Here is a 72089-nt window from a genome sequence, read left to right as displayed (position 1 = left end):
TCATAATTTCATACTAGCATTACCGAATCGTCATTGACACTTAGAACATACACCGCCACTACAATTTGGGGTCCCATTTTAGCTGATTTTGCAGTTTGTATTCGACTGAAAATAGTTTTCATCAAACATGACCTCTTTTCTTTTGATTTTTATACAGGACTGACAATATTCTTCAAGAAAATGTAACTTACAGATGTTTATAGTTACACATACCTATTTTTAACTATCATTATGATATTTAAAATGAAGACTCTGACCGACTCAGAGTTTTCCAACATTTTTATACAGTCAAAGTTATCTAAGTGAAATTAAAAATAGTTAACGCATAGTTTTATTTTCCTACAGACTGATAGCAGTAAACAAAAGAGATACTAAAGATATTTTATACATGTACGTTTGCGCAAATAAGACAATTGGAACAATTCAATTATCTTTCTTTTGACGTGTTAGATAGTTATTCATTTTGAGTTAAATATAATGAGATTATTCAGCGGATATTTGTTCAGATAACGCATTCACTCTGCTCTTATCATTAACTTTGAGATAAGTTATACCACAAATTATTTTATGTTTGTCAGATATTAAAATAATAATGTTTTATTTGTCCTTGTTAATAGGATTTTTTGTTAATTATATGAAATATAACAAATAGATATAGTATATCAGTAAATCTTATTTTTAGAAATAGTTCTAACACGATCCGCAGCAATTGCAATATAAACATAATTATAGCGAAATCGCCTATACATGAATCTACGATAAAATATGGTTGGCTGTTACATTTCACCCACCCCCTACGATTGTGACATAAGAAATTTTACTTCCATTCCATTATATACGAATTATTTCAGGTCCAAACGGTTGAAAACAACATTTCAAAAACATAATTATGATAAAAAGTCACACTGACTTATGTGTAGGACCGTAAAACACGTTTTGATTCGTACGAGCGAGTCTAATTAGCTCAAGTATGACTCAGGGGTGACGTCATAAATGTATGACATAAAATATGACGTCATTATGATGTGACGTCATATAAAAGTTGCAACTCTTAACACAATGTCAACTCACCTAATTTGATTATTCTTTTGATAAATAATTTGCGAGCTGTGTTAGATAACTAGTTTATGAATACTTCTCAAAATTCTAATAAAAATGAACAAGTTTCTATACGTTATATTGGCTGTGCAACACTTTCTAACCATGGGGGTAAATTGTAACTGCATATGGCAAGCCAATTGTCCAATAATTACGTGAACCCTAGTTCACGGTCGAAAAACTAGGATTAAGTAATAGTTATAGTATGTGTGAGAGTGTGTTACCAGGATATATCAGAGCTAGGGGTACATCGAGGGTATTTTTCTCTGCACATATCGTCGAGGCCGTTAGGCCGAGACAGATATGTGAAGAGAAAAATAACGAGATGTACCCCTAGCTCTGATATATCCTGGTAACACACGAGCATTACATATTATAACTGTTTTATCGCATAGTTTATTATTAAATTTTATATATTATTTTCATTTAAATTTGTTTATTATTATTTTTACTATTTTGATTCCAGTTCTGCGCCTTGCTGACTGAAACACTAAAACTTCTGTCTTAGAAAATGTGTTCCCCAGATAAAAGTACCCAACAAATTTCTGCATTGGTTTTAAATCTTTGCATTTCATTGGCCAGACATATTGTAAAACTTGTTGTTTTGTTTGTAAAAAAAATCAAAGAAAAAGAAACATTTGAGAAATCTCAGAATTTCATATATTTCATGTATTTCTGAATTTGGCAATAACTATCAAGTTTTTGAAATATTCTAGTTTATTTATTCTTTTACTTTATAAATGTAGGTGTTTTGTGACAATTCTTTCTCTGTGAACTGTAAATTGGAGCTAAAATCATCTTTTCTTTGAAAGGAAAAAAATTATACTCCCTTGATAGGACCTCAATAGAGAAAAAGTGTTCTGATATATATCGGAACAGTTTTACTGTGCTGATATATATCGGAACACTTTTTTTCTTATGAAACTCCATAGAGATTTCCGTGTTGATATATATCGCAACAGTTTTGTAAGATATCAGCACAGTTTTGTAGTAATAATGTGTGTTACTATGTATAACATGCTGCAAAGATCAAAGGAAAATTGCCGCACTATGCGATAAGGATCGATAAACTAGGTTTTTCGAACGTAAAACTAGGTTTTTCGAATACTAACCTATATTTTCAAGCGAAAACATAGGATAACGCCGTGAACCATAGTTCACGCTCGTAAATGTAGGTTCACGATTTTAAACCGAAGTTCACGGTCGTAAACATAGGATCACGTTCGTAAACTATGGTTTACGAGCGTGAACCGGGGTTTACGAGCGTAAACATAGGATAACGATCGTAAACGTAGGATAACGACCGAAACTCATAGTTCAATCGAGAAACCTAGTTTATCAAACGTAAACCATGGTTTACGGTCGATATATTAGGATTATAGAATCAACAATGAATTTCGGGCGTGAACATGGGTTTACGGCCATGAACCTATGTTTACGGACGTGAACCTATGTTTACGACCGTGAACCATAGTTTACGGACCTGAACCTATATTTTCGAGCGTGAACCTATGTTTACGAACGTGAACTTGGGTTTACGAGCGTAACTTAGGTTCACGTTCGATAAACCAGGTTTTTTAAACGTAAAACCAGGTTTTTCAAATACTAACCTATTTTTTCGAGTGAAAACATAGGATAACGTCGTAAACCATAGTTCACGCTCGTAAACATAGGTTCACGTTCGTAAACCAAAGTTTACGATCGTAAACATAGGATAACGACCGAAATTCATAGTTCAATCGAGAAACCTAGTTTATCGAACGTAAACCTGGGTTCACGAGCTATGGTTTACCCCCGGTATCTGATGTTTTCATTCGAAAATCTAGGATAGTATTTGAAAAACCTAGTTTTACGTTCGAAAAACCTAGTTTACCGATCGTTAAACCGGGGTTCACGTAATTATTGGACAATTGGCTTGCCATAACTGCATATGATTCGAATGACGAATTAAGCTGAAAATGTTGCGTTGTAAGAATCGAAATAATAAATATGTCCCAATAATTTTATCAGTCGTTCGGATGCGCATAATTAAACCACTCGTGCTACACACTCGTGATTTAATTATTACGCATCCAAACTCCTGCCCATATTTTATTTAAGAAATAATAAATCTATTCCTATATTTCATCAGTTAATAAAATATGGGCAGGAGTTTGGATGCGTAATAATTAAATCACGAGTGCGTAGCACGAGTGATTTAATTATTCGCATCCAAACGACTGCCCATGTTTTATTAATTGATAAAATTATTGGAACATACTTATTATTTCGATTCTAACAACGCAAATAATTCGCATTTTACAGTACTACATTTTCAGCGTAATACGTCATTCGGGTCATATGCTGTTACAATTTACCTCCTACGGTTAGAAAGAGTTGCAAAGCCAATGGAACGTATAGATATTTGTTCAAATCATCAAATTAGGCGAGTTGACCCTGTGTTACAAGTTACGAGCTTAACTTTATATGACGTCACATCATTATGACGTCATACTTTATGTCATACATTTATGACGTCACCACTGAATCTTTATTAAGCTAATTGAATACGCTCGTAGAGATCAAAACGTGTTTTACGGTCCTACACATAAGTCAGTATGACTTTTTTCATATTTATGTTTTTGAAATGCTATTTTCAACCGTTTGGCCCTGAAATATTTCGTATGTAATGGAACTGTTCAAAGTAGAATCTCTTATGCCACATTCATAGAGGATGAAATGTAACAGCCAACCATATTTTATCGTAATACTAAATTCATGTGTATAGGCGATTTCGCTATATGTTTATATAGCAATTGCTGCAGATCGTGTTAGAATTAAATTTCTAATATACTTTTCCCTGTTAAAACACTCGCTAGAATGACGTCACGTTAACGTGAGAAGACGTCAATAATTTTGTTGCGACCAAGAAAGAGCGCTACTGTAATGTATCTACTGTTTTAGATTAAGGGCATATTAGAATCGAAATAATTTATAGCAAAACCGTGTTTTAACACTATTTGTACACTCGGGCGGTAATACGTCGTATAATTAATTTCACTGGGGTTGCGCCCTCATGAAATTATTTTTCCCGACGTATTACCGCCAATCGTGCATAAAAAGTGTTAAAACACTCTTTTGCTATACTAGTAAATTATTTCTTAAATTAATCTCCTTATCTTTAACGTTACATAAAATCCACTTATATGCATGCATAACCTTAATTGACCTCGACGGCAAGATGACATTTGCTCTTTCGCTTTGTACTTTAATCATATCTGTTTACGTTTAAAGACGTGTTATAGAGATAAGAAAAGAGTTGGAACTCGAACTTATTTGCATTCCATCTCATCGCTTACTAGTAATATGTTTGCAGGCAACAGCGCCATAGTAACAGTCTACTCTTGGAGGCGTTTACACATGTTAGCATGAGTATAATACAGAACAAATGAGACTAGACCAAACTTTTTAAAATTCTTTCACTGTTCACATCGACATGCATTGTAAAGATTACAATGTTAATTGTTTGTTGTAAGGAATCACGACAGTTTGGACTCTCATGAAGATTTTTAAATATCTGCATAATTATTATTATGCAACCCGAGTTCTACAGTGATCCTGTAAGGTCTTCCGTACTCTCACACTGCCGACGCCTGCTGCTACGATAGCTCGATGCAACAGCAAGACAACACGGTGCGACAGCACGCTTGGCAATACGATGCGATAACGCGATATTTATGTCGTGCATCGTGTTATCGTGCTGCCGCATCGTAGTGTTCCTGTTAACATGAAAATGGGACAAAATGTCTGAAAAGCTAAAGAGATTCATCTGCAAGTATAGCTAGATGTGTTGCGATTTTATTTGGAACAGTTACATTCTATATGTATCTCTTTACATTGACTGATTTAAGTGTGAGGAAAGCAATGGCATATATGTTGTGACTTAGATAATGGCATACATTTCGTGATGTGATAAAATGTTGTTAAAATGCAATGGCATACATGTTGTGACATAGGAAATTGAGAGGAAAGCAATAACATACATGTTGTGACGAAGCAATTGTAGACCACCTTTAGAAGGGAACAATATGTTTACCCGTCATCAATGCTTACAGCTAGGGTAACCCCTTAAACCACATGTTTTAGTGCATTTTATTTGGTATTTCTTTGGGAGTATTAAATTTGTTTTCACCCCACAAGACAAATTCACAAGTACATATATGTTTTTAAGATATCAGTTTCAGTTGCAACTGACGGGACATGTTTCCCAGTACGAACTTGGTCACACTAGAGGAGAATATGTACAAGGCAGGTGCTAAGTCGGTAGAGAGATCGCCATGTAAGCTAGGGGTCCCGGGTTCGAGCTCCTGACTGACTGCACATTTTTCTCACCCTGTGACATTTGGCACCCAACGTGGGGCCGTGTTAGGCTTGCTTGTTTCAGTCTTACGACATTTGTAATAGTGTGCACCTCTGGAATTTTAGGCATTTTTTTAAATTCATAGAGGTGTATCTTGGGATACGTTCACATCTGGTAAAATGTGTGAAAGGCAGTCAGTTAGGTCAGTCGATTGAGCACTCGCTCTGTAAGCGAGGGATCCCGGGTTATAGCCCCTGACAGTCTGCGCATTATTCACACCCTAAGAAATGTTGTAATAATTTGGTTTCCAGTTAATAAGGCATATACATGTATGGGATTCTGTGTTAACATCACATGTCACGAAACGCAAAAAAAAACAACAACACACACACACACACACGCACACGCACACGCACGCACGCACAAAACACGACGCCAACTCCTTAGGTGAAGCCGCAGGAACACGACAGCAAGAACAATAAAAGACTCCAAAACGACATTTTGATGCCCGCTAAATTAAAAATCAAAACTCGACAAATAAATCCGTTGAGTTGACAGCCTTAATTTGTCCGCATTTTATGGGAAATCTATTGAGTTCTCGTACCATATAAAATGACGTCATGTTATCGTTATATCGCCATGCCAACATGTCAGCATGCCAACAGCTCAACATCATGAATGTCGCAATATGTCTCGCTAATGTTTACTTATGTATTACAATATTTTCTTCAAAATAATATTAGGGCTGTGTCCTTGCATGTACTTTAATAATCTTCGTCTGGTGCACTTCTTAACTTCACTTAACTTCACTTCTTTGAATTTATTTAAATTTAGCTTAAAGCATGAGAAAGGTAGATAAACTATGAACTTGGAAACAGGATGGTATCGACACGCACTATATAAGGCAGCGAACTACGCAATAGACTAATCATTTGTGAATTTTGAAAACAAAGAAAATGAAATATTTTCTATGTCTTTTGTTGGTAATCGTCTCTGCGGCGTACGGATATACTATTGAAGGATTTAATACTACTAGAACTGTGACGAAAGAATTGAGGGTGAGGAATGGTGGAAAGTACGGCTTTTGGACAGACCCAGAGTTTTGCCCAATGGGAACGTTTGCATCTGGTTACAATATGAAGGTAAGATATCGCGTGCGAGTTTGTGCATACGTATTTACATATGTCTGTCTGTCTGTGTGCGAACGTATGTGCATGCATGCATGTGCATGCGTAAACTTACAACTGTTGATAGCAAATTGACATACAAGCCAATAAAATTCATTACAACAAGTCACCGGATGTACATGTGTTCAGCGCGTGATGCTACGGTCGATAACACATCTTAGATTTGCAGTGGGACAAGTGTTTGTTTTCTTCGTTTGCTAAAGTCAAAGTAAAAATAAACAACAAAAAAAATAAATAATTAATGAAAAAACGATAACATGAAGTTACGCACGTTATTAAATATGACTTAAGTTTTATGTTTTGTTTAGGACCAAACAGACCTGCTTTGTACGAAAAATATTGCAAAATCAGATATAAAAATGTTGTTTTGTTATGTCGAATATTAAGTAAATACGCATCACATTTACCACTGCGGAAAAAAGTCAGTTATTTTAAAAATGATATTTTTCAGAGGTCAAGCGAAATGAAGGACAGAATAGGATCGGCAAATCCAAGAATCGCGCTATCATGTTCAATTTTCCGATCTTATTCTGTCATTCTTTTGAAACAGTTTCTTTATTTCTTATATCTATATTACATTTTCTTTCCATTTGTAAACAATCATGTTATATTGAAGTCAACAAGCCTAAGAAACTACGCGGACTTTGTCAAAACAGCGGTCCGTTATCAGTAAGCTGTGTTCTCGTAATTTTAGCGCCTTTCATTTTGCTGTTTTGTCAGGATACGATTTATATAACCCAGGGAAGTGCCTACGCCTAAAGTATCTTGAATAATCGCTAAGGTGACTATGTCTTAGACTGAATGAGATACGAAATAAAATATCCTTTGTTAAAACGTAGAGCTGGTGAGACCAAATATCTCGTTTATAGAATTTTCCTCTGGCTACCTTGCCTAAATGATTCGTGTACCAATTATTTGTAAATGTTTTAAATTATGAGCTAGATAATTTCTGGGATCAGGCTAATCACTAAATGTTTCAAACTAACACTAATAAGCTCAAACTGCTATAGGCTCTAGACTTTATACCTGACTGGTCTTTTTGTTAAAGTTCCCGTAAGACAATGTCTTTGAATCAACTACATACTAGTCCTATCGCATAGATGGTCTGACTCCTGGATGCTAAGCGCCTATATGCTATCTCATGTAGCATTCAACTACCATATCGGTATATCCCCGATGCTTTGGCTGTACTTCGCCAATAACCTTCTATAAGCTGGAACTCTCCTACTATCTCAGTAGATTACCAAACTCTCGGTCTCTGTCTCAGCTTTTCGATGATATAGCATTCAACTACCCTTAAGGTAAAACTTCTATGCGCTGGCCCTATAGCTCGAAACTTTGTTGAAATTCTGCAACTCTTCTTAATCTATGAACTTCAGACGTCTTCTTTTTAACAATTTATCCGCCCTGACAAGCTAGTTGCAATAACTTCCTTATCAAGGTACTGGGATAAATTATTAGTTGAATCCTCGATGTGCCTTCTTCGCCGGATCGCTGGATACAGAATGCTCTCTCTGCCACCAATCTACCTATTTATACCTCAGCAGGCGTGCTATTATAGAACTTTTTTCTGATTGGTCCAAATTTATACATAGTATTTTACAACGAGTACTTGCTCTAACAAATGTCTGGGTCCCTTTAAGTGTTTTATAGGATATGGATCCAGCTATCGCCATAAATGAACCCAAATCAGCCATAAATGACCCAAATCCTTTTAGTAACAGCAATTCACAAATAATTATAGAACTTTTTTGCCTTTTCAAGCCGCCAATATTTCAAGCACTGTTAGTGTATACAAAAATTATTGTTTCTTGTCAACTTAGCAATGCAGAATGACAAGTGAGCACTACCAAATAACAATTAGCACTACTGAATGGCATCAAACCATGTCGGAATGTGCATCTCATTACAATGTACGGTGAGTACTTCAGAATAATAAGCACTCAGTCTGCCGAATGACGAGTAACCACTGCCAAATGACGTAAACTGACAACATCAGAATGGAAAGTTACTGAATGACAAGTAAGCATTGCCAAAAAAGATGTTACCACTGCCGAATGATGTAAACTGACAAGTCAGCACTACCGAATGATAAGTATATATAAACACTGTCGAAATTACCGATTGAAGACTTACAACAACTGAATGACTATAAACCATCAAAATCGTGTTTTGCATTCCATGGGGAATCATGTACACTTGGATTTGAAAGGGTTAAAAGTATTCTATGGGGTTCACGCATGTGTAAACCCTTAAGTTTAATGTACTTATTTAACATAAAGCCCCGAAATTTTATTCAATGTATGTGCGTTATTCGACAGGGTTTACAGTGCATGAACACTAGAAAAATATTCCTACATTTCAGGTTTGACATTTCAAAATTTCTTTTTCAGATAGAATCTAATCGGTTTATTGGGGACGACACGACGCTGAACGCTATCAAATTGTCTTGTTCTGACTCTTTGGGACATCTAGAGAACGGAGCATATGTCACTTCCGGTGAAGGGAATTTTGGGACATGGGGAAAAACTGAAACATGCAATCAAGAGTACCACGCGGCAAACTTTCTCACGGCTTTCTCACTTCAAGTCGAAGCTCCGGTGAGATCTGTCAAAGATTAGCATTAATTTAGTAACGTCTCCATTTTTTTTTTTGGCGTTTAAAGGCACTGGCCTGCAGATCGTACAACATTTCTTTTTTCAGTATTGTCTCGACAGCCCGGGTTCGATTCCCGACTCGTTGTTTTTAATCTGGATTTGATATATTTAAGATTGTTTACAAGCAAACACTCGTATATATTTAATATTCATGATTTGACCAAACAATATTTACCAAACATTTAGATGTGTTTCTTCTATTGAAAAAAGTGGGATTGGTAATTTTGTCAACGGCATTTATGCTTTATATAATACTGACCTATAAAATCTGAAATCCCAATCTTAAAAATTTATATCATCTCTCTTTACAGCAAGGATCGGGAGATGACACATCTGCAAACTACATAAAGTTCTACTGCCGGGATCTTGCTGGAGATCACAATGAGACCGAACTCGTCCGATCTCCCGGCCAAGCATGGTGGGGTACTTATGGTCAGTGGAGTGAAAGCTGTGACGACAACACGGCCATTTGTGGACTCAACACGAAAATAGAGTCTCCACAAGGCCATGGTGACGACACCGCCTTAAATGACGTCGTCTTCTACTGCTGCAGTTACACCTAAGTGAACACGGAACCCGGAGTTGGAAAATAATGCAATGCATGTATAAAGGAAAGAATAAACATGAGTTGTTACAGTTATGTGTCCTTTTATGTTGTAGTATGTCGTAGTATAAAGAGAATGTGAAACAATTTAAAAAAACAAAATTCTCTGCAGCGATGAATTTTTAAAACATATAGTGGCTACCATTGTAAATATAAACCGAACAAAATCAAAAACCTACTAGTTGATCCACGTAACCCCTAACAGGGTTTTTTTTTCGTGAACTGCTACTTTATTTTTCAAGATCCAGGCATAAACTATACATCATTCTGAATGTCTCCGTCGGTGGTTGTAGGTTCATTTGATTTTTTAAGATAATGCCAAGTTTATCGGCAAACAAGTATTTTTCCCGTTCGGCTAATTGGGTAAGTAACATTATATGGTATATTATATATATTTGATAAGATATTGGAGCCGTGCCATGAGAAAACCAACATAATGGGTTTGCGACCAGCATGGATCCAGACCAGCCTGCGCATCCGCGCAGCGCGCAGTCTGGTCAGGATCCATGCTGTTCGCTTTTAAAGCCTACTGCAATTAGAGAAACCGTTAGTGAACAGCATGGATCCTGGCCAGACTGCGCGGATGCGCAGGCTGGTCTGGATCCATGCTGGTCGCAAACCCACTATGTTGATTTTCTCATGGCGCGGCTCATTTGTATTGAAATGTTGCGTTTCGGTTAACCATTGACATGAAAGTTTTATAATAATCCATATACAAATAAGATCAAAATTTAATTTTAAAGATGATTGGACGTCATATATTTCTGTCATTAATAATGAAGAATACCCCCGTCAAATTAGTTTTTTGACGATTTGACGATTATTTCAAAACTAGTTCCTATTACCGCCATCGGAATTCTTTAGATTAAAGTGTCTAACATTCAAATAGAAATAAAGGAAAAACATTGCTATTGAAAAAGCAGACCAAACAATAGTTTAAAATTAACTGAGGCTCTTGCCTATTTTCATAATGAATTCAACGAGTGTTACAAACTCAATGTTGAAATACACTTTTATCACATGTCCACATTTTCTGCCGAAACATCGAACGTTCTTATTTCTTTGCATATTATATACAAAATCCATTCTAAGGAAACTAAGAGAACCATTTTATCGCTCGTCCATTCGTTGACTTTTATGTATACGTTACAAAGTTGAGGCACCTTATGACAATTTGTACTCTTTTACAAATCAAAGGGCCGCCATAATTATTTGTGAGGATTTTGCTGCATTTCCTTATCCCTTACCCTGCTAAACTCCTATAATGAACTTGTCCATCTTTCAATTTAGACAGTACCATTAACTTTTAAAAGGGGTGCTAACCAAAAAGATACTGACTGAATGGCGACAGTGCAGATCATGATCAGTCTGCACGGATGTGCAGACTAATCATGATCTACACATCCGTACAGTCTGATCATGATCTGCACTGGTCGCAAAGGCAGAATCAATCGTGTCCAGCATGAGAAGGGTTAAATTTGGCCTCCCATCTATACAAATGTGTTACATAAATATAAAGTAAAGTTTATATGCTTTGACAGAGATATCAACTCAGCCATCAATTTGTAAGACAATCAAGACATTAACTTTGATCATGATTTCGCTACTGGAAGGCAAGAAGTTTTGAGCAACTACAAACTTACATTTCAATATCATATGAGCCGTGCCATGAGAAAATCAACATAGTGGCTTTGCGACCAGCATGGATCCAGACCAGCCTGCGCATCCGCGCAGTCTGGTCAGGATCCATGCTGTTCGCTAACAGTTTCTCCAATTCCAATAGGCTTTAAAAGCGAACAGCATGGAGCCTGACCAGACTGCGCGGATGCGCAGGCTGGTCTGGATCCATGCTGGTCGCACACCCACTACGTTGGTTTTCTCATGGCACGGATCATATGTAAAGTGAAAGAAATAATTATCTATTTTTTTTTACAAAATGTCTTCGGTCATGTTGAGTTGTTTTATTCATTGTAGCTACTATGACTCAGTACAAACACTCGCGTAACACATCAACTCAATGTGACCGACGATTATTAAGATACGGCTGCGAAAAATACGGACGGACTAGCGGACAACACCAAAACTATATCCTTGCGCTTTTTTGCGGAGTGAGTTTATTCTGCATGATAAGGTAACTTGATAACCATTATGATCACTATAACTTAAATCAGTTAATTTAGCGTTAGTTGGTCACGACTCCAATACGGAGTAGATTTGGCACGATCCATTATTCTTAATATGTCACATTATTATTCAACTTTACAATATCACACACTGTATTAGATCAATTTCGCACATCTTATGAAACAAGTAGAGCTAATACAAAGCATAATTTAGCCAATAATTATGAGAAAAGCAGGGCCAATACGAAAAAAGCAGGGCCAATACGGAATTCAAGCATTCTGATTGGTTCAAAAGAGAGCGCCAATACGAAGGTCACTTCCGTTAGATTTTTAAATGACGCCTTTTTGTTTTACCTAAAAATTATACATTACAATAGTTTTCACATTTTTGACAAAAATGTTACTAGTAATTAACATGTTCATGTAATAACCAAGTAAGACTGAGCGGACGTATGATGACGATGTACGTTTTTGTAGATAATAACGATACTTTTGGCTTATTCATTATTGTGTAGTGTGTTCCTGTTAGAAGTTCTGACAATTTTCAAGGAAATAAATATTGAGAAAATATGCGAAACTCAGATTAATTGAAAGGAAGAGATCTCAAACAGACATTTAGATAGTCGGGATTACTTGTGCAATAATAATAGCGATTATTGCCAGGAAATGGATGAATAATAATGGTTGCGAACTCGATATTTACCAAGTTTATTAAGGATCAGATTAGACCGGAGGCGAAGAGCTGTTTTTACGATGACGTTCAAGAGGACCTATTTTATCTAAAGTGCTATGAAGTGTCCCCAATGGACAAAAGGTAAAATGCAAACAATTTCGGATGAGAATAAAATGAGGCATGGTGGTGTATAATATGTTAGTGGTTGATTGTATTATCTTGATCAACACATATGTGTACAATCTGTGTCTCGTTGCCTGCAACCTACAAAGAAATGACATTTTAACAGTTTCTGTCACAGCTCAAATAGTAAGGTACTCACTAGAGAAAATAAATAAAGTTCCAGTTATTGCTGATTTAGCCTTATTTATTTGGCTTATCGGGATGATTTATTTTATGATCGGATATTTTATTGTTGTCATCCCTCTAATAATAATAATATGAGCTACATGTTTCAAATGTCAAATGTATGCTAAAATATCAAGAAAGTAGGTCAGTAGGTCATATTTATGGTTACTGAAAGTCAGTTTTAAGATCGGTGTGCAAAACTGTAAATGTCATCCAAATTTAAAGACTATATCTTAAAAAACAAGAAAGTAGGTCACATTCATGATCACTGAAATTCAGTTTTAAGATCAGTCTGCAAAACTGTACATGTCATCCAAATTTCAAGGCTGTATCTTAAGAAACAAGAAAGTAGATCAGTAGGTCACATTCATGGTCACTGAAAGTCAGTTTTAAGATCAGTATGCTAAACTGTACATGTCATCCAAATTTCAAGGCTGTATCTTAAAAAAAACAAGAAAGTAGGGCAGTAGATCATATTCATGGTCGCTGAAAGTCAGTTTTAAGATCAGTATGCTAAACTGTACATGTCATCCAAATTTCAAGGCTGTATCTTAAAAAACAAAAAAAGTAGGTCAGTAGGTCACATTCCACATGACCTGGATTCGAACTTGACCTGAAGATCATCAAGGTTAACATTCTGACAAAGTTTCATTAAGATACATTCATAAATGTGGCCTCTAGAGTGTTAACAAGCTTTTCCTTTGATTTGACCTGATGACCTAGTTTTTGACCCCACTTGACCCAAATTAAAACTTGACCTAAAGATCAATCTGACTAAAGTGCATCTCCAATTACGCTACGCTTAGGATCTGAAGACGTGCTATTGATAGCCTCGTTCTGACTACTCTTCCGCTAACCAATCGGAGCCTTGCTTTCAATATTTTGAAAGTAAAAGTAGAAGTTTAAAAATCTATATTTAGCCCGAGTTTTTCATATTTACAATTTTTATGACGACCACATCGCGACTATGCCCTCGTGTTTTTCATATGTCACGGTACGGACTTGTAAAGTGTCAGATAGCCGGTTAGCTCAGTCGGCAGAGCACTCGCACTTTAAGCGAGGGGCCCTGGGTTCGAGACCCGGACTCACTGCATATTTTCCTCACCCTTTGACATTCAACGCTATTTTGATGGTTCAGCCAAATGTTTGTTGAAACGAGTCGTCTGATTGGTTCATATAAAAATAGATTTGCGAAAATAATAATAGCAATTTCGGAAATCCAAATATACAGAAAGATGAATGTAAATGGGTCATCCTCAGATCTTCGTTTTGAAGATCAATTACTTTAGTCAGATTGACCTAAAGATCATCAAGATTAACATTCTGACCAAGTTTCATTACGGTATGGTAAAAAATGTGGCCTCTAGAGCGTTAACTAGCTTTTTCTTTGATTTGACCTGATGACCTTGTTTTTGACCCCACCTCACCCAGATTTAAACTTGACCTAAAGATCATCAAGGTTGTCAGGATACAAGTTATAAGACCCATGGAAGTGCCTACGCCTTTAGTATCTTGAACAATGAAATGGGTCCAATCGCTAAGGTGACTATGTCTTAGACCAATCTGACTAAAGTACATATCCTATTGGTCTTAGACTAGCTGACAAACGATGTAGAATGTCCTTTGTTAAAAAGTAAAGCTGGTGAGACCAAATATCGCGTATATAAAATTTTCCTTTGGTTACCTTGCCTAAATGATTCGTGTACCAAAGATTTGTAAATGATTTCAATTATGAGCTAGATAATTTCTGGGATCTGGCAAACATCATTCAATGTTTCAACTATCAACCTTCAACTCAAAATCTGCAGCTTTAACTCTTGAAGGCTGGAGATACTATACTTGACTGGTCTTTGTGTCGAAGTTCCCTTCAGACAATATCTTTGAACAACAACGTACGAGTCCAATCGCATTGATGTTCAGCCTATGTTCTCTTAATTAAAGCTGCAACTCAATATCATTGCCCCGACTCCTGGATGCTCAGCGCCTATATGCTATCACTTTCAGCATTTAACTACAATATAGGTATAACCCTGATGCCTTGGCTGTACTTCGCCAATAACGCTGAACCTCCTCTATTAGCTGGAACTCTCCTTCTTTCTCAGTAGATTACCAAACTCTGGGTATCTGCCTCCCCATTCCGATGCTCAGCCTATATTTGCTATCGTCTATAGCATTCAACTACCCTTAAGGTGAAACTCCTATACGCTGGCCCTGTAGCTCGAAACCTTGTTGAAATTCTGCAACTCTTCTTTAGTCTATAAACTTCAAACGTTTCCTTTTTAATAATTTATCCACCCTGATAGTGTAGTTGCAATAACTTCCTCATCAAGGTACTGGGATAAATTATTAGTTGAATCCTCGATGTGTCTTTTTCGATCGCTGGATACATAATAATCTCTCTGTCCTCCATCTACCTTTTTATACTTTAGCAGACGTGAGCTTTAATTGGTGCTATTTATAGAACTTGTTTCTGATTGGTCCAACTCTATACATAGTATTTTACAACGAGTACTTGCTTTAACAAATATCTGGTTCCCTTTAACTATTGTATATGACATAATGTGTGATGCTGGGATCCAGCTATCGACATAATGAACCCAAATCAGCCACAAATGACCCAAATCCTATTATTAACAGCAATTCAACAATAATTATACCAATGATAACACGAAAAGGGAGTCAAGCGCTATCTGTGCTTATGCATTGCGTTATCAATGTATCAGATATACAAATTATTCTGACAAAGGTTAACCTTCTGACCAAGTTTCATTAAGATATAGTCATAAATGTGGCCTCTAGAGTGTTAAAAGCTTTACCTTTGATTTGACCTGGTGACCTTGTTTCTGACCCACTTAATCCAGATTTAAACTTGACCTAAAGATCATCAGGATTAACATTCTGACCAAGTTTCATTTAGATATGATCATAAATGTGGCCTTTAGAGCGTTAACAATCTTTTCCTTTTATTTGACCTGGTAACCTAGTTTCTGACCCCACCTGACTCCGATTCTAACTTGACCTAAAGATCATCAAGATTAACATTCTGACAAAGTTTCATAAAGGTATAGTCATAAATATAGCCTCTAGAATGTTAACAAGCTTTTCCTTTGATTTGACCTGGTGACCTCGTTGTTGACCCTAGATGACCCAATATCGAATTAGTCCAAGATTTTATTAAGGGTAACATTTTGACCAAGTTTCATTAAGATTAGGCCAACATTGTGACCTTTAAAGTGTTGACAGTCAAATTGTTGACGACGGACGACGACGGGCGATGGACACAGGGCGATCACGAAAGCTCATCTTTCGCACTTTTTGCTCAGGTGAGCTAAAAATACATGAAGAAACTTCAAATGGGTTGAATATAATTCATGTTTTAAATAAGAGACTTAAATCTTCGAAAATATGATGTGACAGGTGCGAGGAGATATCTACCCTGACACTGGTTTCAATAAACAGCAGACTGCCGATGACACTAAATTGCAGAAACAAAACACAAAATATACATTCATAAAATGTCAGCGAGGCACGTTTATGCTTTAATGTCAACATAAATTCATTATCAAAGATGTAATCATTACAAATACATTGTACATAAAAGAAAACGTTCCCAACGGATTTCATTGGAGATTTCCTAACAGAAATATGCAGAATAAGTTTGGACGTGACAGAGACAGCGACAGTCAAAATCCCGAAACGTCCTATTATTTGGACTGTTGCTGATTATGTCGAGGCATATATCTCTCAAAATTATTCACACATACCTGATACTGATTAGTGGTCTCTATCTTAGTTACACGTTTTATGGAAAGACAGGCGACAGAAAATTCTTTTAAAGACAGTTCCTACGATTTTTAGAGACAAAATTTTATTGCATATAGTTTCTTTTACCACATGATGATATAGTTTTAGTGAAGGAATAAATAAAGTTTAAATTTGACAGTGAAATCGACGTTTTTGTGAGTCTGTGCGGACAAATCATTCGGGTGATCTCGTAAGGTAGCACCGTTGGAATATTGCGCCGAAGTGAGAGTTGAGTAGTATTCGGACACGTACACATTTACATTTGTAAGTTGCAAAGTACGGATTATGTACAGAAAGATGGAAGTTAATAGAGCAAAAGGCCACGTGGACCACATTTTAGGTTTATTACAACCAGTTATAAAGGAAACCGTGCAACAATCTGTAACATCATTCAGAAACGGTAGCTACGGACTTTCCTGATTTTGAGATGAATAGTTGTAAAAAGGTAGAATTCAAATGAAGAAGATGAAGGAAGGGTGAGTGACAAATATGTGAACTCCACAATGTTAGGGCTCATGCTAGAAGGGTCTTATATGGTAAAACAAATGCTACTGGGAGCAACAATCAACAGCATGGAGAACAGGTTACTAGTATTAAGGACATACATGAGACAGGTGATAGTATCATTGGCATGGCCCTCATCCTCAACAAATTATATACTTTAGCCAGTGAAATTAAAAATGTAAGCACTTCTATGACAGATAGAATAGATAAATTAGAAGTCGAACTGTAGAGGAAATTATCAAGTAAGATATCAATTGATTGTAGACAAACGTATCAATAGTGAAAAGAAGAAAGTAAATCTATCTCTGGATGACCGTGTTGACACAATAAGAGCAGATATTTCATCAGACATAGACTCCCTGAATAGAAAGGTAAATAGTCTTACTGATATTGTCCAAACGTGAGATCCAAGTAAAGCCAAGGATAAGAAAAAATTGAATGTTATCTTCAGAACAATTTCGGAGTCAGTTAATGAACAGTAAAACGGGAAGTTTAATATGATCTTGAAGGTTAATAATGTGCAAGTGTCATCAGTACGTAGACTTCCCAAATAATAACTCTGAATCTCTTGTACCAGGAGTTGTTGTAGCTTCTTTCAAGACCGAGGACGAAATTAAAACTGTATTGAAAAGTAAATCGAACCCCAAGGACTACAAAGACGTTTTTGTTCATGACGACCAAACAAAGGAAGAACGATTGGCAGCTAGCAACATGAGAGCTGTCGTAAACGCAATCAATAGAGGCGGCCGTTTATCAGTTTGAGGAAACAGAATTGTGAATAATAATTCCAATGGGCATTATAATCCCGTGAGTAGTGTTCAGGCAGATAGTGATCGTATAAATCAAGGAGCAGCTGTGCAAAATTCAGACGGCAGAAACCCGGCACAGAACTCTAGAAACCAACAGGGTGAGCGAGGTCACGGACAAGGCTACAGAGGAGGGTCAAGAGGTCAAGAGCGAGGGAGACAAGCTCGCGGGTGGGGTTTCCAGAACAATTACAGAGGGAGAGGTCAGCATTAGGTCAAAACGGGTTTTTGGAACATTAATGATTAGAGTCAAAGTGAGAACTGAGATAATTTTTATATAAGAAAACATTGTATTAACTTTTTAGACTTTGATAACCTTGGTCTAGCAGAAACACATCTTATAAATGATAATGTCTTAAATATTGAAGGTTTCATTTGCATGTAAAGGACAGATCTGGATCTGGTGGAGTTGGGTTTTTAATAAACGATTAGTTTTTTAAGTAATTATAACACATCTGTTGTTAAAAACACCCATGATGGTATATTATGGTTATCTTTTGAAAACAAAATTTCTAAGTTTACGTTTTTCACATGTGTGGCATATTTACCACCATGTAACTCATCTAGACAGGTTGAGGCTGAAATTTTCTATGACAATTTATTATCATTCATTTATACTCTTCAAAATGAAGGGCCAATTACTTTGTGCGGAGACTTCAGTAGTAGAATAGGAGATAATGATGACTTCATTTCAGGAATTGACTACCCGAAAGAAATATTGTTGATTTTTGTATAATAGTCATGGTGAAAAATTATTACAATTTTTGATTGACACCAATACATGTGTATTAAATGGAAGGAATTATGACCTTCCTCAATATCTACAAAAGGTTGTTTCGTGGTAGACTATTTTATTGTGCAACATGAATATTCACATTGTTTTAATGATTTCAAGGTAATATGTTTTGTCATGTATGTTTAATTTACCAGTATATTCAGAGGATAATGATAGCTCTTATATTTTCACTTGAAAAATATACTGTTAATTTTATGGAGTCAGACTCCATTATTTTCAAGGTTCGTGATGCTGTTTTTAAACTAGAACAGGGAATGAGATGTCAAACTGATATTCACAATGTTTATAGTGATCTATGTAAATTCCTTAAAGAAGAATTGTATGCAAATATCAGCCATAGAACGGTTTATATGTCTAATAAACGTAATGTTTACGTCGTATTTCAAAACCATGGTAGAATGATGGCTTATCTTGCCTTAGGAACTCCCTCTGAATATCAGAAAGAAAATGGCTAAAATATGGATCTGTTTCTCAGTCTGAAAAAAAAAGGCTCTCAAAAATTATTTGTTACACCTCGCAAACAATGATAGAACAGTCCAGCAAGCAAAACGCCCCTACTGGGTCTCTTTTCAAAAAGATTTAGCTGCGGACTGTGATACAAATCAACAAGAAATTTGGAAAACTATTGGTAGGATATGTGTTGTTCATTCCAAAAATAAAAGTATATCGATTGAAGTAGTAACGGAAGATGGTAGTATTGCCACTGATGTATCTCATGTTCTTAACAAATGGAAAACTGATTTTAGTTCCCTTTTAAAAAAGTAATATGATTGTAATCAAAACCAAGATCATGGTGACGTTTCCTATGATAATTAAATACTAGATGAGGAAATGAATGTTTTGAATTCTAACATTACTCTTGAGGAAATAAAAACAGCTATTTTAAAGCTGAAAAGGGCAAGGCAAGTGGTTTTGATGATATTCCCATTGATATATCGACGCCTCAGAATTAGAAGGGCGTAAGTGGAAAATCATAGTTTTCGGCAAAACGAAAAAACAAAAAACTGTCTTAGTATGACAGATACGCCCTTCTAATTCTGTAGACGTAAGTGGACCCTTCTGGTACAACATTTAAGTGCAGATACGCCCTTCTATTACTATGGTTCTGAAAAAGTTTTACTTACGCCCTTCTGTTATTGGTGAATTTGGTCAACACAGCAGTTAGTAACAAACTTTATTTTTCATAGGATTATGCCCCTTGGTATGTAGTTTTAAAATATGTATAATTCATAAAAGGGCGTAACTAACACTTACGCCCTTCTTATTCTGGGGCGTCGATATTTAGAAATAAGTGTAGTATTTCATTTCATATTTTGTTCAATGTATGTTTCACAGTTGGAAAACAAATGGGGAAAAAGAAGTTATTGATCCTACTCCAAATCTAACAATGCTGATCCTCGTGATCCATTATCTTCCCGTGGAATAGCTTTATCCTCGTCAATGTACAGTGTACTGCTCTATATTGAATAACAGATTGTCTGTCTGGTGGGAAAACAGTAAAATCTAAGCAGATGAACAAAATTGTTTTAGGAAATCTAAAATACTATAGATCATGTATCGACTCTTTCTAATATAATTGATACAAGGAAGCAACTTAAACAATCCACCTTTTGTTCCTTTATTGATTTCAGAAAAGCTTACGATTTCATAGACCGCAGACTTTTTGATATTGGCATAAGGGGTGGCATGTTTAATGCTTTGAAATCATTGTATCAATCTGTATCATCATGTGTTATAATTAATGGCCGATATACTGATTGGTTTGTAAACACGTGCGGTCTACTTCAAGGATGCTCTTTATCGTTGTTGTTTAATTTATATTTTAAATGACTTGGTTACGCAAATAAAAGCTACAGGTAGAGGTGCTCATATAGATAACGAACTAGTCTGTATGCAGATGATATTGTGCTTTTAGCTGAAAATGAAAGTGATCTTCAATATTTACTTGATTTGTTATCAATTTGGTGTTCTGTGAACTCTGTGACTGTAAACCCAAAGAAAAGCAATATTGTATCTGTTACAAGAACACCCCATGTCTTTACATGTGTTGAACATAATTTACAGACTGTCAATCAATACACTTTTCTTGGCATTCTTTTGGATGAGCATTTAGACTTTCATAAAACCGCAAAGCCTGTTGCACAAAGTGCTGGGCGAGCACTTTGACTCTTAATAGCAAAATCTAAATACCTCGGTGGCATGCCATATAATGTTTTCACCAAGTTATGCGATAGCACAAATTTGGGGTATTAAGTCTCACTCTTGTATCTTGTATCAATGCTGTACTAAACCGTACAATGCGTTTTATCTAGTTTTAGGAAAATATACTCCAACTGCAGCTTGGTTGGCCACCTCCACATGTAAAGCAATGGGTATCTGTTGCAAGCAATGGCACAGATTTATGAAAATGGATGTTTCCAGATTGAATTATAATGTGTATGATTATTGTAAAAGAAATTCAAGTAGTAGATGTAAAAAACTGGCAATATAATTATGTACAACATACGAGCTTGATTAACTTGTCTCAAACTTTAGAACAATGTACTCATTTTTCATCCAGAGCTTTCTGTGATATTGTTGAGTTGAGAAAAACGCATAACCAGTCAGACTGGTTCTAATGGTCGTGCCAGAAATAAATTGCGCACATATCAACTTTTCAAACATAGTTTTGAAACCGAAAAATACGTATATATCCCGATGCCTCTAAAACATAGATCAGCACTGACTAAGTTTAGGTGTGGATTTGCACCCATACGATAGAAACAGGGAGATACGAGAACATAGCTGTTCATGATAGAATATGTCCAATTTGTAAACCAAGTGTAGAAACTGAAATACATATATTAACTTAATGCCCAGCCTATGAACCACTTCGAAATGTGTTATATGATCAAGCTAAGGATTAATGAAGATTTTGAAAATTTAAATGATGAACAAAAATATATGTTTGTACTCTCCAATGGTAACATTGCTAAGCTAACTGCCAAAATCTGTTATTATATGAGCCGTGCCATGAGAAAACCAACATAGTGGGTATGCGACCAGCATGGATCCAGACCAGCCTGCGCATCCGCGCAGTCTGGTCAGGATCTATGCTGTTCGCTAATAGTTTCTCCAATTCCAATAGGCTTTAAAAGCGAACAGCATGGAGCCTGACCAGACTGCGCGGATGCGCAGGCTGGTCTGGATCCATGCTGGTCGCATACCCACTATGTTGGTTTTCCCATTGCACGGCTCATATACTTCAAGTACGTTTTGAGACACTATATTGATAGTGTTTGGTAAATTTACTAACCATGTGTTTTAAGCGCGTGGTAAAGAATTTTAGGTGTGTATAATATGCTATTCTTGTTTTAATAATAGACTATCTCTTATGATAATGTGAGAGATGTCTGTTAATCTGTCCTCTACCAATCTGATTGGTGGTGATACATGGTATTTTAGACCATTTCATACTAGAGCGCATATAGTGCACCTTTCACCCTATTTTTCAAATTTTATCATTTCGTTTTAATGAAATTTTAAGACTACTATAAACTGCGTTATGATTAACAGACATAGCTTACTTTTTAAGGTAGGACAACTCTAATGGACAATATTCCAAACTTAATTCAAAATGTGTTTTTTTATTATCTATATCATACCACTGAATTGTTTTTAAAATATTAGGACACCTTTCTAGGTGAATAAAATTTTTTTTTAAATTCCATCCCACCCCATGTTTTCACTTTTACCCAAAATTATCTGACCCCTAGGGTAAATAAAATGGCCATAAATTACTTATATTAAGCAATATAATACTAAATTTGGAGTTTATGGACCAAGAAGTGTTGTATGTTTGCAAATAAGATGATTTAAATGTTTATTTGCAAGACATTTCTAAATTTGCATTTACCCATGACAATATGTGCAAACTCAAAAGCACTTTATTCCGCGGCAAAATGTCGTGACGACATTAACAGTGTGATTTTTCCGCAATAATATAATTTTTCCAAAACAAATTAATGCTTATTTTTTATAACTGACCTATTCCTGAGGTAAATAAACCATATTTAAAAACTTTGCCTGTCTAGTATTGAAAAAACACCAATGGGAAGTTGGACAGATGGAAATATTTTCATCAATTTCCACTACTACATATCGACAGCTGCCTATAACAATCAGAATCTATGTATTATTAACATTTTTACAAGTTGTTTGGAGTTTATAACAATACAAACACATTTGAATACACATTTGAACCTTTTGGAGTATTTGATATGAAAACTTTCTATTTGTGGAAACATGTATTTGACAAGTTGTATGAAGGTTAAGTAGCAATATCTCAATATCAGAGATAAATACTTAATTGATATTTCTGGCTCCTAGTCTACTTTGTAGACTAAAATGTTTTAAAGTCACATTAGTTCATCCAATTTCCACTCACTTTGGATATACATATGATTATACTTTTTATACTTTAACATCTTCAAATTGTCATTGGGATCTGGGTGTCTATGCCTTCATACAGTATGTTATAATATTTGGGTTAAAATTAGAAGTGAATCATCTCTTGTATTTTAAATTTATGACTGGCAACACATGTATTTCATGTGTTTTACATTCTATTTATTTGTAAAGTGTTGATGAGATGTAAATAAACTAAATAAACTACCTACTTACAACCCGTTCTGTTTTACTGACTAAAATAATAATGCTTAAAACACATTTTTTTTTAATCTTCAACATGTTTAACGGCCGTAAGGTAACTCAAGTCAATTCAAGTCAAGTCAATATTTATTTATTGTCGGTAGATAAAATATCATTATAAACATAAGCTATGTATAGCTTTTGACCGAATAACTCAAATGTTCTTATGGTGTTACCGCCAATGTTCAAAAGTTGAATTATAAAATTATCATTAATCAAGCAATTTCATATTGGCCTAGTTATTTGTCCTCGAGCAGTCGTATTGGCCCTCGGCGCGCACACTTTAGACATGCCTAACTCTGTTTTCAAAATGTAATGCACTGTAAACTGAAGTGGAAACATCTAGTTCAGAAGCTAAAGGTCACAAAGTATGTCGCCTGTCACTGTACACCATATCAAACATTTCACCTTAGACGGCCGGCCACATATATGATCGTCTTCTATAGAGCATCTTCCTTCCCGAAACCGTCAATGCCACTTAAAGAAAAGCGCCCTACTGCATTTCTTGGTAGTATTGGAACTCTGTAACATCTTTAACATTTCACTTGATGTATTGTCTAATCCCACGCAAAATTTAATGGCTGCGCTTAACTCGACGTCGCCCGTTGAAGTCATGGTTTTGAAATTTCGGTTAGTGACAACGCCTCAAAAATGTTTATATCTTTCAACTGGAAACACAGACAAACGTCAAAATTTCCGGTAATGATGTCATAAATGACGTTGGACAGCCGACGATTTCGCGGAGTCGTACCCAAAAGAAAACGCATTCAAATGCGGAAGTAATCAATTTAAGAAATGTTGAAAATTGCGTGGTTTTTGACGTGCTCCGGGTATGCTGATGTGCGTTGCTATGGACACTAATAATTCAGCGAATAATACAAAATGCATTTGTATTTCAAATGCACGCTCATTAGAAAATATGAGTCAAAGTTTAAGTTTCATAGTAACGCGACAAAAAATAAGGACATTTTATGGAGTGTACGAACTTCCTGATCACCCCTCGTATATCATGATTCCAATAACATTAATTTGTCACGATTCCAATAGTATGCATATGTCATGATTCCAATAGTGTTAATACGTCATGATTCCAATAGCTTTAATTTGGCGCGTTTCCAATAGTGTTAATTTGGCAATATTCCAACAGTGTTAATTTGTCATCATTCCAATAACGTTTATTTTTCAAGATTCCAATAGAGTTTATTTGTCATGATTCCAATAGCGTTTAACTTAGTATGCTATGATTCCAATAGCAAGAATCTGTCATCATTCCAACAACCTTTATTTGTCATAATTCCAATAGCGTTAAAATGCCATGCTTCCAATAGCGTCAATCTGTCATGCTTCCAATACCGTTAATATGTCAGCATTCCAAAAGCGTAAATATTATTAGTTACACTGCTTGTTGGTGACAGGACAGCGTATATCCCGTCGAGACAGCGTATATCCCGTATCCTGTCACCAACAAGCTGTGTAACGATTTTATCTTGCTGACTACCATTTACTTACTTGCTATAATCTAATATTTTGTAAATTAACAAAGCGGCAGCCATTTGTTTTAATCAAAATTCATATCTGAAATGTACTAGCAGGATATGGAATATATCCTGTCTCCACGTGACGTCTATTGACCAATAGAAATGCAAGAAACTTGTAGGAGGCAAAATAAGTCATAATTCCAATAGCGTTCATTTGTCAGGATTCCAATAGCGTTGATATGTCGACGTAATGATTCCAATGGCGTTACTATATCATGATTCCAATAGCGTTAATATGCCATGATTCCAGTAGCGTTTACTTGTTATGATTCCAATACCGGTAATATGTCATGATTCCAGTAGCTTCAGTTTGTCATGATTCTAATACCGTTAATATGTCATGATTCCTATAGTATTAATATGTCATGATTCCAATAGTATTCCAATAGCGTAAATTTGTCATGATTCCAATAGCGTCAATTTGTCATGATTCCAGTAGCGTTTATTTGTCATAACTCCCAACAATAATGAATATGACTGCTCTCAAAACCCAAATAAAAATATGAGAAAAGATGAAATTATTATAAACATGCCATTAGCTTACAATTTTTATTTCTTTTTCTATAATGGGCGTACATCTCAAAAATAATATCATCGGCCTATAGTTTATAAAATTTTATCTTCTTTGTCGGATTATTTCTAGACGTAAAATTATTTCTATAAACACGTAAAAATTACATGAATTTTTTTTCAAACGACTCCCGTAGTGAAATATTGACTGAGAGTCATTTGATTTGAATATGTCCAGCAAAAATATCTGTATTAAATAAAGTTGTACTTTGGAGAAAATAATTTGGCCCGAACATACAAAATCCATTGAAACATTACAATGTTATGTACCGATTTACTTACAGTATCAAAAGTGATCTTCCACGCTTCAATAATTTATCATAACTGTTCAGTCGTCAGTTATTATTTTGGTGTGAGATCAATACTTGAAAGGCAAATTTGTAAATATTTGAAAAGCTGAATATGCATATAGTGAAAATCTTGTATGCACTTAAACGTCGTGACTTTCGCTATTTCACAGCTACAGAAAACTGCAGCGTTTAGAATAACCGATTACAATAACAATGTATTGAATTGGCGACAGCTGTTTATATACGGAATGGGAGTATGTTACTCATGGGCTATGCGAAAAATATTATATTATTTTCTGCGTAAGTTTGATAAATTCTAAAGGATATGGTTAAATATTAAGGATTAAAGTTATTTTATCAATATTTGAATATCGTCTTTTCATACTGATTCTTTAATGAAGGATTTCAATAAAAAAAAAAAGATATTCGTTTTGACTAATTTGTTGCTAACATTTTATTAGGTCTCAATATAATCGATATTCCCATTGACTTAAGGAGTAAAACCAATATTATTTTAAATTGTTGCTTCATACCTGCCACATTTTTCTTTCAATAAACATACTTAAAACTGAGAGTGATTAAACGGACAGTAAACTTACAAAAGTTGTTTTTTTCTGTCTGGCCTTCATATCGCAGTAATTGAACGTAATATGTAAATTATCTTCGCAGCTGACTCATATGTCATGTTAAGTGGTTTTTATTTAGGAATATAACTACCCAGTGTTTTCTATCTGGCCTTAATACCGCGGTAGTTGCTCGTAATATGTAAAATATTCTGGTAGGTGACTCATTTATCATGTTATATTGATCTTATTCACGAAGTGCATGGATTTTTCAAGTTAAAGCGTCATACAGGTAACTGATTTTTTGTTTATCCCGATTTTTGTTATATACATTGGCGTTTATTTTGTTTTGTTTTTAAATTTTCATTATAAGGAATACGAACTGACAGCAGTACAGATCTATACGTTTGTAGTTCTGTTAGGGGCGTGTGGAGAGGGGTTTGGGTGGGGTGTAGTAGATTCTTTTTTTATTTGAAAATATCTCGAATTATCTTGATTCTATGGACAAAACAATACGATCTCTAAAGAGTCTAAACGTTCAAAGGAGGAACTTTCTTGTGTAAACTTTTCGTCATGAACATTTGAAAAACATTTTTTCCCTCGAAGTATTTTAACAGAATAACGTTAATATGTTGCTTCTATGTTAAATAAGATGTTCTGAATGATTAATATGAATAAAGTGAGAATGGAGTTAAACTTGCATTTTTGTGACACAAAGTGGATAATATACAATGATAAATGTCATACTAGTATCAAATCTTTTTGACGTTGAATTAAAAAATTATCCTGATTTTTTAAAAAAAGAAAAAAAGAAAGTCCTGTTACCACACTTGGAGTTATCAATGCGCATGTCTACTGCATGAAGAGAAACCAAGGAAAACCCGTATTACGAAATGAGAGGATCAAAAAGGAATAACATTTAATATATAAATAATACAATAGTCTGTCTTACCCACAAATTATGAGTAATCTGGTGAGCTACACACATACGTAGCACTTCTATGCAACTGAACATATTTTGAATTCCTTAAAGACCCACCACGAGAATTACTGCAATACAGTGAAATTATAATTATACTATTTGCATAGGAAAAATATACGGTTGTTTGTATTAGTATCGTAACGTTAATGTAATTGTGGTCTTTTAAGTTAGCAGATCCGTTATGACTCGGTAATTTCTGTGTGAATACGGTATCTCGGTATCCTACTTCGGTGTTCCTCGGCCAATGTTGTAACTCAAACAAGCCAGCCAGAAATTCCGAAATCTGACACGGAAAAACGATATAAAACGGATCATTCCGATTGTAGTTATACAACCGAACGTCACAAAGAAAAAACAAAACGAAACAAGTAGTTACATCGTCAGCGGGTGGTGAATAATTGAATACACACAACAGCTGTAACAAGAAACAATCTTCGGTAGAGGTTTTCCGCCTAAGTTCCCGTCGCTGAAGTCTCTCAATACATTTTACAAACAAGTATTTGTCAATCAACCAACGTAGTAGGCGCTGATTTGTTTCATTGAGTACACACCCTTATTTTCACTTAATAATAATGCTTAGATTCGCTGCAATCGATATCTGATGATTTCGTATTTTTTCGTATAAAAATAGTAAAAGGGCGTATCATGCAATTTGTTACAACCCCAGTCACAATTTCATGTCTCAAGGGCTAAGTATCACTACGTTTTCAAAACGTGAAACAACTGCTGTCACTGTACGTAAATACTGCTATACACGTAACAATGATTTCTCTAGACACGTTTACTTTGGATTGTTTAAAACATACATAGGATTTCTATATATGCAGCCGTTGTCATGTTAAAACTTATTCATAACACGTATTAAAGACATACAAACACGTACTCAGTCAAACCTAGGCCCGAATCCAGGGCCGGGCCGAGGGGGCCCCTACAGTTGGCTGAGAAGTGACCTATACTCATTAAAGATGCAACCTACTATTTTGGCAAAGGAATACTTTTTTCTCAAAATTTTGACCCAAAAACGCACCAGAGGCCACCATTTAATACATCAAGAGGGGAATGATCCTCCATTACCTCAAAATTTAGACCTAAAAATGCACCAGAGGCCACAAATTCATTCCTGTATTTTCAAAAATTTCCAGGGGGAAAGCCCCCTGCCCCCCTAAAACGAAGGGAGTACAGCCATCAATAAATGCTCCAGAGGCCACCATTTTAAAAATGTTCCAAGGGGAGACCCCCCTGACACACCCATACGTGCAAAAAGCACCCCTTAAATACCTCGCTATGCGCCTCGGCGGCGACATCTTTGTTCTAGACTGGTGCCTCCCCCCACCCCAGTCAAAAATTCTGGATCCGGGCCTGAAACCTGGCTGCCACCTACGTACTACGTCTTGCTGCGTCTGATCAAAGTACGTATTACTACGAGTAGCTACGCTTTTTTTGTGTGTGTGTTTTTGGTTTTTGGTGGGTTGTCTTTCCTTAGTTACCCCTGATAAGGACAAACTGAATCTTAGAAAAACGCAGCGAGTCGTGGATGATACCTAGTTGATAACGTATCTATCCATAGTGAAAGCGTGACACTGAACCGCTTTGTTAACCGGACTGTTGCATGTCAGACCGGGCTGTATACTTGTAATAAAACATAAAATGAGACTTACTAACAACCTAAGTAAAATCCAATATCCTAAATACCGGGCAAACATTTCGCAACGTAGCCCTTAATACCTGACAGTGTAACTGAGACTATAACAAGAGCGGTCGGAGGACTGCAACGCTCGACTATTCAACAGCCGTGTCAACTGAATGAATACAAAAGTTGGAAAAGGGGCATACGTTTGTAAAAATGCAAAACAGAGTTATGAACCACGTGCAATGAATGTCAGATCATTACAGTGAACAAGAGTATTAAGGTTTTTTTTCCGTAAGTGGATACTGAGACAAAAACTTAACCAAACGTGCTAAGTCGAAAATGGGGCATAATTTTGTAAAAATGCGAAGTAGAGATATGAAACCTGTTCACTGATTGTCAGATCATAACAGTGAACAAGTGCGTGAAGTTTCAATCCATTCCCAACAGTGGGTACTGGGATACCAGCTTACATACAAAAAAAAAGAGAGTTACTAAACCTGTGCAGTGTAGGTCAGTTTCTCCCACTGAATAAGTAAGTGAAGTTTCAATCCATTCCCACAAGTGGTTACTGAGGTACCGGCTTACATACAAAATCTCAACTAAATCGGGACGCCGGCGCCGACGTACGGGTGAGTCCAGTAGCTCTACCTATTCTTTGAATAGTCGAGCTAACAAATGGTCCCAAATTATGGATAATTATCAAGTTTTTTTTTTGTGTGTGTGTTTTTGACGTTTTTGTATTATAACATTACAGACCTTGAAATATTTGAATAACACTTTCTGTGCCCCCCTCCCCCCCGGACACACAACAACTCCCATTTGTTTCTTTGTGGATGGGGCACTTCGATTTGGCCTTGTTTTTCCGTCCGTCCGAGTTTACGTTGTGCAGTATTTGATCTAGAGTCATGAGACCACACAGGAGTGTTATTCAGCATGTGAAGTTACGCACATGGTGTTCTAATTGTGATTTTATACAGCCAAACCAAAGTTATTGACCTTGACTTAATCTAAAATATGCCTATTGTGACAGGAGTGGGGTCACCAGTAGACACAGTCACGTCTAGTTTTTCATTATACGCGTTAAAAATGTTTTAATTTAAAAGAAGAGATATATATCTACATATCGTTTGTGATATATAAAAGTCAGATTGTTCACGTTTTGTTACACGCAATTATTGAATATATTAAGCCTCTGGTTACATAGTGTCTACAATTGAGTTCTATAAACTTTCGATGATTCACCAAGTAAATAGTCATTTGTATTTTAATTATTATAAATTGTTGCCAGGTGGGATATTGTGTTGTGAAAATAATATGTGGAAAAAGAGACATGACACTTTTTAGCTCAGCTGTCACGTAGTGACAGGGTGAGCTTTTGTGATCGCATTATGTCCATCGTCCGTCCCTTCACAATTTCTTATGAACACGATAGAGACCACATTTTGCAATCAATTTTCAACAAACTTGTACACAACTTGTATTGGCATAATATCTCGGTCCCATTCGAAAACTGGTCAGATCCTATCATGGGTATCAGAGTTAGGGCTCCTTAAAGGGCCAAAATTTGCTATTCTGAATTATGAACACAATAGAGACCATATTTTGCAATGGATTTTAATCAAGCTTACACACAACCTGTATTGGTATAATATCTCGGTTATAACTGGTCAGATCCAATCATGGTTTCCAGAGTTATGGCCCCTTAAAGGGTCAAAATTTGCTATTTTGGCAGTTTCAGCAATATAGAGACTTCATTTATGGTTTGATTTGATACAAACTTGCAAATTATCTTTAACAACAATATATATTGGATTCTATGATGAATACGTCAGATGCAGTAATAGGTTCCAGAGTTACGGCCCCTGATTGACCCATGAAAGAGCCAAAATTCGTTAATTTGTACATTGTGAACACGATAGAAATGACATTTTACATTCGATTTTATTCACACTTACAAACAACTTAAGTCACAATAAGATCTCGGCCCCTTTCGAAAATCGGCTTGATTCCATCATGGGTTCTATAGTTACTGCCCCTGAATGGGGAATATTTTCTATTTTGGCCCTTTTTGCCATATAGAAGTTTCATTTATGCTTTGATTTGATACAAACTTGCACAGAATGTTTATCTTGATAATCACTAGATCAAGTTCGAAACTGGGTAATGTGGGTTAAAAACTAGGTCACCAGGTCAAATCAAAGGAAAAGCTTGTTAACACCCTAGAAGCCACATTTATGACCCTATCTTCATGAAACTTCGTCAGAATGATTATCTTGATGATTCCTAGGCCAAGTTTAAAACTGGGTCATACGGGGTCAAAAACAAGGTCACCCGGTCAAATCAAAGGAGAAGCTTGTTAACACTCTCGGGGCCACATTTATGACCCTACCTTCATGAAACTTGGACAAAATGTTTATCTTGATGATTCCTAGGCCAAGTTTGAAACTGGAACACGTTGGATTAAAAACTAGGCCATTACTTAAATCAAAGGAAAAGCTTGTTAACACTGCAGACGCCACATTTATGACTCTATCGTCATGAAACTTGGCCAGAATGTTTACCTTGATGATTCTAAGGCCAAGTTAAACAGGTGAGTGATATAAGGTCATCATGACCCTCTTGTTTCACTATTGCATAAAATAAGGTGTTGTGGGCATGTGCGCATATATTCGTAAATACAGGCTATATGTCGGTGTAGTAATGGATTACCTTCAGATTGTTAAGTAAAATAGTAATTTATAAGTTTAATCGTTATATTTGTGTAACTGCTAGTTCAACATGTATTTAAAAGTAAAATTCAAACTAGATTTAGGGAATTTATAGATAATACTCTGCGAAATTTAACTAGTAGCTGGAGTTATTAGAGATCCGCTAGTGGACATGTAATGACAGTCCGAAAATAACGTATTCTCCGTGTGCGACTTCGGCATTTTCCGGTCTTTACGGAAAGATACGTGCGCGTTGAACTAACTTACGTCCGGAGAATGCCGAACTACCTAACGGGAGTACGTAATAGCACGAATGTCATTATGTCATGACCACATGCAAACTGATCAGTAAAATTTTAAGCTGAAATAAAAGAAATGGAACTTCCAATAGAGATCATTTCTCAACTGCGTTTTAATCAAGATTGGAAAAAGTCCAGAAATTGTGTTTAATCCGGCGACTACATGGACGACTAAAATGTAGAATATTGCAATTGTAAACATAATGGGGCATTGACCTCTTTATTTCAGGAATCATGATCTAAGTTTGAATTTGACACAATGAGCACCGTGCATCACGCGGACGATTCCGCCGTGAGGAAGCGCCATGAATATTCAAGCTTTGACCAAGAATCAGAGACCGTTGGGCGGAAGGAATATTCGGACAATACGGACAAAGAACTGCTGAATACTTCTGTACACGACGTAAAGCATCGTTCAAACAACGACATTGCAAATAAAGAGAAACAAAATAACATGGACGAAAGATCAGCAAATGAGGAACAATTGAAAAGTTCTTTCTCATTCTACATCCCCAAGCGATTGATAGTGACTGTTCTGCTGGGTATAGGTCTATTGCTAGTCTACTCTATGCGAACAAATGTTGGTGTCACTGTCATCATGATTCTGGATGAGAGAGCGTATGAGAAAGTTGGCACTATAGACGCCATGATAAATGTAAGTTATTTTATGTTTACCTCTCTTTCGATAATTTGCGAGATTTTGCAAAAGCCTATGCATGCCCTAACTGAAAGGTGAGTCTCCTAGTATCAAATGCCGAAATGAAATTTCAAAAAAACATTTTCGACAGTCAAACTGTAAAATTTATATTATTTTATAATAATATTCTATACAAGAAATATGTTTTAAGATTGATTGAATAGAAGGACGTCTCGTATTTTTTTCGGGTGGTGGGCGGTTTACAAATTTGATACATATTTACAGGCATACCTGTATTTAGTAGCCAGCCAAGAGAGTGGCACAATCTGGCAGCATAATGTGGATTGTTACATAAGACAAGTTGAAATTAGAGCAAAATGTCAATTTAAGAAGCTAGCGTACTGGCTGCTTAAGGCAAATGGCTCTTTAATACCGATGGCCACTAAGGCAGGTTCCACTGTATATCCATTTCCATTTCAGTCTTTAAGTTCTTTTTTTCCTCTGACAACGGTTTTTTAACATAACATATCCTTTTAAAAACTAGTTTACGCTGACGCAAACCGTCGTTAGATAATATTTGCTTAATTTATATAGTATTACTGGTGATACTAGTCTGTCTAATCAAACTGTCGTTTATAATTTGATATTTCTCAATTTCGTTACAATGAAAAAAACATCCGCTAAAATTCAAGATATGCTACATCACTCCGTGTCAAATTTCTGTTCGATATTCCACCATTTCACTTACATACACGAAATACCTCAGAGCAAGCTATACATGTATAAGCAGTTTCAAGTTGTTTTTTTCTGCTTTATACCTACACAAATAATGATCATTTTGTTACCTGTCTTTTATCAGATTCCACAAGTGAACTGGGATACTCGCATGGTGGGTTTTCTACACAGTATCTTCTATATAGGCTTTCTGATTTCACAAGTACCCGGTGCTTTCCTTACTACAATATTACCAGCGCAAAAGTAAGTTAAAGGTATATACTAGACCCAAATTTCACAGTGTTGTGAATATGAATAATTACTGTTTTGCGATTTTATCCAGTTTAAAGCAGATAGGGATTTTTGTCAGATCGTGTTTTTAGTTATTGAAAAAATAAAGTTCAAAAGGTATTGAAATTTGCATATTTACTATTATTTGAGCCGCACCGTGAGAAAACCAACCTAGTGCATTTGCGACCGGCATGGATCCAGAACCGTTTGCACATCCGCGCAGTCTGGTCAGGATCTATGCTGTTCGCTAACGGTTTCTCTAATTGCAATAGGCTTTGAAGGCGAACAGCAAGTACGCGGATGCGCAGGCTGGTCTGGATTCATGCTGGTCGCAAATGCACTATGTTGGTTTTCTCAGTGTGTGGCACGTTTATATAATTTTCAGGTTGTATGGCGGATGTATACTCACCTCAGCTTTATTAAATCTTCTGTTACCTGTATGCATAGATAACGGCGAGTACTCTCTCGTCTGCAGTGTTAGATGTGTGCAAGGTCTTGCCGAGGTATATACATTTGTACTTAATGTTAACATGATATTCTGTTCCGGATGTTTTGTCTTTTCGTTACGTATCATTTAACGTGTAGCGTTACGAACGAACACGTTATAAAGTGCCTTTTCGTGACCGAGTTGTTAAAATTTCCGGTTTTAAATCACTTTTCTTTAGCAGTGTAGGATCTGCTCGAAAAAGTCTGTCAGGGTTGAGTATTGACGGGGACTTAACTTAAATACAAAAACGTGTCTGAAATAATGTGTCTTTGTTCGCCTTAAAAGCTGGAATGTCGCTATATGACATGAACTGTAACCATAAACCCGGAAAGTCTGATATTAAATAAACGAAAATGACTGACAGAAACGGTATTACACGATTGTTATACATGTTTATAGGGTCTGTTGTATCCAGCCTGCTACGGCGTGCTCAGGCACTGGTCTTCGCCAAGTGAACGTAGTAGACAGGTGTCGGCTGTTCTTTCATGTAAGTTTAAAACTGATGCACGTACGTTCGAAATTAGTCTCTGTATGAGTAGTGCTCTGTAATTTTTCATAGTATTTACAGCGAGACAAACTTTGAATTCAAATATAACCATGACTTGATCACAGAAAGAGAGGATCTTTTTTTATATTTACTCTTCCTCGTGAATATCATGTTTTAAGGGAGTTCATAGTAACACGGATTATATAAGTAACTAAAGTAAAGCATTTTTATACAGAACTGGATCTGAATAATTTGATTAAAAGCCTGTTTCTATACAATGATATATTAAATGGCGTTGTACACGATACTAATAATAATAACAGCAATTATAAAGACGATAATAATAATAACAATCATAACAGCCTTATTTAAACAAAATGCCATGACCGCACCTTTCCCCCTGAGGTTATTTTACCTCTATTGCGAATACCAGTGCTTAAAGCCTTACATGGTACGCCCAGGCGGGCTGCATATAGAGGTTAAAACCCCCTGGTTAATGGTGCTATCACAAATTATTTGAAAAAATAGAAAAAGAAATACTGCACACTACCCTACCCATACCCTACCCGACCTACAATTTCGTTTAACTAAACAAACCTTGAAAATATAAATGTTGAAATATAAAACCTTTTACAAAAAGTTAAAAACTATCATCTGCTGCTATCACATATAAAACAGTTATCAAAAAATTTAGAACAATGACACGAAGTCTCTGAAATACAGTGTCTTAAGATTTTTTTGATAACGGTAATGAAACGTGTATTATTTTTCTTTTATCATGATTATATCATTTGGAATTTACTTTGAAATAAATGAGCCATGCCATGGGAAAACCAACATAGTGGGTATGCGACCAGCATGGATCCAGACCAGCCTGCGCATCCGCGCAGTCTGGTCAGGCTCCATGCTGTTCGCTTTTAAAGCCTATTTGAATTGGAGAAACTGCTAGCGAACAGCATGGAGCCTGACCAGACTGCGCGGATGCGCAGGCTGGTCTGGATCCATGCTGGTCGCATACCCCCTATGTTGGTTTTCCCATGGCACGGCTCAAATAACGTATAATTCGAAGGCGGTCGAAACACGACTTTACCTTATACTGGATCTATGTCCTTGCAGCTTATTGCTATGGTAACTCGGTAATTCCAGATTTTGTTCTCTTTTTTTCATGTAGATAACTTTCATATTGTAACATTATACCCACACATGTGTTCTTTACAATATTTTAGGTGCATATGCGGGTGCAATCGTTGGATTTCCTTTAGCTGGAATAATTACACATTTCTTAGGATGGCAATATATATTTTATGCATCTGGTAAGAACCTTTATATACTCAGGTCTTTCGCATATTGTTGAAATACAGTCTAGAATTACAATATTCGTGTATACTGACTAAATCCGCCAGTGAGTACTTTTACAAAATGTTACTATTTCATTACTGACTGCGCTCATTTTTTTGTCATAATTATTGTATTGGTGTTTTCGTTACTGTTTTTCTCTCTATAAACACCAAATGTCATGCCAGAAGTCAATTAATTCTGACAGAATTATGCAAAAATAATGATTCCTATTTTTAGCACAAAAAGCTGCAAATTATAATGGCGCGTTAGTTGTGTTGTTTTCTCAGTATATATCATTTTTATACAACTGGTAAGTACGGTATTCCGTTAGGGCGAGCGCCTGCTCCCTGTAAACGCGAAGCGCGACTGTCACAGTACGATGGTGAAGCGCGACAGTACGATGGCGAAGTGCGACGATACGGTGGACTGTCACCATCGTACTGTCGCGCTTCACCACTGTACTTGTGCGCTTCGCCATCGTACCGTCCACTTTTGCGCTTCGCGTTCACAAGGAGCAGGCACTGGCCCTAACGGAACACCGTAGTTAAGACCTTCTTTCAACAGTATTTCTATTGTATAAAGCTGGTAACAGTGTATATAGATGTAAATTGATGCTTTCAGCTGACACATTAATTCGGCATTAATTTTGTTAAGTTTGAAAGAAGGCAGTATACAAAGTAGTCAGGATAACAATACATGACTCCAAACTTTTACACGTATTATGCAATATACACAGGACGGCTACACCATTCTTGACATGTTCTGAATCACTTTTGTTTAAGGTAAACACAAATACAGTGACAATCGGTATTTTTCGTGTCTCCATTTGTTTGGAAGGATAGAACGCACATGCAGCTAATGCATATTTACCCCGCTAAATTCCTAAAATGGACTGGTCCGTCATTCAAATTTGGCAGTGCCATATATTATTCCAAGGGGTGTTTGATGAAAAATTTAGTGGATGAATAGCGAACAGTGCAGACTATGATCAGCCTGCATGGATGTGCAGGCTAATCTTGGTCTGCACTGGTCACAAAGGCAGACTCACTTGCCGCCAGCAGGCTAAAGGTTAACGAAGTTCGTATTGTATGGCATATGTTCGTTGAAGCTTTCCGGGTTCCTTGTTCCGATCATTTCAAAAATTTTACAAGGCTCGTGTATGGTATATATTTTGATAACGTTTTTTTTTTAAATTCTATTTTTTTCATTCAGGAACTCTGTGTATAGTATGGTATATGTTTTGGTTGTGTTTGGTTTACGAGAAGCCCTCACATCATAAATATATCAGTGAAGAGGAGTTTGAATTTATGGACAAATCGCAGGGTGCTGATGTCATTGACTACCAGGTACGATCAGAAATTTACTACTGTATACATATCTTCAAAGCAACCATCCAGTAGATGATATCCTGTTCGTATTAACTCTTTGTATCTATAATTACAGTCAAGCCTATGTAAACGGTCACCTTTATTAAGCAACTACTTGTCTTAAGCAGTCACATTTACTATCTTACATTTCTATACTTTCTAAAACAAATTTACCTGTATTAAGCAACAACCTATCTTAAAAGTCCACTTTTGATTCCTCCCTTGACTGGCTGCTTTAGGCAGGTTTGACTGTATACGTTTAATACAACTGAGTTGTATATTATTGCGAGATTTTACTCTGATTTGAATGTTGAGGTTGACATAATAGTAATTAGATATTTTAGGTACTAAAAACGCTATTTTTTTCTTGCTTGCTGTTGGTTCGGTATTCTTTGAAATGGGGTAAAATATGGTAATCCCGATGATGTCTCCACATGTTTCAGAATATTAAACTGTCTTGGAGAGAAACGATGACCTCGATATGTGATGTTTATATTTGTAGAATATCCAGGTGCCTAACCTCTATATCTGATATTTTGTTTGCATGTTTCACAATGTTCAGTTGCTTTAGAAATTTACAGTAATCTCTATATCTGATATTACATTTGCATGTTTCACAATGTTCAGGTGCCTTATATAAGTAGAGTGACCTCGATATTTAATGTAGCGTTTGCATGTTTCAGAATATCCAGGGGTAAAGTACAGAGGTATTTCACATTTCGATATTTGAGGTTGCGACTGCGTATTTCAAGTTGCTCATGTGCAGTTGCCTATAAATAAGATGATGTGTTTGCATGTTTTAAATTGTTCAGAGGCCTTAGAAAAAGTACAGTGACCTCGATATTTGATGTTGTCTTATTGTTTCAGAATGTTCATGTGCCTGGGAGAAGAATAGTAACCTCGATTTCTGTTGTTGTATTTGTAGAGTATTCAGGTGTCCTTGGAAATATACAATAACCTCGGTGTCTTATGTTGTGGTTGTATGTTTCAGAATGTTAGGTGCAGTGACACGTAAAATGACCTAGACATCTGATGTTGCGTTTCTATATTTCAGAATGTTCATGTGCCTTGGAGAAGTATAGTGACGTCACTTCCTGTGATTTCGATATGTCTGTGTCATTTCGTGAGGTACTGGATATCTGTGCTGATGTTGACAAACGAACCACTGTATCTCAATGAGTTTGGATTCACCATAGCTGAAGTAAATAGGTTTACATAAAATCTACAAACATATCATGGCATGTACAGTGTTTTTAAGATAAATATCAAGTTTTATCACCCTTGTGTAAAGGGAATACATTCTTGCGGGGGTGCTCTCCCTTTATTAAGCAATAATGTACCATGGCAAATTAGTCATTCAATTAACTACTAGCTATTCAATTCTAGTCACCATTATGGTATCGATTTGTCACAACTTTAAATTAGAATGATAGTAAGAGCCAGAACAAGCTTTGTTTGATAGTTACATATTTCATTTTATTAACTGGATGAGTACAAGTATTTGTTTACAACAGTTACTACGCAGCAAAATAATTACTAAATGAATCATAAAATTTAAATACTTTCATGGAATTTCAATAAATATCATTTTGTAATATTAAATACATTTAATTATATGGTTGACGGCCTGCATACACCACCAAAGAGTCATGGGACTATTTTCAGAACGATTTTGCAGACGATATTTTTAGCTAAAGTTTGATTCTGCTCGTGGGAACGATAAAAACTATCTTGGTCCTCCAGGAAAAAGTAAAAAGTATATGATATTCAGTTAGAATGAATTTGTACTATTTCAGACTGGCGTGTATGCAGCATTACCACACATTGCGAAGGCGGTTCTGTCGTTCGCTAGCGGTTATATAGCTGACAGTCTGCTAAATTCTAATTTGTTATCTACTGTGGTTGTAAGGAAGCTGCTAACGGGGATAGGTATATCTATATCTATAGTCCTTACCACTGGTCTAAATATAGTCACGTGATTTATGATAAAATGCCATATTGACTCGAAGGCGGAGCCAACAACACATACTGACCTCCAGTAGTGACGTCATCATATTTTGATTACACATGAAGTTTGTCCAAGCTCTGCAAATGTTTGTATTTTTTCTCAAATAACCGTTGAGTTGTTTGATTTAATAATGAAACAATTGTTGCCTTTAGGGTTTGGTCAATATGCCAATTTATCGACATGGTGAAAAGTGTTATCACTAGTTCCAGATCGTGAAATTGGATCCTTATAATTTTTGACTTTTCTGTTATTGCATAATATCGTTATCTAAGTCGCAGTAAAACAGTTAGAGTAGAACATCTGGAAAAACTAAGCATAACAAACACAACTAGAGCAATACATCGCAAAACAGGATACCAGCAAATAAAAAATCGAAACTGTAGCGGAAATATATAGCAGATAGTGTATCAAGCTTATAAAAAGTTAATAGTCAACTTATAGCTGTTGAAATATTGAAAAGATGAGATTTGCGGAAAGACTAGAACTTGATTTTGCATGCGTTGCAGTTATTTGGTATACATATGTCGCTTGTCTTATACAGACGAGCTTACTGTTTTGTTACACATACGTTTGCTAAACGTTATACATGTTATACGAAGCAGTGGATTATTTGCAGGGGTCTTGCAAGATGGTCGTTTAATAATCGTCATAAAACTTGAGGATAGCAGTTTATGTTTTAAATATATTGTAGGTTTTGGATTACAAGCTACCGGTTTTCTAGTCCTCACTTTTCTCAACGATGGTACGTCTGTTATCATTGTTTTGACATTGACGATTGGAGGCCTAGGCCTTACGACATCAGGTAAGAAAGCTTGATAATTGGGTAATTAAGACATAGTAATGACTTTGCACTAGTTTTAGGGTAACGCGGAGTCAGAGTTTCTTACACAATGAAGAAGTCGTGGTTTCTAACACAATAAAAAAGGCGTCATGTTTTACACAATAAGGAAGACGTGGTTTCTTACACAATAAAGAAGACGTAGTTTCCTACACAATATTAATACACACAAGCATTGCGCGTTGAAAGATAATTGAAAATTTCGGAGTTCATAGTATTTTTATGAAATTTAAAGGGTAAAGAGTAATGCTACTTATAACAGTTTAGTTTCAATACATCCCGACCCATGCCTTTGTTTATAATAAACAATATATGATCAGTACATTCTATGTTTCTCATGTCCGAACATTATTGATCTGGTAAAAATAAACATCATTTTGGCAGGATTTTAAGTAACATCGACACAGTACAAGTCATATGGCGATTCTTCAGACTTTGATGGTAAAGTAAGATCTTAAATGCCCCCCATCCGAGCCTTATTCCAGGGACGGGCAAGCATATGTGTAGAAAAACAAACATGGCTGAATTGTCCATCCCTACCAAAAGCGGTGAGAGGCAGTTTATTGGACTTCAGCAACAAAAACACTCGATCTCGGAGGCCCCCAAATAAAAGCTGAGGCTTTTGGTTTAGTATATTATTATTAAGTTTTTAATTGATTATCTGTATTTAAGGTTGGTCAGTGAATCATTATGATTTATCTACACGTTATGCAAGCAGTCTTGTGGCAGTGACGTCAGTTGTGGGGTCACTAGGTGCTATCGCTGCTCCCCTTGCAACAGGCCACTTCACTATGCAACAGGTAATTATTTAACTTAATTTTTTTCAGGTAATAATGGATGTATAATGAAATTCAATCTCGATGAACAAGCGAAACTTCCATTAATCTATGTTCAAAAAGTTGAAATCAGTGAAATCATATCCCCGTCTCGACCAAATCCAAGAAATGCCATGCCTACAAAAATAACTGATTTCAAAGTGTACTCCACTTATTATGACAGATTGCTTTATAATCATTTTCCATTGTACAATGATAGAAACATGATGCTTAAATTATTTAGCCGAGTGTAATATCTTTTTGAATAAATGCCAAGTTATTTATTCCGTTGATTCATTAACATAATTTATGTTTTATTTACAATTAACAACAGACAATCGAAAGTTGGGACAGTGTGTTTTATCTGACATCAAGTATAATAGCTGTTGCAGTCATCTTTTATCTTATATTTGGATCAGGTAACTTTTTATGTTATAAACAAATTGCTGTCTATTTAGGATAAAGTGTCACTTGAGCGGATCAATATGCTAGTAAAAAATTGTGATTATATGAATATAATAGGCTGAAAAGTTTCAATATCTAGCAATCTTTTACTGACTACCATTGTTTTAATAAGAAATTTCTTTGATAAAAAAGCATTTATAATACACAAGAAAAGTTCAGATTTTGAATTAAAGTAATAACCCGTAAAAACAATCACCAATTTGCAAATAACGTGTACTACATATGCGATTCCCGAGGTATTTCTCGGTTCAGTCACGAGCGCGTTCAGCTACGTTTCAATCCGGAGAATGCCAAATTGTATGACGAAAGTACTAAATCAAACGGAAATTGCCGAATCATAATGGGTCTACTTCCTTAAAATAACACTTGTCAATTTTGTTCTTTATTTTCAGGAGAGCAACAGCACTGGTCCAATCCGCCATCACATATTTGTCTCGTTCAGAAAATAGACCCTCTTGCCAGAAAACCATATGGAACATATACGGTACAGAAGACTGAAAAAGCTAAAACAGAGTCATTTGTGTCCGACGACAGTGCAATAAAAAGACCATATAGTACTTATACTGTACAGGGTAATACTGCAAATGAACAGGGCATTAAAACGCACGAACTAGAACATGACAATGCTTCTTCAGATTTAAACAAAGATGAGCAGAAAAATATTTTTGAAGGTGATGATAAAACAAAAATACATTTAGAACCACATAATGCTCCTGAAAAAGAAGACAATGACTCTGAAAATGAAAGACATGTAAGAAATAACACAAATGAGGAGAAAAATACAGAGCCAAATGTAGAAGCAGCACAGAATTGATTTGTTAGTTTTGTTACGATTATCTGATGGATCAGAATTAACCGTAGTATTCTTAAAGGTCCAATACTAAGGAAAGTGAACATTTTAATTTCTTTTAAAAAGCACAGAAACTATTTCATTTTATTAGAAAATGAAAGTTGGTATGTAGAAATTCGAAATAAATCGCAGTATATGTACAATAATTTTTCTATGAAGTATGAAGAAAGTTAAAAAGACCTGGGGGGGTCATTCTGTCGATTCATTGAAATTTCAACATATTACACATACATTTCTTTGAGTTCCAAAGACCTTCTGTAAATTTTGACCTGCCAATCTTCATTATTTAGTGTCTTGCAGAAGTCTATGCACTGGCTATGAAAAAAATTGCCAACTCACTTTCCCTTAGTAATGGACCTTTAAATAAAACGCACCGCAAATGTTATTTTTAAACGTTATTAATTGCTGTTTAACAAAATATAACAAACACACATTTTAGTTAAGAAAAGTGTACCGATAATCTGTGTAAACATCAACTTTACAAAGTAATACATATGGACAGGCTGTCTCAAACAGGTGTAATTACTTCGATGACTGGTAAATAACAAATAAAGTTTAACAAGCTTAAAAGTTTTGTTTGACGTAAAATGTACTGTTGAATTATGGCGATAAAACGTTTAAAGTTTAAACGAGTGAAATGTGGTTCCTCTGTTATATTGAAACATGGCATAGTGTTCTACAGATATTAATGTCATTTAAAATCCACAAACACCTTTTGTGAGTAGCCGAGTTATACATATTTATATCACATTTCAAGTAAACATTTTCTGTCGAGATTTAAAACCTTTCAACAAAGTACAGTCAAATGCATCCAGTTAGAGTTGTTTATTATCATTATTATTATTATTATTATTATTATTATACATGATTAATATAGTTTATTATAGTTTTTCATGAAAAATACCATAACTGTGGCAAACAATTCATGTTAATCTTTACTTCTCATGGAAATATAAAATTTATTCTGATGTTGCTGTTTTTGATTTCTCTTATTTCAAAATATACATTGACTTTATCAAAGTCACTATCTCTGTTAGAATTGTAAGTTCACATGAATATAAAACACCGGATGCCTTAAGCCAAGACAAAGATCCAGAAGTAATAATTTGTGCTATTTACCGGTCAATAGTTCAGTTTGCTTGGCTAAAGACAAAATCTAATGACATGACTGTTTTGCAATACTAGTTGCCATCTTGGTTGTAGTGTTTTCGTCATTTAATACGTCACTTTCATTAGCCTCGGCACCATATTTAATCAACAGCTCTTCAACTGACTGATGCCCGTTTGAAGCCGCCCAGTGTACAGCCGTCACACCAACATTATCCTGTAAATCAACCTTTGCGCCATTGTCCAGAAACAAAGCGCACAACATGGCATTTCCATTTCTTGCTGCTTTTGTGAGCGGCGTTTGTTCAGAAAATGAAAAGTTCAGGTCAATGCCAGAAGCAACTAGCTCTTTCGCAAGCTGTTCTTCGCCTTCTTCTATAGCATTATCTAACTCCAATATTCGTAGCGGGTCAATTCTGTCGATATCAAAATCTAAAGCAAGAAAACGTTTTACTGTTTTTGCGACAGGGAGAGAACGTATTCCTTTTATTAGGCTCGTGCCTAGTGCCTTCCTTACAACAAATCTGCACAAATCTTGGAGTCTTCTCGGTCTTTCTATTTCAAAGAAACGTTCCAAAAAGAACTTATCCCGTGGTAGGATGTTTGGACAATTTCTTAGGGCAACATGCATTTCTTCTGCCAATTCATTATCAAAATTTACCACATTCAGTAGCAGTTCTAAAAGGCATTTTCTGGTGAATGTTGATGCCAAGAAGTATTTGGCTTCAGTATCATGTATCCCTTTTATTATAGATATTAAAGGGTGGGGTTCTGGTTTCATTGTTTCAATATCATAGCCATACAGTAGAAGAAGAGTTGCAACATCGTAACGCTGCCTATTCGGCTGTATAGCGTCTTCAAATGCAGTAAAACCATAATTGTTCCGTATGTGGAGATTTGCACCGTTTTCTGCCAGTAAAACAATGGAATGAAGGTCTTGTCTTTCTGCCGCAATGTGGATCGCAGTGTTTCCGGCCCAGTCACGTGCGTCAATATCACAGCCATACGACAATAACATTTTGATTATATCTATTGCTTCAGATTTTTTCTTTTTGTTTACATTTATTTCATATGTTGATGGCAGAGCAACCATTAAAGGTGAACGTCCGGTCTGCGGATGAAGATCGTTTGTTGTAATATTGACGTCACTTCCGGCGTCAAGAAGTATCTCCACTGAGCCACGATTCACTTTATCACATGCGATATAGAGAGCAGTTTCGCCATTATTTGTAGGTTTGTTTACGTCTGCACAATTATTGCATAAATACTGTACCATTTCGTTCTGACCGTTTCTGACAGCAATCATTAAAGGTGTAACTCCTTTGAAATCTGACTGGTTGATGTCACAACCACGTGATAGTACCGATTTTAAAACTTCTAATGTATCTGCCTCTACAATATTGAACAGCAGTTCTCCGTAACCTGCCTCAGATACCGAACTGGTATTCTTACAGAACATGATTTCTGCATTAAAATCTTGTCCCCGCAAGTATTCGTCTAAATTTTAATGTTTTTCGCCATTAGCGATGATTCCTGTAGATTCTGATAAAATAAGCACTCTAGTATCTTTGGATGGTTTATTAATAAGCACTTGTACAATTCTCATTTTTTACAGAAGTAATCCGTATAAACACTCTGAAAAAAATGACATCAGGAAGTTTAAAACGAACAACATGTTTGTTTACATTCACTTAATTGACGTTCGTATTTACTGCACACTTAAATGCATCATGTCGAAAATATAGGTCAGTGCATAGCAGCATAGCGATAGCACTTCTCTGCATCGTCTAATAATCTTGTTGACTACTTCAAAAAGAATGTTAATAGGTCTTATTTTCCAGACATTTCTCAAAATTGCAGTCATTTGCAGCTGCATACAAGAGAAAAAGTAATTTAAAATTATAAATGTCACCACCGATTAGCGTAGTTAAAAACTCTATGAAAAGAAACTGAACTGGATCGTCAAATCAATCGACAATTTCCATACGATTGTGTTTTTTTCCGTGTGATTTCGGCATCTATCGGACACAACTGAAATTGTTTTTCCATATCAACCAGAGAATGCTGAAATCACATATACGGAGAATGCCGAAATCATATATATGGAGAATGCCGAAATCACATATACGGAGAATGCCGAAATCACATATACGGAGAATGCCGAAATCACATATACGGAGAATGCCGAAATCACATATACGGAGAATGCCGGAGAATGCCGAAATCACATATACGGAGAATGCCGAAATCACATATACGGAGAATGCCGAAATCAAATACACGGAGAATGCCGAAATCACATATATACGGAGAATGCCGAAATCACATATATGGAGAATGCCGATTGTCACTACAGATACACTTACACACATTTTTGAATTATTCTTACATTAGGAAAATAATACATTTATTTATATTGACATGTTCTATTTTATCGTAACTCAGAAATTTGATAACAAGAGTTACGATTAAATGAGTGTTCTAATTAATGCAATTTATTTAAGAGTAATCAATAAAAACATTGTCACTTACGATTATCAAACTTTATTCACATAGCCAAAGAGCTGTATTTTTATTCTTTGACATAGCCCGTGTTTTCTCATTCCATTTTCTTTGTAAAATATTTAATGTTAGACTGAACCTTGAACAAAATAGTTTGTCTGTTTGAAAATGTAAAGTCGTGCCGGATTTATAGATTTTATCTTGATGAGCGTTAGAATTCTTGTTTTTTTTTTACCAACAGCACGCGTAGTAGATTATGAACAACAGAGGTGATTGTTAATTGAAAGATACAAAATGTTAATTGTTTAAACAAATGATGAAGTATTTAGAAGAAACGGTGAAAGTTAGTTCTCACCATGGGCGATAAGAGCGTGAATATAAACATATAATATTGGAACACTAGATAGATACTTTTAAGAATGCATACATTTTATACAACATTATCACAATTTTTTTATATCTCCTTAGGAATATAATTATATATATATATTTTTTTCAGAGAAATGCTATATAAAATCAAGGACAGAAAATCATTATGAAAAGCCAAGTCCAGCAGCGTATATATGTATTTTAACACGTGTCACACACAAATAATAATTATATACAAAAAGCCATAGATACATACAAACAGGGATAAAAGAAACAAATAAATATATTTTTGATTTTATTCTAACTTCTCAATCCTTTAGAAGAGACAATAATTCAATCGGTAAATGTTATACACACTTAAAATATATTCAACTGCATATTGTGTTTCTGTTTCAATGAAGGATAAGAATAAAAAAGTAACATTCAGAAGTAAAAAGAAAACAAACAAACACATAATTGCCACTGTATTTTTAAAATTTTAATCGGAAGATCTCCGCTATATAGATTTTACATAATTGAGCCGCGCCATGAGAAAACCAACATAGTGCGTTTGCGATCAGCATGGATCCAGACCAGCCTGCGCATCCTAGCAGTCTGGTCAGGATCCATGCTGTTTGCTAACGGTTTCTCTAATTGCAATAGGCTTTGAAAGCAAACAGAATGGATCCTGTGCAGACTGCGTCGATGCGCAGGCTGGTCTGGATCATGCTGGTCGCAAACGCACTATGTTGGTTTTCTCATGGTGCGGCTCATATTTTGTTTCATCTTTTCTGCCTTCGTTTACCACAGCTTAACAATTATATTTTTAAAGCCAAGATCTTTAGACATTTACTATCTATTTGACAAAAGTTAGATGGACTGTAGAAAAATGTCCCGCTTAAAGTTAACGACAGCGATGTTGTTTTTTTTGTGTGATATGTAGCTATATAGTCGCCACGTAACCCATATGGCGACTCCTCAGATGACTGTTACTTTTGTTGGTGTGTGTGTGGGGGGGGGGGGGGGGGGATAGTGCAAGATACAGAGACGCTCCAATTCCAGAAGCTTCTCTGGTTCTTTAGCGTGCCAGGTGTAAAACATCCATACACGGGACTCTTATCCAAATTTTAGTAATATTTAGTTGGAGGAGCGGGGGCTCGAACTCACGATCCCTGGTTTCATAGTCAAACAGTGTTACCACTCTGGACCATTGCGTCCGCTCTATTGTTGTTGTTGTTGTTGTTGTTGTTTTTAAAGATCTTACATCTCCTTTTTAAATTACCCATTTTCTATATGTGAGACAGAGACAGTCCAATAAAAGATCATTTTATCTCGCGCTGATTGTTTTAACACTGGCGACGGATTAGCCGTGACCTTCATATATTTGTTATTTGTTTGAAATCGCGATTTCTTACTGAAAAAAAAAAAAGATCAATCAAGGAATAAAACTTAATCCAGTTGGTTTCGACAGCATCTTCTACCATCTCCTTGGACTACTTACTGTTTTCTGATTGCAACTTTTTTTTATACCGTTCATCTGTAATGTCGCGGCATTTGACATTCGAACATAAAACAACGCAACAAAGTATTTTTGGTCTTATTTCAAGTCAATACATCAGCAGTATTCAGTGTTAAGTATGGATCATAATGCCTGTAACTGTAGGACAGGGGAGTGAAATTATAACGATTGTTTTATATAAAATATTAATTACAATAAGTTATAGGATTCCGGTTTAGATTATTATCTGTAGTATTACTTTCATTGTTTTAAATATAACTTTTAATTTCATGTAATCATTTAAACACAATGTTTAACATGTTGTGCATTTGTGTCCGTAAAATTAGTTATGCCATAAATGTTTTAAAAAAATGTCTGTAACTGAAAAAGGTACAATTTGCAACAGTTGGCCTTTAAAAATGGTCCTATATATGGCCTTAAACATTCCTCATCAAACAAATCTTCTTTTTAAAGTGGCCGACACATTAACTATTAAACCACCGCTCCCCTTTAATCTGTGATATTGAAGCGACCAAGCGAAGTACACATGTAGGCATTCTGAAGTATACTTTGGGGTTATTAGGGTGAACTAAAGATAGAAAATAGGAATAAGATTTTGCGATCAAACGCTTGCATTGCGGAAATGGTTTAAGCTGCATTTTGTTTTGTTTGGATTAAGGTGAAGGCCAATTTTGATAACCAGCTAAGTCTGCCAAGACACTCTGGATTTATGGCCTTTTAACTGTCAAATATGGCCAAATTAGAATAAGAACATGTCAAATCAGATTTTCTATATCATTTTGTAGTTATGGTCCTTTACTTGCACCATTAAGTGTTTTCGGTACCATTGTATTGTGTGACAGATTGTCACTCTTATTCATTATTACAACTCTATTTTTCCGTATTAATAAATTGAAGCTTTATGCGAACTGAGTATACATACTCTTCCTATAAGGCTTCACGTGGAACTGGAAGCGTTATTTCGGATATAAAGTAGGCAGCTCCCCGTTAATGTTCTATTAGGCACATAATTTATTTATTTTATTTTGTTGGGTTTAACGTCGCATCGACACAGTTATAGGCCATATGGCGACTTTCCAGGTTTTGATGGTGGAGGAAGACTCCAGGTGCCCCTCCGTGCATTATTTCATCACGAGCGGGCACCTGGGTAGAACCACCGACCTTCCGTAAGCCAGCTGGATGGCTTACTCACATGATGAATTCCACGCCCCGAGAGATGCTCGAACCCACATCTATGAGGGGCAAGTGATTTAAAGTCAACGGCCTTAACCACTCGGCCACGGAGGTCCCCTAGGCACATAAAGATGTGCCAACAAACAAAATTTAACAACAATGAACATAAAATTTTCATTTATTGTATTTTTAAAATAAGATATCAACAAATTTGTTTCTCAATGGATTAGCCATTTATACCGAAACCTAAGAATTTTATGTCTACGAAATAAAATGATTTCACAGAAACTGAGAGTTTGAAGAAATAACCCGATGCGGCTCGTGGATGCTTTAAAAAGAGTTGCAATTTAACAAACGGAAATTCACCTGACGTTCATACAAAATCTTGTCAATATACAGATACAATCATGTCATAGGCAACTAAGATACAGATCTTGAGCTAAGTTACAAACAAACCAAAAATATTCGTTGCAAATGAAGAGGGAAGTTTATATCAATAATTGCTAACAAAAAGATACCATGGTATAATGATTTTGTTATCCAAGATCATTGACCAATATGTATACAGTAGCGTAGCGAACTATTAAGCCCAAAGACGAAAGGGTATTTGCATTATTTTCACAAAATGTGATAATTTCAAAACTATTTTTCTCCACTGTGTTCTACGCTTCCAAAGATTCTTCGTAATTATTCTAAGTTCTATGATTTATTAAATTATATTTCCAAATAGATATGTTTTGTTTAAATTTATTAGAATTTTTCTGCAATGAATGAAGTACGTTACAATATGCTTTTGAGGCATGTAAATTATAGAACGAATAAAATATGTCAAAAGGGCCTTTGGAAGCATAGAATGCAACCAAGTAGAATAATAGCAGACTCGGTTTGATGTTCATGAGAGGTAATTAAATGAAGCCAAGCAATAGATAGCAGACTCGGTTTGATGTTCATGAGAGGTAATTAAATGAAGCCAAGCAATAGATAGCAGACTCGGTTTGATGTTCATGAGAGGTAATTAAATGAAGCCAAGCAATAGATAGCAGACTCGGTTTGATGTTCATGAGAGGTAATTAAATGAAGCCAAGCAATAGATAGCAGACTCGGTTTGATGTTCATGAGAGGTAATTAAATGAAGCCAAGCAATAGATAGCAGACTCAGTTTGATTTAGGCGTTCATGAGATATGTAATGAAATATGCAGCACCCCATTAGCCCCCACCCCTAGCATAGACTCAAGGGAAACTGTGCTCTACAATGATAAAATCTTAACAACATCCATGGAACGAGAACAAGCAAAATTAATACCAGATCTGGTTTGAGAGGTACTATGCAACCCTAACCCCCCCCCCCCCAACACACACACACGCACACATCCTAGCTCCAGCTCAAATGGAACTGTGTTCTACCATTAATAAAATCCTAACAAAACAAAATCCCTTGGAAGCATGGAATGCAAAGCAATAATATACTTGATATAGTCGGTTCATGAGAGGTAATGAAATATGCAACACCATTCACGCCCGCCATAGCACCAGCTCAAGATGACCTTTATTGTACAATAAAGAATGCACACAATGACCAAAAAGGGCCAGAAATAACAACATTATTTTATTCAAGTTTTGGGCGACTATTGGCGGCTGCTACAAGTAACCGAAAACTTCATTGTAGAAAAGAAGCTTAAAATATGTCTAAAACAGAATATAATAGGAATTAAGTGTTTTTTGTTAACCAAAAGCAATGTCATTTACCAGTGTGCATACATTCTGTAAATAATGCGTATTGTCCCATTTTTCTTAGCATCTCCATCGATGTCTTTAACAATTTATCTTAGATACCTTGAGAACATGGTTGAATGAATCTGCTTATATCCTTAAATAAATTAACCTGTGAAAATTTCTTGCTATTGACTGGTATATAGTTCATCACAATTAAAATCTGTGAAAAAATACTGTGCTCGGCTAAAGTCAAAATGTGACGAAAAAAATTCAAAACTTATTTCTGTTATTTCCCGGTTTTCTTTTACTCTAACTCGGTTCAGTATGTGTAGCATTCTGTTGAAACCGGCTGGATTTAATAGTGTTCACCGTATAAACATAAGACAGGTCACCTGTGATCTGCGACATGTGACAAACGGATTCAAAACACGCTGGACTATCTTGTTGTAACTTATATGTGCATGGAATAATTACCACCTGGATTGGAAAACGGCTAATTTGGACGTTTTGTATATGAATAAGTCTTTACCTGTTGTCATGCCATTCATAACATGATTTTAAAAACTTGCCACGATGTCACAGCCCTATCATGCTACAGTGCATGCACAAAGCAGGAAGACTTAACTTTTCCTTGGAGGGCAGCTGATTGGATGGCTATTATCACTTTTATCAAATGTAACAAAGCTTTGTTTTATATTGTTTTGAAAGGAGATTATTTTAGCACGATATTTCCGCCTAGTTTTTAAAAATATAAAGGGTAGCCACGGTAAGTTACAACAATAACAGGGAGACAATATCTCAAACAAGATGCAGCTTGTCTTCGTTGTGTGCATTTTGCTAGGTAAGACTAAAAACATACTTCTCAATCAGCAGTTTTAATAAAAAAATTACGAACGTTTTAAAACCTTGTAGCAAGCATGACTTTGCTGCTTGATAGAATAATCTTACCGCGCAATATCTTACGATTGTTTTCTTAAACGGCAACTGCAAAATATTTATGAAGAATTCAAGCAATCGTTAATTTTCATTTTCATTTTGCTAAGGATTTGAAAAAGAAGTTATAAAAAGATTATGGATTAACATATTGTTACAAATAAAATTTCATCTTTCGACTGTTATTTATTGGCTAGATCTTGTGAGTATATCTTTTTCTATTGTCGTATTTGACACTGTTTTATTTAACCAGGTGCTCATGTCTTTCGTGTAAGGTTTCAAAATTTTAACTGCATGTTAAATATACAACATAAAATGATCCTTCAAATTTTAAAGAATATCGCTGAAACTGCTGCTCTCCCATGACTTCGAGGGGTCCAACTCATTTGTTTCCATTTTTAAACTGTTTGTTTTGCAGTTGTTTCGCGAACCGGTGCTCAGGAGCAATGTGCCGGAACGGAAGATGGTGAAGTTTGTTTCTGTGGAACTGGAACCGGCGTCTGTGTGAATGAAGAATGTCAGTGTGAGAATGCCGACAGAAGGTAAACATTTTGTTACCATCATAAACTTTTTGGTATTCACTTGATGAAAGCTATTTTGATCTTACACTGAAGCAAGCAAATATTCTTTATATGGTTCTTCAATGAACGTTTGTTTATTACTTGTTCTTCCTCGTAGTCGTTATTTAAACAAATTCACATTTTCATCAAAGCACGCAGTAGTGACGTCACGTCGACATCTCATGTGATTACCGTTTTATATAAAGAGATTCAAGAATCGAAACGTTCCAACAGAATGAGTTTACACTTAACTCACATACTCCAAATTGATTATGAGCCACACAGAATAACTCACTGGACGCACATGCACTCCAAATTTATTCCGCTGTCGTATTTTAATACTATTAAAACACGGTTACGCGTTGACGTCACGTCGACCTCCTGTTTGGCGCCGTAAATGAGCCACGAAATAGTACTTCCCTATTTCATCAACTTGTTTTCATAAAATACTATATATTATATATTAAAACCGAAAGAAGATATATTAGGCCCATGTTTTACCCTTTACCTGCTGGTGACAAGTGATTCTGCCTTTGCAACCAGTAAAGACCAAGATCAGCCTGCCCAGGCTGATGGTCTGCACTGTTCGCTATTCAGTAAGTAAATTTTCAGTGAATACCCTTTCGAATAATAAACGGTATTGCCCGAATTGAATGATGGACCAGTCCATTAAAGAAATTTTGTAGTCTTGAGGTTAATGCCTCTTAACACTCCGAATCGGTTATACACCTCGTGTAATACACCCTAATGATTTTTTTCCGCAGGCGTATAAATACAATTAGTGGACTTAAAAATTGTTTCTGTTCCGTATTGTTAAATAATCATAGACTGTAATGAGGCTTTGCTTGAATGTACATTCTGAAGCTTCAGATAGTTCTAAAAACCGAGAATTCGTAAGTCTTAGCTGTTGGTGCGGGCCCTGGACGAAATAGTCTGAAAATTCTTCCATGAAAATGGTATCTGGCACGTGCCAAAATTTCTGACTTTATTAGATATAAGGCTGGAGTAAATTAAAGAAAAGTTGATCTCCGGTCGAACGGAGAGCGGTTGTATTTCTAATAATTATATAATTATTTCGAACCTTTTGATACTGAATATATATTTTTGTATGATACTTTGGCTGTCAAACCTTTTTCTCAAAAAACGTTATCTGTATGTCAGAAGTATGTGTTAAGTATCCACATTTTGGGGAGGCTGCAAGAAATGTCTACTGTTTCAATCTATATATAAAGCGTTTTAAGTACATTTTTTCTATTGATTATCCTGAAGAATCAATAGCTCGAACATCTACTTTTGGATTGTTCAAAACATGAATAACTCAAAAGTTTTGATCATCTCATTTTGACTTCGAAAGATCGGCGTTTAACATAGTTGAGTCTTGGTTTTCAGGAAAAGAAATTTCGTGGGTGGTTTTTGTGCTAGCGACTGGGACTGTTCGGGATGGAACTGTAAATGTAGAAGCAATCGGTGTTGTTGTGGCTCGGTATGTACAATTTTAAGATACTTAAAACGTTACACATTTTATGCTTTTTGTACATGATGGAAATGATAGTATTTGCACCTGAAACATAAAATATGTGTAAAAGATTTTTCCTGGTGTTTAAGATGCATTTTGTCAAGACGAAAACAAAACTTAAATCTTGCGTATTACTAAGAATTTTGACTAAAAGTTTTAATATCACACTTAAGTGTAAATTTATGAAGAAGTATGTGTACAAAACTTTCACTTTGAAATTACCTATTATATTATAAGAAAGATTAAAGTGTGATGCTGAACCATCAATTGCATTCATATGAAAACAATCGTATAACCATTCATAACATAACTGAAAGAAACTTTCATATCAGACCAAGTTTTGAAAAAGATATGGAAGTTTGAAAATCGAGAAAATTGCTTACCATGGGGTACGCCATTTTAGTGTTTATGACGTCATTTTCAATGCAAATGCTCTTTTCAATAGTTAATGTATTTCTGTAGCTTTTAAGAATGAGGTGTAAAACATGATTATATCTTTTGAGTTTAGAAATTGTTGTCAGAATAAAGAAATACAGTTTAAACAAAAATCAAACAATGAATTAATTCCGCGATTTTGCTTTACGTTACGTTAAAAGTCCATAACTTGCTCCTTTTTTAGCCGATATTAAAAATTCTTCAACTGCCTCAAATTATTTTAGTACACCAAACAGACTAATTGAATATTAGAACAAAGTTGCATTTATCTTTAATCATTGAGAGCTAATGAAATTTGCAACATCCCTCTCTTTCCCCTTCCCCCTGGCACTGGTTTAAGCGGAACCCTGTCATCTCGGAGGACCAGAACATGTGGCATCGCCGAGTCCATGTACGATGATACATTTTACGTCCGCCAAACGGCACTTTAAGACTACTGTTGTGATAGTAAATGAATTCTATGAGAAAATCTTTTGGAAGCAAAGCATTCATCCAAGCAAAATGATTGCAGAGTTGCTTTTACTGAGTCAGCTAATGGCAAGTTATTGTATGTACAACACCCCTTATGCCACCTAGCATGTAAGAACTGTAAAATTGAAAAGAGTTGTAACAATTAAATTAAGATTCGGTAACTTAATAGACTTTGATTAATAAAATCTTTTACATATTGCATCTATATCGTGTATTTATGTTTTGTTGTTTTTATTTATTTTTTTTTTTTTTTTGCTTTTATAGTGGTGCGGGCTCTGGTTTAAATGAACTGAATACAGGCGTTGAAGCGGAGAAGAGTAACCCAATACATTTGAAGAAAAAGCAATTAAAACTAAAGAGCAATGATGAGAAACACCCGTAAAGAATTATTTAAAAATGATACCTGCTTACAATAAAAATAAAACACAAAATAATACTCTTGTTACTCTTGTTATGTTTTCATTTTAAAATGAGCTTTTTACTTATAAATATTGCTTAAAGGGGAGCAGTAGTGTAGTGGCTAAAGTGTCGGCTGCTTAACTTAGGGGTCGTGGGTTAGAACCGCACTGGGGTCATGACCACGCCTTCTCATATGACACCAGTACTTTCAAATAAGCTTGAAGCTTTCACCAGAATCGAGCTAAAATAAATTAGTATATTAAACTAAATAATTATATTTGAACTAATTATGGTAATATTGACTATTCGTCTCTTTTCATTCATACAATTGCCACCCCTTCGTCTATACTTACCTCAACGAAGCAATTTTATAAGTGTTCAACGATGCGTTTTATCATAATCATTTCTAATTATAATTGAAAATAACAAATAAATATAAGAAGGACACGACAATAACTACACATAACAACTAAATGAATACACACCCCTTTGTACTATGCTTGCTGTTGATAACAATCTATATATTATCACTGTTATGTCGGTATTGTCATTATTATGCCAGAATTACATAGAACCTTATACATGTTAAACACGTTCAAAAGTATTCTACATACAACGTCGGCAGCCTGTTGGGGGGTGTCAAATTCATCAAGCGTCAAGCGGAGCGGGAGAAAAGCCTCTCTTGAAACCTTTTTAACAAAAAAATGCACTTATTTGACCTTTGCCACTTTTTTGACCTTTGCCCTTGTGCTGTGACCTAACTATTCCCTTTAGAAGGCGACAGCCCCTCTGAAATGTTCTCAATTTTCATAAAGTTATTGAACAAGACTGTCCAGCATTAACAAAGAATGCTATCAAAGGCAATTTCAATGCATTTTCGTTTATATAGACAGAATATTGCTACCAGGCTTTCAAAACGCCTTGGATATTACTCCGTACGGATGAAAAAGGGCCTAGCACGTCGGTGATAAATATATCAAGTGGCTTCGTATTGTGTGGACATTTGAATCCCGGATGCAGACCCCTAGATAATTACCTTCTCACTACGAAAAGTGCATCTTTTGAAACAAATCACACCGCCGTGCTCGCTGAACATTCAAGTAAACGCATTTTTATACAGTAAAAGACATGCTTGTAATTTTGTTTAAACATATGTGAGAGTCTTACATTATTTTTATATCTATTATTTATACAATATATTTGAAATGTTTTATAAGCTGAAATATATATTTTCAAAATAAACCAAAAAGAGATAATTTCCTTATCTCCCTTTATTCTTCAGTCCCACGTATAGAAAGGCAGCTAGTTATAAAATTGCGGCTATATTATGGAATGCAGGAATCGCAGGGATGTTGTTTAAAACACTATGAGAAATCAAAATTCAGTTTAAAGTGTTATTTCATTTCGATCAGTAAGTTATTTGCCATGAAGGTGCAATATATTTAGGTAAAGTTTTTAGTACATTGTATTCAATTTTATAGGTTTTATAAAAATGGTTTAAGAAAAAATATCTTATATTTATTTAGTGATGACAGGACTCCCCATTCTTACAGCAGGCCGGAATGGTAAACGGCCGAACAAATATACAACGGATAGATTAAACAACATGTACGTATTCTACTAAAACGTCATGAATTGCTTCGATCTGACATTTAACTTAACAAACAAACAATCATTCGATCAATCAATCAATCCGTCCGTACTTCCGTCCGTCCATCGATATCAAACAATCTAAAAACCCAAACAAACAATAGAACAAACAAACCAAGTTGATTACATTTTCTACTCGATGTCATTGCAATGAAATAAAGAAAACAATGAGCATATTTTTTTACAGCCTGAATCCATTTATCAAGTTTCATATATTTTACATTTAAAATTCTCGCATATTCCATAGCAGAACATTTTTGTTGATATTTTTGGATTATAATCTCTATTAAACTTTAAACAATGTTAATTTATAAAGTAAATGTAGAACATTATGTCGAATATTATAAGATGTTCGAAAATGTTTAAAATCTGCATTGTAATTTTCCTTTAAGTCATGGATATTCAGAATAAATAAGCCAGCCAGTAATCCTAAACAAAAGCAACGTTAGATTCTGTAGCAAAATTTAGATGTTTTTACTATCACTCTTAGACTCTGTTATCTTTGAAGGTATGTTCTTGCAGAATATATTTTTCACATGTTAAGGATCTTTTTTTTTTCTACTGAAATTAAAACTATTTTGTAACCATTCAAATGTAGCATTTTTCAAGAATTCTATATATCATGGCATCATGAACAGAAAAAAAGAAAAGAAACAACTAAGCATGCCACGGAAGCCGTAAACTACATCCGGTTTGAGTCATCGGGTTTCGAATATGCTAGCAAGGAATCCAATAACTATTTTGACTAGTTTAACTGACTGCCTTACATAAAATAAAAAAAAGCTTTTGAAACGGCAGCTTTTAACCAATTTCGAATTAACAATTACAGTTATCGTTAGTTATTGGAGCTCGATATAATTACACGGGGGATAAGTGTGCCTGGTTTGAGGGTGCTCTTACACCGTCTTGCTCCTTCCTTTTTTGTTACGATCGAACGAGAGACGTACCAGGTCGGTAACAGACAGCGCAAGAATTTTGTCAAAAATAATTAAAATAGTTGACCGTCTTTTCTCTTAAACATTTGGATTTAGCAGATAAAGTAAACATTCTGATCTTGGGTGATTATAAAGGTTAGATGAATTTGTTTTGAAGGGGATAATTATAGATTTTTTCTAAAGAAAGGACTACGAATAAAGATCGAAGATCGGTGACACCGTTACAAATACAATGAAGAAAATAATAATATTAACAATACAAGCAAGCTAAATGATAGCATTTGAAAATAAATAGATAAAATAAAATGATAATAAAAATAAGATTTTATTTGGTTCTGAATTTAATTGTTTTTCGCATCGGAGCCGTCAAACTTGGCAGACGCAATAGCGGCGTAGGGCGCCTGGGATCTCTACGACTACGGAGTTGCCGGCGTCAACCGTAAGCAGTGGGAGTTCATGAGCAACGACCTTGGTGGTTCCGCAAGAGGCCAGCCTTTCATTAAATACTGATGCTACTGCCTCAAGTGGCCTCTCCAATGGCTCCACCTAAGTTCATGGTAATTGTACTGTATATTGTAATTCCACTCAGTTGGACAGCGGCCCTGTTGCTTTTTTCCAGCGTCCATGACCAGCTTGGATTTCATGTCAGTAACGCAGAATAAAAAAATCAGGGCAGTATCTGGACTTTTCTTTGCTGCTCAAAATTCAGCCTGGTGAGCAAGAACTTAAAGGCACTGAGTTGGGCCAATCGGGGCAATTGTTTGTCAGACCTTTGCAACCAACAAAGTCGATGAATAGCATTGAAATCTGGTCTGATGCATTTTTGGTCTTTGCATCTATTTTTCTAGACGCGTACCCTCAAATGACACAGGAGTTGTTAAAATACCATAAGAACACCGTCAAAAAGGCACGCAGGGTTGGGATGTTCGACAACAGTTCAGACTGCGCCTAGCCATCGATCCAAATGGCATATCTTTCACAAAGATATATTACGAGGTTTGGTTGCTGTATGATGGGGCATCATCTAGTATGTATGGGCCGGAAACCATTCCTAAAGTCACAAAAAGTGTTAGGCAGTGCATAAGAATAGAATGTCCGTATACTCATTCTTGTTTAAATTGTAGTAGTTACCATCCAATTAAAATGTGTTCTTCTAACGGGACTCCGACCTGTTAGAGCCGCTGCTTCCCATGGCCAACGTCTGGTCGGACCTTGGTTCTACACAGAGTTTAGACAAAGACACGCTGCCACCAGCGTGCCAAAAGTTTGATTTAAACATGGGGAAATCACCGATCAATGTAGAATTGTTACTTACGAATTTACACGGTTACACAAATAGGCATGATGCTGAAATATTAAAACACGGCTTTTTTGAAAGGTTTTCGTCTTGGTTTTACAGGGTAAAGGGATTCTGTTGCTTGTAATCTTAAATCTGCACGTTTAAAACAAAAAATCAATGATGAGGTCATGGCTGGTAGATTTGCTGGCCCCTTTAAAGTTTCCCCGATAAACAATTTACAAATTTCGCCTGTTGGAATTGTGCCAAAAGACCGCATTTATCTTACCCGGAAGGAAATAGTGTTAATGACGGCATCAATGATAATCTTAGCACATTTGATGCGGTGGCATATATGATCTTGGGTATAAATCGGAAATGGCTAAGCGCGACAATAAGTCAGCGTTTCGGCTCCTGCCTAGTATTTGTCCAGAAGACTTCATTTGTTAGGTTTAAAAGAAAATGATGGGGCTATTTATATAGATCAGTTTTTACCAATGGGGTGCAAAATATCTTGTGCGTTATTTGAAAAAGTTTTCAACCTACTTACAATGGTTGGTCAAATTCATTGCACAACGAGACACGTTGGATTATTACCTTGATAATTTTATTTTTGCTGGGGAGGGTAATACGAATTTTCATCAGTGTGTAGTTTGCTTGGAGATCCTATTGCCGAAGAAAAATCAGTGGGTCCTTGCACAAAGTTGATAATTTTAGGGCTTGAGTTGGATTCAGTTTATATGTTATACATGTAAGAATTCCATTGCATAAAGTGGATGAATTGCGTGAGGCTATAAAACAGGTTCTATTGAGAAAAAGACGTTACTTTAAAGCAGACGTAAGCTTTGATTGATGCTATTTATAGAACTTGTATCTGATTGGTTCAAATTTATAGAAAGGGTTTTACAACGAGTACTTGCTCTAACAAATATCTGGTTCCCTCTAACTATTGTATATGACATAACGTGTGATGCTGGGATCCAGCTATCAACATAACCGAAATTAGCCACAAATGACCCAAATCCTATTAGTAACAGCAATTCAACAATTATTATAGCAATTGTAGCATGAAAAGGGAGTGAAGCACTATTTGTGCTTATGAAATTGTTGTACAGTCCAATATCTTTAAAGGCACTTACCTCCAGATTTTGGCTAAAAATGATCTTTCTTTCAATTTGAAGATTGGTCATAATATGAACATTAGAATATACGTTTTTTTCTATGTCAAATCAAGAAAAAAAGATGACCGCGTCGGGAATCGAATCCAGACCGCAGTTTTCCGCTGTCATTACCAATAACGCTACATAGGATTTAGTGTTCAATGCGTGTTAAATATAATTTACATCGCGTAAAGCGTTACAAACGTTTTTCGATTTTCATCGTAAAAAGTAATAAATTTAGCAACTAATTCTCATGTATTTTCGTAACATATAGTCTGTCAGTAATTAAGTTTCAAAGCATTCTTAAGGAATACAGCGCATTATTTCCAGATATATAAAAAAAACCATATTTTTTTGTATTTTGTTTTCGAACGATCTGGAGACCAGTGCCTTTAAATCCATTCGTAACATGGCGCTTATCTCACTTGTATGAAAGGAAGCGGCTCCATTGCCGAAAGGTTAAGGTGCCTGTCCTCCGCCCGGGTAATGCACGGTAGTTATGTAGCGAACTTTTGGAAGGTCAGTAGTTCTATCCTATTTCCCGTCCGTTGCTGAAACTATAAATGAAAAGGTAATTGGTGTCTTACCCACCATTACAACTGTAATGTTGACATTTGAAACCAAGTAACTGTCGTATATACTACATTTACTGAATGGCTTGTCAGTCTATAGTCAAAACTACTGTCTAAGGTTTGAAGGGTCGATGATCAATACTTTTGACGTGGCCGAGTGGTTATGGTCGCTGACTTCAAATCACTTGCCCCTCATTGGCCCAAGCTTGACTAGGGGCGTTGAAATCTTCATGTAAGGAAGCCATCCAGCTGGCTTACAGAAGGTCGGTGGTTCTACCCAGGTCCCGCTCGTGATGAAACAATACATGGAGGGGCACCTGGGTTCTTCCTCCACCATCACAGCTTGAAAGTCGCCATATGACCTATAATTGTGTCGGTGCGACGCTAAACCAAACACAATAAATAAATAAAATAAATTGACCGGCAAGTCTTTCAATAAATGTTTTATTGAATGACAGACATAAATGTACACATTTTCCCTTCAGGTTTTGACTTTTGCCCAGCACAGCAATTTTTCGCAGATAATATTCATGTTGAACCGTAGACCGACCAATAGTAAAAACAATTAATGTACCAGTGATTGACATAACGATATGTGGAGTCATACAATTATGATAGCTATTTAAACTATTCATTCAACATTGTTTTATAGGTATGTCTCATCAAATGATTAGAGAAATCAGGGGAGATGCTAAGAAAGACGGGACAATACGGATTATTTACATTTAAAGATATTTCAAAATTTAGTTTAAGTATCCCTTTCAAAGGACCAACTGCTTCCATTTGTAGAAATTTGATAGAGGATTTTATAAGGATGCTACAAAGTAAGTTTGATGAAGATCCTTCATCCTTTATCCGGTGGATAAATATGGCCGACTGACTACATTTACGCTGTCATCGGTAAGTTTTCTAATTAGTTTTTCAAGTTTGGCTGAAAACAACCAGTGCATGAGACAGGAGCCCACATGTGTATTCTTCCAGCCACAAACACTTGTTCAGTGCGATTTTTTGTACAGTTTGACGAGGGACTGCCGTTTTTGTAGAATTTCCATCACAATTGGTAAAATCTTGTACAAATTGACATCTGAGCACGTTTGCATCAAATCGCAAGTATGACACTGTCAAGCAACAACTATTCTTTCGTAATCGGTGAATTTTCATTGCAGGCATATGAGATAATCGACTAAAAATGATTCCAGCGCAGTGTGCTGTGGGTACAATTGCAACGCATTACGGTGTAATGTTCGTTTAGATTGGGGTAAGGCCATGAAATCACTTTGACATTAGACAGCAATAGAAACTGCATGTTTAGATTAATATTGATTTGCGCATCCATATATACAAAATATCAACAGAAAATATTGTTTGATTAAAGGCTGACCACATGCGACTTTTGCATCGTATAATATTCCAAATTGACTAATGTACAATACCATGACTAATACGTAGCATACTATTACAAAATGCTACTGAGCAGCTGCGTTATATGAGATAAACCTTTTTACAAGTAGGCTGATTTACCTCTACCTCTACAATATATTTTATTTTCAGAAATTTACCACAGGATTTCACAATATCAAGAAAAAAGTTGAGAATTTTAACGTAGTGACAAGGTGAGTTTTTGTGATCACCCTTCGTCCGTTCGTCCGTCCGTTTGTCCGTTTCACAATTCTTTTGAACACGATAGAGACCACATTCTGCAATAGATTTTAATCCCTGAAAGAGCCATATTTGTTAGTTTTTACCTTGTGAACACGATAGAAGTGACATTTTACATTCGATTTTAACCATACTTAAGCAAAAGAATATTGAAGCGGCCTCCCCATTCGGTCGAATAAAGGCTATAGAACGTAGTCCAAAGTCCCCATGCTTGACCTAAAGATACGCTTAATATAAACAATTTTCCCTGCACGACTTCTAGATTATTTCAGCACAAACATCGAAGTGTTGCTTAAGATGCAATGAGAAACAACATAACATGACCTCGGATAAACAATGAAATGATCTTACCTTTTTATGACTTCAACGGAAGCATACGTGTATGTTGGTACCACAACTTAAATCACAATAAGATCTCGGTTCCTTTTGAAAACCAGCTAGATTTCATCATGGGTTCTTGAGTTACTATATACCCCTGAAAGTGGCAACATTTTCTATTCTGGCACATTCAGCCATATGAGGTTTCACTTATGCTTTAATTTAACACAAACTTGCACAGAATGTTTATCCTAATGAATTCTAGGCCAAGTTTGAAACTGGGTCATGTAGGGTCAAAAACTAGGTCACAAGGTCAAATCAAAGGAAAATCTTGGTAACACCCTAGAGACCTCATTTATAAGCCTATCTTCATAATACTTGGTCAAAATGTCTATCTTGATAATTCCTATGAAAAGTTTAAAACTGAGTTATCTAGGACCAAAATCTAGGTCACCCGCTCAAATTAAAGGAAAAGCTTGTTAACACCCTTTAGGCCACATTTATGAATCTATCTTCATGAAACTTTGGAAATATGTTTATCTTGATGATTCCTAGGAAAAGCTCGAAACTGGGTCATGTGGAGTCAAAAACTAGGTCACTAGGTCAAATCAAAGGAAAAACGTATTAACACCCTAGAGGCCACATTTATGACCCTATCTTCATGAAACTTGGTCAGAATGTTTATCTTGATGATTCCTAGGCTGAGTTTAACAAGTGAGCGATATAGGGTCATCATGACCATCTTGTTTGTTTGTTGAAAAATAACGGAGAAACAGAGTACAAACAACTAACAACAGACAATCAGAAAGCAATGATACAACACAAAAGACCCGTGGTGACATTTCAACTTCATTATTTCACGCTTTCTGCTTCATGATTTCACGATTTCCACTTCATGAATTCACGAATTCACGATTTCTGCTTCCTGATTTCACGATTTTCACTTCATGAATTCACGATTTCACAATTTCACGATAAAACTTCACGATTTCTCGAATTCCGATTTCGCGATTTCACGATTTCCACTTCACGAATTCACTATTTCACAATTTCCACTTCATGAATTCACGATTTCACGATTTCCACTTCACGAATTCACGATTTCACAATTTCCACTTCATGAATTTACGATTTCACGAATTCACGATTTCACCATTAAATTGCACGATTTCACGAATTCACGATTTCCACTTCAAGAATTCACGATTTCTCGATTTAACGATTTCATTATTATAGTACAATTTCAACTTTTCGCGATTTTATTAGCCACATGACTAATGTATGACGAACAAAACCGCGGGTGATATTCGCTACATGTAAGATGGCGTGTTATATAATTGTACAACCAGGTTTAGGTACTGAAAGTGAAAACTGGCCGAAAATGCCTCAACTGATGAGGAAATAGACTTACAAACAATACCTTTAGAATGCATTATTGCTTAAAATGTGAAAATATTCCAGTCCCTTTTTTCGGTTTTAGTAAGCTCCTCATCTTTGTGCTATTAAATGCAAAGCGATGCATCTTATTCACATGTAAGCTATTGCCAACTGCTGTGTAAATGGTTTGCAAACTGAGTTGATCAAGAGTACGGCCTTACCACGAGGGTCGTTTAAAACGTAAAAAGCGGCTTAGACGTTACAGGCGTGGAAAGGATATATATACAAAATATAAATTCAATCCATGCAAGCATTCTCTTTTAAATGAACAGAAACCAATGTGTCTATGGACGGAAAGACGGATTCCAAAATAACGGACTGACGGACGGATAACTGCAAGGCTTAATGCTCCGTCGCCATTAATGGCATGGGCATAATAATACTTAAATATTTTGGAATTGTCTAAAACAGTAATGCTACTTGGGCATCTTATTTGTTCATACATGTTTTAGTGTTGAAAGTACCCAATACTGTGTTGGTACAGGCACCAATATCCTTCCCCAACCTCCACACAGACGTATGCAGGAGTATAAACTCATCCTCTGTAACCCAGACCATTCATTACGTTTACACTTCATTGAATGGAGAGTAACGGAATGGATTGGCCAAATAGAACAAGTGAAATCAAGAAATCATGAAATCGTGAAGTTTAATGGTGAAATCGTGAATTCACGAAGTGGAAATCGTGAAATCAAGAAATCGTGAAATCATGAAATCGTGAAATCAAGAAATTGTGAAGTTTTTTCGTGAAATCGTGAATACATGAAATCGTGAATTCGTGAAATCGTGAATTCGTGAAGTGGAAATCGTGAAATCAGGAAGCAGAAATCGTGAGATCGTGAATTCATGAAGTGGAAATCGTGAAATCAAGAAATCGTGAAGTTTTTTTTTCGTGAAATCGTGAATTCATGAAATCTTGAATTCGTGAAGTGGAAATCGTGAAATCAGGAAGCAGAAATCGTGAATTCATGAAGTGGAAATCGTGAAATCATGAAGCAGAAATCGTGAAATAATGAAGTTAACATGTCACCACGGGTCTTTCGTACGAATAAAATACAAAAACTTCGTTCACCTCTAAAAACCGTCACAACGCCAATCAAACTTAAGAGACCTTTAACTCCTTGTTCTAGTGCCAAGAAGACGACAAAGACACAACTAATTTCAGTTATTTTTATTATAACAACTGAAGAGAAATTACAGCTGGGAAAATCCATATATATGTTAAAAATAAATTGATGAAACAGACTATAAAAATGACAAATGGTAGCAACATGCGCAGTGTGTTGGAGAATACTCCCCCGCCCCCACCCCACTGCGTCACCAACTTCGATATTTTGTGGCCAAAACAAATTAGAACCAGCGGAAACTCTGTCTATTTGTACATTAGATAGATTGGTCTGTTATATGATGTAAAAGTCGCATGTGGTCAGCATTTAATCAGTCAATCGATATTTTCAGTTGATATTTTGCATATAATTAGGAAAATGAAGTTAAAGAAAACCTATGTTCATATAAATAATCATAATTGAGGTGTATTTGGTATGAAAGAACACGGTGTTATTTCTTGGCAGTAGATTTAGTAAGTTAAACATAATTATGGTTCAACACATAAAGCTTACTTTTCGTGTATGTATTCAACAGAACGGAAGTGAAAATCAGTAGTATATTATTATTACAAAACATTCAGTTTCTATTGCTGTCTAATGTCAAAAGTGATTTCATGGACCTACTTCACTGGTTGTGTTAGCTCGCCATCTATGCATACGGTCTAATAGCGGTCACTAAGATATGACATCATCCATGCGAGTGGCTTGCTTGTAACACCAAAGTGACGTTCAAGGCGATGAATCAACGTCCCGTGGTCAATAGTGTCAAATGCTGCAGAGAGATCAAGCATCACAAGAATAATCACCTTGTTCTTATCCAACAATTAAAGAATGTCATTTCGGACTTTTAATAGGGCGGTTTCGGTGGAGTGGAATTTTTTATAAGCAGATTGATTAACTTCATGGAGTTCATTGTTCCTCAGATGATTTTCAATTCGAACATCTACCACTTTTTCTAAGATTTTAGACAGAAACGGCAAGTTTGACACAGGTCTATAGTTTTTTAGGACATTAGAATCTAGGCTTGGCTTTTTTAGAAGAGGTCTTATTCGTGAATGTTTGAACGCTTTGGGCACATACGCAGCATCTAGAGATGCATTCATAATTTTTGTTATCACTGGTGTTAGTTCGTCAAGACATTCTTTTAATAACCATGTTGGGATAGGATCTAGTTCACATGATTTGTTCGCTGACTTTTTGATAATTGATTTCACTTCGTCTTCTGATGTTTGAGTAAACTCTACATAATTGACACCTGTGTATTCAGTTTCTATGTCATCTAAATCAGATACAGATTGTGTTTGCGATGCTATATCGTTTCTGATTGTTTCGATCTTTCCAATAAAGAAGTCACTGAAATCTTGTGCGAGATGCTGTGGAGATGAATGTGATGGAAAAATCACCTCATTTGTATCGCCCAGAAGAGTTTTGGTAATCTTTGATAAACTCTTATGATCACTGCCACATGAGTCAATTTTGCCTGTGTAGTATTCAACACGAGCTTGTTTTTAGCATCTTATTCACTTCAACACACTGTTTTCGGTAAATTTGGTGATCACATGTGAGTACACATGTGTGCTCCTGTCTCACTGGTTTTCTTCAGTCAAACGTGAAAAATCCATTAGCAAACTTTTGAATATGCACGATACGATGCGTGACAGTTTAATGCACCGCGGTAAAAAATGTCTTACTTGGTATTATATATGTATATTCTGAACTATTTCAAACCCTACAAATTCATTTTTATACGGTACTGAAATCATTCAGTTTTCCCGGTCACGTTATCAGGATATAAAAGATGGCTACATTATAAATTTTTAAACCAATATATACCGTGAGTTTTCATGAGTTTAAATCTTTGTCCAAGTTCTCCAAAGCCGAGTATCTACACATACCATATGTATGCATGATGATCGGAATTTGACCTTGGACGCGTCCCATGCCTACTGTTCACAAAACAATTTTCGGTCTCCGCTAGGTTTTAGATTGACATTTTGACAGCCAGGTTTAATGTACTTAAAGATTAAATTCAAAATGTATGAGAACGTCCTGTATGTTTATACAAAGTGTTGAACTAAATCATTCAAGACATTTCAGTAAAACTTCTATTTTATCGAACATAAGATACAATTATCAAAATTAATGAAAAACAATGACCTTTTTTCGTACAGAAGTCTACGAGAACACGGTATTTATACAATGCAACAAAAATTAAACGGACTTTCATTTCATTCAGAATGTTTTATTATTTTTTTCACAATAATATTTTGTACTGCGTTTTTTTCTTATTTTGTCGCTAGGAAAAACTAGTCTAGGAATTGTATTGACGGACACATATTAAAACCAGGAATCGCCGTTATCTTCAAATCAATGTTTCAATTTTATTTTTAATGCATGAACATATTAAGGTAAGGTATTATCGTAGAACAGTGGGTTCGAAACTTCACATGTCATGTCGTTCGATTCGCGCGGAGGTTAAGTAACGCCAGATATGTCTCAAAATAAAAAACACAAAATGTTAAAGCATACGGATAATTGAAGAACCTGCTTAACGCAAGTAAAGTGCGACAGAGTATTTATATGACATCTGAAAACTGCGATTACGTGTTTTAAATGTAGCCTGTTCACTATCAATATATTTTCAAACGTACGTATTGTATAATAGTAGATAATTATATCACAATACACAAATTTGTACAATGAAGGCAAAAGTTACTACACATATAGGTAAAAGAATCATATATACCCTAAGTATGTTTTCTTTTTTGCGAACCTTTAAATATTTTGAGAAAACCCCTACTGTAAGTACGCAGTCCGCTATACGCAGTCCACTTCGAAGTAAGTTGAAACTCTCTATTAGACCTTTATCACGGACACGGACATGGAAATGTAAATGTAAACTTACTCTGTACAGCGATCAAATTTGAGGGGTTTTCTCAAACTCAAACACATTATTGGAATCATGGTAACTTATTGTACTTATTGTACTTAGTGTGTATCGAGAATATGTATAATTATAATAACAGCGCATTGACTTTTAAAATGTGTAGAGGTAAAGTTGAATCCTGTAAATTTGCATGCTGTACATACTTACAAAAACAGTGATCTGTGACGTATTTGTAACTGTTTGGGAAAGGATGGGGTGCTCTAAAACAACTAAAAGATACACAAGGAATTAAAAAAGAAAGGAATATGAATAAAAATTACAAAGATAACTGACGGTCGGTGTAGGAGTGTAACTGGATGGTTTAAGGATCTGGGTGTTTGGGACAATACTTAAAAATTAGAACAACATAAAACTTATTTGTTTGTTGTCTCATGTTTTGGTAGTCAGGGTGTAAGAATCAGAGGGATGGAGGAAAATAGATATTTAGAAACAATATCAGCTATAATACAGCCTGTAAACACTGGATCCTCATATTTTTGTTGGCTAGCAAAGTAAGTGGAGGAAAGGGCTAATGATACTTCCGAGGAGGCTCTAAGTAGCAAAACAAAAAGACTACTTTCTGTAACAATTTGGAACCTTATTTCAGTTAAACGCGCAATATAGTTCTAATCACAAACGACTGTAACTGACATTTATGAAGATCGATTATCAGAGATTACCTGTTTTACGTCAGCACTTTCGAGAGTCGTGATATAGAGCATGTTCAAAACGAAAGTTAAGTTATGCAATATATTCCGCTCCGGTTGGTAAAACATTAGTATTTCACAGAAATAGTACCTATATATATTTATTTGAGAAGCTTACTTTATTACAAAATAAATAATGTGGTTTACTGTTTGTTCTTACTTGCCTATTTGCACTTTTGAGATACGAGATGAAGCTATTGCCAGTTGTACAGGCGTAAGGAGTTGGAGCATGTGAGAAATTTATCCTTTAATAAGATCAGTCCTTAAGAAATGTTGCCTTTTTATTATAGTGATTGTAGTAAGAAAGCACTGAGAAGGTTGACTTAAACATTGAACCAACACTATTACAAAATATGAGGTTTAATGATTATAGGGGCGGTTACTAGAAACATTTAGAAGGTGGCCAACTTTGACCCGAGCGCAAAGAGCAAAACCGACACAGACGTCTGTGTGAGTACATATTATAGAAATCCTTATTCGCTTAAATTTATTGAGCTTAATTACAGTAAATGACAACGAGATGTTATGACAAAACTTTGTTTATAGGTAGCTTTCTAATATAGAAAGGCTTGGATATATATGGGGTAGCTGCTTATTTGTTACTGAAAATAGAAAAATCGTTTTCGGTCAAGAGTTTATCACCATACATGAGAAAGAACATAGTTAAAAAAAACACCAGCTTGCAATTGCATTAGAGCTGTTTGGATCAAAGTCGCTGTATCTAAGTTAATAGATAATGTTCTGCCATAAACTATACTTATTTGAGTGAAAAGACCTAGCAATGGTCTATTTGAGTTGAGGTCAGAATTGTTTTACCTAGACTGTCAAAATAATTCTCAAAAATTTCAAAAGTAAAAAATAGTATTTTATCAAATGACAATAAATAAAATTACAGGTATGTGACGTTTGATTAAACTGAACATGGTATTTTTTCATCTGATGTATATGTAGATATAAAGTGTTCGTCTGTGTTCTCCTTGAGGACAAGATTTATTCGCAGCAGACGAGAGCACTACCAAGAACTATAAAGATATATGTTGTGCCTTGATAATTATAATTACGCGAAAACCTTTATTATATTAATATATTAAAAAAACGAAATCCTGTGGTTACAATTTTTGTGTTTTGAGAAAATCCCCAGATATTGACCATAGTACATAGTACGATTACATTGTCCGTGTCCGTTATAAAGGTCTATTAGACCTTTACAACGGACACGGACAATGTAGACGTACTGTGTACTATGGTCAAAATCTGGGGGATTTCTCAAAACATAAAAATTCAAACACATAACCGCAGGGATTCGTTTTATTTTTTAAGACATTCAAATTCAAATGTTTTCATCTTATTATCAAGACAGAGCACATCTTTATAATTCTTGGAAGCGTTATTCTCTGCTAGGAATAAATTTTGTCCACAAAGAGAACACAGACGAACACATATATCTACATCTTACGAAAAAAATACCATGTTCAGTATAAAAAAATTTTAAACAGTAGATTTTTTTTCATCCTAATGACCGAAAATACATTCTTAAGACAAGTCCTGATTTACGTTAGCAATAACCAAGTTTGGTAAGAATGTTTCTCAATCAAAACTAAATTCATTTGCCGGTAGCTGTTTCTTTGTTTAGGTACAATAATATTGACCCCAATTCAAGCAGCCTGAAATGCAATCTTAAGCTAGAGTTTTTATAAGCATGTTTTGTGAAAATATGTCATTCCAAATCCAAAAAACAAAAACAAAAAACGAAAACCTTTGTCTCTATTTTCAGTAACAAACAAGTTGAAGTTAGCTGCAGCTGCCAATACATCCAGGACTTTCCATCTTATATACTACCTATAAACAAAGTGTTATCGTAATATCTCAGTAAAGTGGTTAAACAATTTAAGCGAATAAAGAGCGTTGTATAGTTCTCACCAATGTTGGTGTCGATTTTGTTAAAGTTGTCCACATTCTAAACTTCACTATCAACTGCCCCTATAATTATCAAACCTCATATATTGTAATAATGTTGGTTAAATATTTATGTCAAGCTTCTCAATACCTGCTTAACTACGGTCCTAGGCTCCAACTATTTAACGTCTACACAAGCGGCACTGGCTTCATCTCGTATCTCAAAAATGTATATAGACAAGTCAAAACAATTAGTAAACTACCTAATTTTTTCTGTAGTGAATAATGCTTCCCAAACTTTTTCAACTTTCATTTTTGAACCGGCTCTATTTCGCTACTCTCAAAACTTGTCAAGTCAAAAGTGCTAACTTAAGAGAGTAAATCTATGCAAATCGCTCTACATGCATGTAAGTTACAGTCATTTATGACTATAACTTTGTATTGCCCGTTTAATAGAAATGCGTTTACAAATTGTTACAAAAAGTAGCCTTTCTTTACAACTTAGTGCCACCTATGAAGTATTATTAGCTCTTTCTTTCACTCACCTCATTTGCTACCAAAAGCAGATGGAGTCAGTGTTTACAGGCCGTGTTATAGCTCATTCTGTTTCTAAGTATCCATTTTCCTCCAACCCAGTGACACTTACACCTAGACCACCAAAACATGACAACAAAATAAATAGAATTTTATTCTCCAAAACATCCAGACCTTTAACCCCTCTCCCCTCCCTCAAGCCACCCCCCTCCACACACACACACACACACACACACACACACACACACACATACACGATACAATTCTACACCGACCCTCAGTTCCTTGTCTTACTTTTCATTGACAGTTTTCTGTAAGCTTACACAACATGCAACTTTACTGGGTTAAACCTTAATCTCTACATATTTGTTTTAAAAAAAAATGCGCTTTAATTTGTAACCAGACATATTCTCACAAGTTCCAAAACATGTTTGAGAAAACCCCCCAAATTTGAAAGAAGTACAGAGTACGTTTACATTTACATTCCCATGTCCGTGTCCGTGATAAAGGTCTATTTATAACCGTATTGTTTGAACAAATGAATGTATCGTGTGCATGAAGGTTTCCGTAATAATAAACTTGTTCAGCTGTATAACAAAACACTGCGTAATTATATACAGCAATCATTACTTTACTGGCTTTACATTCGCATGGTGGATAATAACGATACTGGTATACAGTTATAATACAGGTAAACAATAAATTAGCTTAAATATCATAAGTTTGCTTTT

The 72089-nt window shown here is 35.6% G+C and overlaps 5 protein-coding genes across 6 annotated transcripts in view; 4 read left to right on the top strand and 1 right to left on the bottom strand.

Annotated features, from left to right (window-relative positions):
* Window positions 1-6359: 6359 nt before the first annotated feature.
* LOC123535610 (vitelline membrane outer layer protein 1-like) lies at window positions 6360-9917 on the top strand. The gene is made up of 3 exons (XM_045318325.2): window positions 6360-6579; window positions 9018-9224; window positions 9593-9917. The coding sequence occupies exons 1-3, from the start codon at window positions 6394-6396 to the stop codon at window positions 9842-9844; spliced, it is 645 nt and encodes a 214-aa protein (XP_045174260.2). The 5' UTR covers window positions 6360-6393; the 3' UTR covers window positions 9845-9917.
* A 16265-nt stretch (window positions 9918-26182) lies between these two features.
* LOC123536230 (vesicular glutamate transporter 1-like) lies at window positions 26183-43473 on the top strand. 2 transcript variants are annotated; one of them, XM_045319218.2, is made up of 13 exons: window positions 26183-26326; window positions 32438-32863; window positions 33705-33823; window positions 34236-34353; window positions 34737-34824; window positions 36051-36137; window positions 37375-37508; window positions 38584-38730; window positions 39326-39458; window positions 40229-40339; window positions 41048-41175; window positions 41525-41609; window positions 42048-43473. In XM_045319218.2, exons 2-13 carry the CDS (start codon window positions 32468-32470, stop codon window positions 42467-42469), a joined length of 1968 nt encoding a protein of 655 aa, XP_045175153.2. In that variant the 5' UTR covers window positions 26183-26326; window positions 32438-32467; the 3' UTR covers window positions 42470-43473. The 2 variants fall into 2 exon arrangements, with proteins under 2 accessions (XP_045175153.2, XP_045175152.2); XM_045319217.2 differs by lacking the exon at window positions 26183-26326 and adding an exon at window positions 26726-26881.
* Window positions 43371-45285, bottom strand: LOC123536231 (putative ankyrin repeat protein RF_0381). Its single transcript, XM_045319219.2, has one exon. The coding sequence runs from the start codon at window positions 45069-45071 to the stop codon at window positions 43662-43664; it is 1410 nt and encodes a 469-aa protein (XP_045175154.2). The 5' UTR covers window positions 45072-45285; the 3' UTR covers window positions 43371-43661.
* A 6266-nt stretch (window positions 45286-51551) lies between these two features.
* LOC123537197 (metallothionein-like) lies at window positions 51552-55219 on the top strand. Its single transcript, XM_053527685.1, has 4 exons — window positions 51552-51709; window positions 52220-52343; window positions 53751-53844; window positions 55048-55219. The coding sequence occupies exons 1-4, from the start codon at window positions 51676-51678 to the stop codon at window positions 55069-55071; spliced, it is 276 nt and encodes a 91-aa protein (XP_053383660.1). The 5' UTR covers window positions 51552-51675; the 3' UTR covers window positions 55072-55219.
* Window positions 55220-71890: 16671 nt separating this feature from the next.
* LOC128550176 (interferon-inducible GTPase 5-like) overlaps window positions 71891-72089 on the top strand; it is an 18150-nt gene continuing 17951 nt past the window's right edge. Inside the window, exon 1 of the mRNA XM_053528635.1 lies at window positions 71891-72049. The gene's annotated coding sequence lies outside the window, so the exon portion shown is untranslated. The remainder of the gene's footprint in view (window positions 72050-72089) is intronic.

Source organism: Mercenaria mercenaria, chromosome 17 (genome assembly GCF_021730395.1).
Source record: "Mercenaria mercenaria strain notata chromosome 17, MADL_Memer_1, whole genome shotgun sequence".
Classification (NCBI taxonomy): domain Eukaryota; kingdom Metazoa; phylum Mollusca; class Bivalvia; order Venerida; family Veneridae; genus Mercenaria; species Mercenaria mercenaria.
Note: the sequence above shows the minus strand (reverse complement) of the source record. Positions and strands in the feature narration are given on the sequence as shown.

What these genes read in the sequence shown, in the direction of transcription:
- LOC123535610 (XM_045318325.2), top strand. Translation starts at nt 6,394, where the DNA reads ATGAAATATTTTCTATGTCTTTTGTTGGTAATCGTCTCTGCGGCGTAC. An exon ending in CATCTGGTTACAATATGAAG is followed by an intron (nt 6,580 to 9,017) that starts GTAAGATATCGC and finishes TTTCTTTTTCAG; the next exon opens with ATAGAATCTAATCGGTTTAT. An exon ending in CACTTCAAGTCGAAGCTCCG is followed by an intron (nt 9,225 to 9,592) that starts GTGAGATCTGTC and finishes CTCTCTTTACAG; the next exon opens with CAAGGATCGGGAGATGACAC.
- LOC123536230 (XM_045319218.2), top strand. Translation starts at nt 32,468, where the DNA reads ATGAGCACCGTGCATCACGCGGACGATTCCGCCGTGAGGAAGCGCCAT. An exon ending in GGTGTCGGCTGTTCTTTCAT is followed by an intron (nt 34,825 to 36,050) that starts GTAAGTTTAAAA and finishes ACAATATTTTAG; the next exon opens with GTGCATATGCGGGTGCAATC. An exon ending in CCTAGGCCTTACGACATCAG is followed by an intron (nt 40,340 to 41,047) that starts GTAAGAAAGCTT and finishes TCTGTATTTAAG; the next exon opens with GTTGGTCAGTGAATCATTAT.
- LOC123536231 (XM_045319219.2), bottom strand. Translation starts at nt 45,071, where the DNA reads ATGTTCTGTAAGAATACCAGTTCGGTATCTGAGGCAGGTTACGGAGAA.
- LOC123537197 (XM_053527685.1), top strand. Translation starts at nt 51,676, where the DNA reads ATGCAGCTTGTCTTCGTTGTGTGCATTTTGCTAG. An exon ending in CGTTGTGTGCATTTTGCTAG is followed by an intron (nt 51,710 to 52,219) that starts GTAAGACTAAAA and finishes TTTGTTTTGCAG; the next exon opens with TTGTTTCGCGAACCGGTGCT. An exon ending in ATCGGTGTTGTTGTGGCTCG is followed by an intron (nt 53,845 to 55,047) that starts GTATGTACAATT and finishes TTGCTTTTATAG; the next exon opens with TGGTGCGGGCTCTGGTTTAA.